The sequence below is a fragment of the Centrocercus urophasianus genome, unplaced genomic scaffold (genome assembly GCF_019232065.1).
Source record: "Centrocercus urophasianus isolate 14NV4802_14NV808 unplaced genomic scaffold, USGS_Curo_1.0 seq_23, whole genome shotgun sequence".
In the NCBI taxonomy this organism is placed as follows: Eukaryota; Metazoa; Chordata; class Aves; order Galliformes; family Phasianidae; genus Centrocercus; species Centrocercus urophasianus.
Window position 1 is genome coordinate 11,435,405 of NW_024884789.1, and position 60,948 is coordinate 11,496,352.

The window sequence follows — 60,948 nt, forward strand, 5'->3', positions numbered from 1 at the left end:
AATAATATGAATATGATGTACTTTGGATGACACAGATTGGCTTTCCTTGGATCTCCACACGAGAGCAATATTTGGTTTAGGTGCAGGAATGAAGAACTTCCTAATTTTTAAGAACGTAAAAATGCTTTGCTGGCACAGACCTTATGCCAAACAGGGGGACAGGATAAGGAATCAGTGAGATAAATATTTTATTTATTAATTGTTTAAACGGGAATTGCTTATGATTGCGTAAGTTTCAATGGTTTTCCAAAGGAGGCAGAACAATTCTTAGCAAACTGCTTTGTTAGAAGTGAAGTGTTGCAAATGTACTGTATTATTATCTGTGTCTTCCTTCATATGTTGTGATTATGTGTTCAGTAAATAGCATCCAGTCTAAAAAGACCTTGTTGTGAAATCAAGCAACATTAACTCATTAAGTCAATAATTCATGGATTCTTTTATCTAAAGTGGCAACATCACACCATCAGTTCACAAAACAGCCACTTCTCCAAAGTGTATGTGATGATAATAATGGATTTTCTAACAATACACTCTCAGAGCAAGGTCACTGCGCACAGATGTGGTGGACGCCATGATCTGACCTAGGTCAGCAAAACAAGCTTTATTATTGAACCTAATTATGAACTATCAAGATAATGGCCTAGACTAAACTGTTTCCTAGGGGATTATTTAGAAACTAGTCAGCCATTTTAGGTTCAGATCTACTGTACAGCACTACCTTCAAAAGTACAGCAACTGCTGCTGGTGTGCACTATACCCGCTAGGTACAGTGTGTACATGTGATATAATATACACCTACTTTTAAATACTTATGTACTTATCAAAGGTAAGTTGTTTTAGTAACTTTGTTTTAGCCTGGTGAAAAGAGAGCACAAGTAAAGAGAAAAGTGAGGTGCACAAGTCTGCATTATCATCCAGTAAAAGTGTAACAATACAAACTGCTTGCATTTGGCATCGTTTAGGTTTAGAAATTAAAAAAAAAAAAAAGCAAAAAAAACAACAATCTCTTGATACAACCTGATTTTAAAATACTAAAAAGTGAATAGAAATGAAGCCAGAACTGCTTGGAATGCCATTGACTGCTTTCAGATCAATCACAGTAAAATTCATGATATTCATGATATATTTCAAATGTAGTTAGTAGGAGAGCTCACATAAGAAAATAATTTCATTTTTCCCATGTTTCTCTGATTAGCTAAAATTAATGCATGGGACTAAAGCTGTCTGGTGTCATTTTTTGCTCAGCTGAGAGCATTTTAACTTATTTTTCCTCCATAGAAAGAAAAAGCAGTTGAGTTTACTTCTCCAGACAGTATAGTCATTAAAATGTTTCCTTCCCTTGTGTGTTTCACTCCTATTCTCCCAGGTATATAGAACTGTCTCATTATTATTTTATACTTCAGCTCATGTAATTATACCCAAGTTTCAGAAAGGAATAGTTCCTTGAGATCAGAGTTCTTCTGCTAGAAGTAGAGCCAACCTCTGAGTACTTCAGGTAGGGAAAGATTGATTCCCTGTACTATTTAAAATGATCTGGTTTTATTTAAAAATGTTGATTCCTGTGATAACTAGAAACCCATTTTTGAGATGTTTGTTTTTCTAAGATCAGAGTTCTGCTGCTGTGATAAACTTCTCACCTTTAATCCAGCATCCAGTCCCATGAACCAGTCAACCTGTATGAATTAACATGATGTGATTGACCCCGTACCTTGCCTGTGGGTTTATAATGAGATCTAACTCATGGGAAAACATGCAGGGGGGGAAGGGAGGGGGCAGCTCAGCCTGAAACCTTTCCTTTAACTGGTTGGCCTGTGAACCCATAAGAACTGGATCTCCCACAGAAGTTATGATTTGAAAGCATTACTTTCAAATCACACTTGGAAAAGTTCACATAGCTCTGGTGCTAATACACTGGGGCAATTTGCAGAAAATTTTGTATTCCTTCATGCCATACTGACAAAGACTGAAGTTCACAGGCTCTAGGCAAAAGAAGCCATAAGAGAAAAGTAGCTTTTCACAGAAATCAAGATAAAAGAATGACTTAGTCATGCATTGTTGGAAAGAGTCGTTAGGAATAAATATAAGAGAGAAGGTACAAAAGAGACCAACTTTTTCAGGGGCATCACTGAAAAGGCTACCTTAAAGAAACAGAGATATCTCCATTTCATACCCTTAATCAGCCAGGCTCCGTTTATTCTGAATTAGTCAGATTTCTACAGCAAGAATACTGATTTTTATAGCAATCACTTAATAAATTCTGGAACAAATTGATCATCCTGCTAACAATAACTGGTTAGAAGATCATTCCCAATAATTTGAGTAGTAAAAGCATGTTTTAGACACTGGAAAAATCTGTTTAATATTTTTTTTTATTGTGATAGAACTATTTCTATTAATATAATCAGGAAGAGAGACCAGAAATCTTTCAGTTAGAATTAAAGGTATTTCATGTGACAATGCTGCTGCTGCCACAATGTTAGACAGAAAAACTCTATATTAGGTATACTGTGGACCTACAAAGGCAGAGAATAAATCCATGTTCTATTCAGCTCCTAAAAGATCCAAAGCCAGTATTTTAGAAGGAATTCAGTACGAAAAGCAGAAGTCAGTTAAAAGTAAATTGGGAATTGGCACCAAAATCAAACACAGAGCTCCGAAATACCAATGAAGATGCTTGAAACATCAGCAAAACACTCAACAGCCAAGAACGTGAAAATGCAGAGAATCTTAGCAAGAAATATCAAAATTGCACAATAAGCAAAACATTCATGGAAGCAGATCTTTCTAAAGAAATTTTCAGAGAGCACTATGAGAAGTACCTACATAAAGGGACCAATTGCTCCTCACCTGAAAATAAACTCAACTTTTATTTTACAACATAAAAGATTTGATTCAAATTTTAACTATTCCCCAGCTAAAGGCAGATTGCTGTGTTTGGTGTGTCAATAAGCACAAGAGATGTCCTGCAATGCTGTAGTCCTGTTTCTTCATTTGCAATAGCCGCTCCCATACCTTTCAATTAGAGCTTGTTCAACACGGGTAAAATTGGGGTTAATGCCCAGCTAGGCCTCCTACCTAGAAATTTTTGTACGTGCTGTACATCTACAGTTCTCATGGACCACAGAGGAAGCAGTGGGCACTGGATTACATTAATGTAGATATCTAATCACGGATTTAGACAATAGTGGTAGAAAAATCTAATCTGAAAAAGAAATTTCTCTGCAATTCAACTTCCAGGAAGAATTCTGCTAGTAGCCCTGCTCCTTGCCCTCCCACTTCCACACTTTGGCCCTCACCATGTGATGACAGCACAAGCTGTTGTGCAGCTACTTAACAATGACGCCTGGAATCTGGGCTCTGACTCAACCACCACAGAAATTTGCAAGCATCTTCTCGCTCATTTTTGTAGACTTCAGAGTGTGGTTGTATTCCATGGTATAGCACGAGAACGCTAAGAGTGGTTGGCACTGAAGGATATTATAGCACTGCTATTTAACATTTCTGAAATCTTTCTACAGAAAGTTTGTAATAAAATTGAAGCTGAGAATTTCAACATCAGTGGGAAACGTTGAACAATCTTGTGTAATTGGCAAGCATTCTAGTCAACTTAATGTCCTCCTTGCGCACGTATGCACCGACCTGCTTTATGTACACACACTTTCCGTAACACTCAGTGGAATTAGCCTCTCTTTTCCACAGCCTCATGATACATATGTGCTGAATCAGGCCAACACATTGCTTTGTACATAAGTGCAAGCAATAAAATCAATTGTCTGGAGCATTATCTGATGTAGTCAACCAGTGGAAAGCACTTTACATTTTGTTTATGCCTATTCCTGGTCACTGTTTTAAAATAAAGCATATTGAAATTGTGTTACCTTTTCACCACAATTCTATTGTGCTTCTAGGTTCCAGACCAGAAAGGGAATGCAGGACAGACATTACAGTTTTAACTGTCACATAATTGAATTTCAGGGAAAGAGGGAAAGGCAACAGACCAATACTTCAATAACAGCAAAGAAACTTCTTGACAACTGGATTACACTTATGTTCTTCCCACCTTCCTATAGCTCTTAGTTCTTCCCCAGATTCTGACTGCTGAAATCAACTCTTTTGATCTGATTGTGGCTGCAGATAAGTATCAAAGTAGTGGAGTTACTAACTACAATAAGAGGATACACAGCTTTTGTGCTAATAAGCACTTCCTTTTAAATGCTAAGAGCAATTAGTCCTTTTGTGTCAACTATTGATTATGCAGACTGATAGACAAAAAAAGCAGAACCTCATTCTTCATTGTCCTGTATTTCTAAAGAGCAAAATTGGCTTCGAGCAATTCTAAAGCAGAGCGATACTCCATCTTCAGAAATCAAGAGCAGCTTAGCCATATTACACAGCTACAATGATGGGTTCAACCATGAGCAAAAAGCAGTTTTTGATGTGCTTCTTTCTCAGCACCATTTCAGGAAAATATCCGCTTCAGATATTAGCTTCCTAGAGCAAAGATGAAGAGGATTTTTCCACAAAGCCTTACAGATGAATACACTTTTTTCTAATTGGAATGATTTATTTGGAAAAGTGGCTTTCACAGTTAAAAATGAATTGAGCATTTAATTTAAAATCTGCATTGCTACTTCACACAAGTGAATGTGAAGATATTTCATAAACTACTCCTTAATCCCTATGAATTTTCTACAAATACCTTAAACCTTATTACATCAGCATCCTTGAAAGCCAAGTTTTTTCAGTGTCTCAAGACATTATTGCAGCAAAGGAGAATACAGTAGGTCTTCATGCATAGTATTTGAGAGGCAGAGAATTTTCAAAGAGAATAAAGGAAGGTAGCACTTATTTACACTGTGGCTTGAAGATTTTCTTGATACAGCATATTAAATCCACAGAAGGATTCTATTTTCTGACATAGACACATGAACACACTAGTCTGTATTACCTCCATGCCTTGGAAAGAGTACGTTATTCACCAAGAAAACACACTGTTATAAATTCCTTGCCTTACTCCCCCATTACAGAGTAGTAACATAAAGTAGAGCAAGTCTCTGATGGGTGCATTAAGGTCTTGCAAATGCATTTAAAAAAAAATGCACAAATTGATCATAATTCAGTTTTCAGGTGATAATTGTTTGATACTTCTGCTGCTGTACCTATTTAAGACTGCAGTTCTAAATACAATTTTGTGTGTCTAAAATCCCCATCTGAGTGCATCAGCCAGCATCTGGGCCCATATCACAAATATTCATGCAAAAGGGATTAGAAGTAGAAGAAATAGATAGCTACTTAGCTAAGGCATAAGTGTATTCAAGGTTTGGGTATTTGACACGTATGAAAGCATTGCAGTGCCTTCTGATAAGTGCCCATTAGCACGTTCATTTATGAATTTTGAATGTGTAGTATTGGGTTATTCATATCTGGGATTTAGGAACTAAATAATATATTTATACAGATTTGCCTTATTTGATTAATGCTTTGTTTTGCTAGGATTTCTTCAGCTTGAAAATATCTTCCCTGCTTGTTTTGCTTTCCATGAGCACTGCTGATCCCCATTACTGAAATCTCTACTCAACCATTAGATTTTTTTTTTTTTTTTTTCTAAGTGCCTGCATTGCTTTTGAAAGCTGTTGAACTTTCAGATTTATGACACTGAAAATCTACGCCATTGATCCACCGCACAAATACATTACAGAGAACACTTGCAGTATATGGCAGCTCTTTACTGAAGAGCTCTTTCAACATGCTTCACTCCCGACCCAGGGCCCATCTCTAGAAGGGAGAAAAGTTGTCTTGTCTACTCATTGAACTTCTCAATCGGGACCAGAAAATGTACAATCACTGTATATGCTGCCATTGCTAAAATGGTAGCAAACTTCTCTCTGCACCAACATCCAGATTTCAATTCCATGATCTATAGAAGAGAACCTTTGGATGTCTTCTGGATTTTACTGTTCTACACTCTTCGTAAAACAACTAGTACCATTATTTAAATGACCAAAATACCCATAAGTCTATTGCTCCAGAATTCTGAATTTCTGTGTGAGAATCCATACAACACCCAGGTTACAGGGCTTTTTAAACATAACGTATTAGTGTACAATAATCTTGAATTGTTGGTCTGGACACTAATTTTTACAGGAGGTGCAGATACAAACAAGTGTAGTTAAACATGCTACAGATTTATAACTGCTGTGTTCACTCTTAAAATGATAGAAAATGGTTTAAGAAGTGAGAGTATGTTTTCTTCCTACATTTTAAGTCATCTCAAAAAGCATCCTGAGGCAGATATTTGAGCCTTAAAATAAAACTATAGCAAAGGTCACTGAACACTGGATAAAAAGGATGCAATCTCAGATCTTTCAGCTTAGAAAAAGTGAGATAGTTCAAAGAAAATTTCAGATCATTCCACTGTCTTTTCTTCTGCCTATTAATCTGCATTAGATGCTGTCCATCTCACAAGCACAACACAAAGAAATACAAACATCCTTGCTCAAAAATGACTTTATACCTCTCATGAAGCTCTATTTCCTTCAGCTCATTGTTCCATGCTACAGGTCTTCTAAGTGACACATCCAATCAGAGAGTCTAGGGTTCAGTGTAAGACCATGTTAGCTCCTCACAAGCTACAGAGCACACTGTTCTGGTCCATCTATGCCTTCAGCACAAGCTTGTCATAGCGCATAGAACACCAACTAATGTGTCTAACTTTGAGGTCAGCCCTGGTTCAGACACTTATATCTCCATTAACATTACAAGCATTCAGTTTCCCCAGAAGAAGAGAACATTAATAACAATAACCTGTTGGATTTAAAAGAAAATGTTGCAAAAAATTGATTATATGGAGAACAAAGCCTCACGTATAGTCCTTGCAGCATAGCATAACGTCAGTTATGAGATACTGGAGAAAAAAAAAACAACTAGACTCACATACAGCAGAGGTTAACTTAAGTGAAAAATTTAACCACAGAAACACCACCAGCACAGGTTTGATACAACCTGAGCTGCATTTCCCAGTGCTCAGACTGTTATGAACAAGCCTAATTAGATCCTAGAGTTCAGTGCAGCCAGGGCACAAAGTTACACATGCTTTCAAAGCAGTGAACCTAAAATGAAATGAGGCTTTCTATGAGGTCCTTCTGTGGAAGATGGGGTAAAGTAGCTTGAGCAGGCTTCTAAAGAATGCTTGCAGGGAGTGGCTTTTACAAGGAGAAGAGGAAAGCTTCAAATTTCAGGGAATTTATTTTAACTTTTTTAAATCAAAAAGCTCCAGATTACATATCAAATATTTATTGTTGTTATTAAGTAGAGTCTTAAAAATATTTTCAAAGAATTCTTGTATTACTTTCACATCTTAACTGGTAGAATGTGGACAGGAAGAGGCACAATATAACACAGATTAAATTTGCTACTTGAAAGAGATATGTGCATAAAGATATGAGAAGAAATAGGCACCTGTTACTTAATATGAGATAGAAAAACACTATTTCCTGTAAGTTCAGCAATTACAATGAAAAACCACGGTTGTGGGAAATGGATAAATATATAGGTAGGATTAGATCATTCTTAGGTTAGGAATTTTTCATGTGAATTTTTTTTTTTTTTTTTTAATACCTGGAACGAGCTTCTTTTTTTCATTTAAAGCAGGCATTCTCTTAGTTTATGCAATTGGCTGAAGAGAAATTGTAGCTCCTACATAACGTAATTTAGGATAAATTAAAAACTTTGAAATATGCTTCGCTGTTGTGCAAATCATCTTAATCAAGGCTTACCACTAATATATTGTCAATAATAATGGCTGAAATGTTTTCCTGGAATCAAAGAAAAAAACCTTTCATTCTGATAGTGTATCATGTCACAAAAAGACTTAATTGCACTATCATTTCTGACCAATTGCAGCTGTTGTTTCTTCTGGAGAAAATCATCTACATTAATCAGCTTTCTAGAGGCTCTGCATCCTGATCTCAATAAGGATTAGGATCCTGCTGCTGTGAGAAGGCTGTGAGATGAGTTACAGAGCCCACTGGGAAGGCATTAGGACCTCAGCCCTTCCCTGACAGAGCATCTGGAGCCACTTGCATTCTAAGGGGACACATAAAACACATATGCTTTCAAAAAAGCTGGGGTTTTTGAATCAGTACAGTTCATAGTGCCTTCTCAAGGGCAGAAGAGGCACTGAGTAGCTATCTAACAAAGCTCATCCTTCAGAGCAACTTTTTCCTCAAGAATTAAGTTAAAACATTGTTTCTGCAGCCAAAACTTGATATGGCAATGCAGAAAGATTAATACAGCTAAGTATCATAGAGATTAAGAATTTCTAATTAAAATTTTCTAGTAAGATAAATGAATTAACCTCATATTAAAGATTAATGCTTTTGATAGGCTTGATGGCTCAATATCCATTGTAAATCATAACAGAAGGATGTTTAAAGAACTGATTCAAATTTATGAATTGCAATAATAAATATCACAATCAGCAACAACAACAAACTCTTTTTAGTACTCAAGCATAAATCATCTTAAGTTATAGAATTTTATTTTGTGCTTATTTTTATGTGCTGCATCACTGGGGTAAGAAACACAAAGTTGCCTCAAGGCTGCGTTTTGCAGGTCCCCCTCATACATCAGATGAACACTCACTGACCGGTGTGGCACTATGGAAATGCTGCATTTACAAGAATGAGCTTCAGCCTCTCCCTTTGGTAGTTCCATGACTGGGCATTTGCCTGTTCTGACTCCAGAAGGGTGTATGCCAACTGGAAAGACAACTTCAGATACCCTTAGGTACCTACTGCTCTGCCAGAAGTCCTCTGTTAGAAAGTGCTTTACTTTTGTGTTCATATATTGGAGTTTTCTACAAGAACGATCTTGAACACTAAGGAAATGTTGACTGAAAAGTATCACACCCACTTTAGAGATTCCTGATTATTCTTCAGGAAATTAACAACATACAAATAGAAGACCTGAGCAAGATAATATTCAAACTAAAGCAGGTTAAAATAATACATAGTCCAATCTGTTTTCCTGCCTTTGGGCAGATGTAACAGCTTTAACAGCATTAAGAGATGCAGAGGTGCCATCTACCTCAGCAGACTTCCAGCTCACAGAGTCATTAAGGAACTTTCCTAGAATTCAGAACTTTGCAAGGAAACAAATGGAAGTTTTGGCATCCTGAGGAAGGTGCTGTAGAACACTTTGCCTTTTTTTAAAAAAAATTATTATTATTATTATTTTTGCTAGAGCCACTGGCTAACAGGATTCAGAAACTGAAATTTATCAGGGAAAATTTTGGCACCCCCTCATTCCTCCTGTAGTGAGCCTATGAGTTCATGGAAATGTTACATGAGCAACACCAGAAACACTGTAAAGGCAGTTCATGTTTCACTGCCCAAACACAGCCTAGAGATAATGCTTGTTGTTATTTTTTAAACAAAACAACCTGATTTTTTGTGTACTCAGGCTCATTTTAGTGCTCATTTTTAATTAGGGTTTTCTTCTGGTGTGCTACATGTTCGTAATCTTTTGGATTAGTAGGTATTAGAGAAAAAATGAATAGCATATGTTAATGAACAGCACCAGAGACATTGCAATATTCATTTCCCCCTGCAGGATTTGGATAAATGGCAGCAGCTTGTTTGTATCAAGACAAATTATGACTCCATGATTCTCAAGGAAAATGCATTTGATTGCACGTACAAGAACTAGCCCAATATTTCTAGAAAGCCTTACAGCTACTTATGTTTAAACATTTCTCCAGTTAAATCAACACAAACCACCTCACGCACTCATTTGAAGAACTAGTTCCCTGGTTTTAAAATTAAAGAGTAATATTGGAGATAGCAAGTATTCTTTGAGTCAGGCTTCTGGTCTCTTGCTAAGAGACCTGGGGATCCAAGATAAAGGAAACCAAAAAATGTCGAAGTTGAACTCAGTAACAGGCACTGATATTCATTTATACTGTTCGAGTGCTTGTGCTCACAGCCATTTCCACATCAGCTATTATAGGCTTGAATGTGAAGGCTGTCTGTACTTAATTGCAGGAGGAACAATAACCTCTAGCCTGATCCAATACAGGTGACATTTGCCCTGTTCGCTAGGGAGCTTTCTATTCATAGCATTTGAAGGAACAACTGCCTACTGTACTAATTTAATGGCTTCTTCAGAACGAATCTGCAGCTGCAGTTATGCACAAGAAAGAAAAAAGTGTTAACACTGAGCACAGGGAATAACATAACCATCCATGTCACTGAAGTCAATGTGAACAGTACAGTTCCACAAGAACTGTGCAAAAGGCTAAAGGTCTCACGCATGTGATCACAAGCAGTACTTTATCATTTCAATTCTCATCTGGAAAGAAGCTCCTCCAAATAAGCAAAAGTGAATGTTTATCTACGTTTTCTCATAGATACACATGGGATTATGCAAAGGCCACTTTAATAACGAAACAACCCAATTGTTGTTATCTTTTAATTTTGATATATGCCTTCATATACAGGTATCCCCAGGCAGTTCATGAAGGTACTGGAACATCTGGTTATGTAATTTATATTTAAATGCATTAAGAACAGCTGATAGACTCCAGAGTACGGCCTTCGCTTTTGGAATTCAGGAATACTTCCTCTAGTTTTTAAAACTTGTACCAGATCTCTCACAGCTCTTGTGCATTCAGATTCCTCGCTCACCAAGCTGACTGGAAGAGAACATTTGTTTAGCAGGATCTTTGTACACTGATAATGCTGTTGCAAGCATTACCCTAAGATTCCAGCTGGCAGAAATTTTTAATAAAGAATAGTTTCACCATCCTATTGTTTAATTCTAGATTAAAATTTTCCTGTTTTAGCTGTGATCATGCCACTACTGCAGGGCACATCTGAAAGCACATTCAAAGTCAATGGAACAACTCCAACTGAATTCACTTGGCTTTGAAATCAATTTCCTCAGATTGATTTCAAATGGAGCTGAAAAAGGACTTATGAAGTTGGAACTCTGAGGAAAAAAATATTGTATTTCCCCTTATTATGACAACAAACTAAACAGAAACGCATCATTTTAGCTTACATAGGATAGTACCAGCCTAGATTTACATACCTGACATTGAATAGAACACAAAAATGCTAAGTCCCAATAAACATACGGAAAGAAAAAAAACAAAAAAGGAGAATAATGTTATTATTCACCTTTTTGTCAGTACAATATTTGGATTCACTGCAAGAGTTGCAGGTTGCAGTTACAAAGCAAGGTTTCCTGTGACCAACTTTGGTAGGGCTTCAATAGTGAGGGGGGCTGAGCACAGCTTTTCTCCTTGGAAAATCTGTCTCCTGGGAGGTTATGCGGATACACAGCAAACACCAGGCAGGGAGATTCTTGGAGCTGACGGCAGACAAAGCACCACATCTGCCCATGCACTTGTCCTATAGCATGTTCTCAGCAGTAGCAGCAGTAGCACTTCTGAGGGGCTCTGTCAATTGGGCAGGCCCTTCCTGGATTCAGACGCTGCTGAGTTTTATCCAGACACTGCTTTCTCTGTGTCTGTAGAAGCCTGCAGCTTGATGAGGAGCGCAGGAAATTATCCATGCTGACTTGCCAAGCTATTGAGGTAACATTCTCTGAAATGAAAACAAGTGAAAAAAGGGACCACAATCACTGCATTTCCTGATTGAGAGATGTTTGTCATAGCTAAGGAAGATGATACAAATGAATGAAGGAGCCATACCTTGAATAACAGGAGACAATTAAAATGCCTCATCTGTGTTACAGTAATACAATAATTGGAGAGAAAGAATACTCTTTGGTTGGTGCAGAAGAATCATGCAGAAGACATCTCTCACCCATGAGGCTGGAGATGATGACAGGTAGGATAAGAACTTAGGTAGCATACAGAGCTCTGACAGTAGGCACCACACCAGAGAAAACTTCTAATTATTCTGGCTTTCCAGCAACAGAGAGCCTTTTGGAGAGGTAAAACATTTTTATTGGCTACTACAAGTATCAGGCAAGACAAAGAAGGTGGCAGAAAAGTATAATATTAATTTTCAAAGCAAAACAACTAAGACATTTAATCAAATTTCATTATAAGACACAATTGAGGACATTAAACCAAAAAGTATTGTCAGTATTTTCAAGTGGTTGTAGGAATCACATCTGCCAAACAGTAGAATGAAATGTCTAGCACACCTAGCAAAGAACCAGCAAAGATCCCAAGCAAGTATTTTAGCACAGTAAGAACCGAAAATCAGAAAGGTTAGTAGTGTAGGATTTTACAGAAATACCACTGACTGGTGAAAACTTCAGTGAAGCTAATATACTGAACTGAAAGTTTTTTCTTTTTAGAAAATATGTTGTTTGGTCTGAATGTATAAAACAAAATATTGTTTTGTGACAAAAAATCATCATCATTTCATCTTCATTTCTTTCTAGGAAGAGACAATTCTTCCAAAATCAAAATTAAAGTAGAGAAGCTGGCTGAGTCTAAAGCAGTAAAGTATGTAAAGCAAACACAGTAATCCTTACAATAGAAGTGAACTTTCACAGGCTATAGATATGAAAGCCTTCAGTCAGACAAAACCCTAAAGACAAGTGGCTTTAATCCTATGGGGAGGTAGCAGAGCTCTGGGGAGGGAACCAGCTTTGCAGACAGCAGAGCTCTGGGGAAGCATCACTCTCCTCAGACAAGAAACTGGACCTGAGGGAATCAGCAAGGCTCTACAAAGGCAGACGCTTCTGTAGACAGCTAACAAAATCATTGTGTGTACACGTGAGCACACATACACAGTCTGCAATAAAGATTTATAATAAAAATGGTAGCCAAAATCCTCATAATATAACCTCAGATAAATAGAATAAAACTTTTTTCCCCACTGGAATTCTCTTTTCTTTGGAAATGTGTTTTCCCCTTAGAAAGGAATAATTCAAATTGACTTCCCTCAGTTCCAAAAATATTACACCAAAGGTTCCTCAGAATAAAGAATATTAGACTGGATTTTTTTGTCTTCCAAATGTAATGTTCCCTCATCTCCTATGTATATCTGTGCTATATTGGCATTCAATTACACATACAAGTACGATTCTGTTTTTCTTACCCATCTGAAGAGTTTTCAACTGCTATGCCTGCATAGCCAGTGCTGTGGAACACCCCAGAGGCAGAAAATATTAGGGCTCACCAACCTCCCTGGCATTTGTTCCATTAGTCTTTTGAGAATGCTACAGTTTGGTTGTTAAAAAAAAGTAGCATTTCTGTTCAGGTGGCAGACTGACGCTACTTGTAGAGCAGGTTTCATCCAGATTGAACACAGGTTAAGAAAATCTGATGATTACCTACTAACAGGTATACACAATCAAAATGTCTCCAAGCCAATTTATAGAAGGAAAACCCATTGACAGCTACCAAACAGAAAAGGTATCAAATACGCAAAGCTCCCAAAGCTGCAAAACTGTGCAGGATAAATGAAGTTGGTGAAATATTAAGTTCTTGCTCTGTTCTAGCACTTTGTCTTTGTCTAGAAATCTGCACCTGGTTCTTATCAGAGCCAAGATAATGGCCAACCTGGGGCAGATATCCTCACACTTGCTGCATCTCAGTTATCCCAAAGTAAATAATGTACAAGACAACAATACATTTTTCACTTCCAAATTGCGAATTTGCCTTTATTGCAGCACATACATAAAACACTGGTAAAATGTAAAACGCTTCTGCTGGTAAAGCTACTGATCTATTTGGTATTATTCACATGACTACCATTCTAAGGTGAATACTTCTGAAATTGGGCCATCTGCCAGCTGGGAAATTAAGACCTAAATTCTATCACTTTTACTTTTACTGAGTATTACTTTACAAGTTGACCTGTAATGAGATTCTAATTGGGGTAGATAGAAGCTTTTCAGCCAGTATAATTCAATGATGAAAAATGACAGGTATGCTTGAAATCACATTTCTTTCACATAATTCTTCTGCTCCTTCCACTGCATCCCCACAGCAGACTGACACCATTGCTACACTGGCTTTCCTAAAGCATGGTTGGCAGAGATCAACTACTGAACTTACTGTCAAGGTGGTTTAAAACAGGGGTGGGAGAGTCATTTTCAGTTCTACCACCACAGTAAGTAATGCTGGAGGAAACATGATTGTTGGGAAGATACTAAGCTCCTTCTCTTTTAACCATTTTCAAGCTGCAGAAGTAGGCTTTGAATTGAAACGGGAGTGAAAACACCCAGAAGGTAATTTCCAATTCTCTTCCAAAGTCTAAAATAAGCATGCATGCAAATGAAAATTTTATTTCTAAAGATCTGGAAGCCACAAATGCTATCATTTTGTCTCCTCCAACAAAAAGAAGTTGATGTACAATCAAGAAAAGCGCCATCATTTCTCTTAAGGTCCCTGAGACAAGTAGTGGCTTTTGCAGCTGTGTTGGCTTAGTGGTCTGGGTGACCCTGTTCCCAAACAGCATTCACACTAATAAAAGCTGACTGGTGCAAGGACCCATACACTTTTCTCCTTAGAGGCTATATTATAAGAGGCAAAATACAACCAGAAGTACAACAAATGAACATAGCAGGTAAGAGGAAATAGGCAAGATGTTACAGAAACAAGCTCTGGAAGTATGAATACAGGATATAGGTCAGTGAAGATGAAGCCTTCCCACCATATTAATTAGAAAAACAACAGCCACAACTGCCTGGATATTAACTGTGGGTCACCGCTAGATTTTCAGGTTTCCAGAAACAGACCAGAGGATGCAGCAGCGTAGCTTTTTGTGGAAGAAAGAAAGAATAAATGCAGCTTATGGGAGAAGATCTAAACATAAAAACAACAAAAAACCAATTATTTAATTTTAAAAGCTTAGAAAGATCATCTTGGATCTCTTGGTTATTTCTGGACAGTTCCTATATTCCATTCTTTGTCCTGATGGAGCGCACTTGACAACTTCTACTTCTGCTCATCCTCAGCTCTGCCAAAAGTTAGTTTTGCACTATAAGTAAATGACCACAGAGGAGTGGGCTATCACATAATTGATTTTTCAGTGCTTGTGCGGTTTCAGGCAGGTTTAGAGAGTGCTGAAGCACGACAGAGTTTAAGGCTGTCCCTAATTCTGCAGCTCAAGTCAAGATGGGAGGCAGCTTTATGGGCATTTACAAAATGTACAGCACTGCAAGCAGCCAAATGCACGCAGACTCATCGGTGAGGCATCAAATGACACACTCAGTATCACCATTCTCCATCAGTGTTGGTCACAGCACACGACACAGGCAATTTTTGTTGTGTAGGCATTTTCTACTAACTTTCAGAACGCTTTATCAACAGCAGGACTTCCCCCAAAACCTCATTCCTTCCTACACAAAAGTCTGATTTTTTTTTTTTTTAACGTTAATAAGAAACATAATTCTGCCACCAAGAACTATGTGTTCTGTGACCAATTTTCATCATTTCTAAGCAAATATGACAGAACCAATTCTAAAATTTTCTCTAAGAAAGAAAAAAAAACCTACAGATTTCCTAACAAAGTAACAATTTTCAAGTTTTTAACCAAATCAACTCAGTGGCTTAGATTTTTGTTTTTATTTTAATTACACTACCAACTCAAATCCAGAAGCATTGCAATATTTCCTAGCAACAGCATTAGAAGATGTCTTGACAGCACTGCACAAAGGACCCAAAGGTACATCAGCTCTTACCTTGCACTTTGCTATTTTGCACAGCAAAGGAATGCTAACGATTCACCTGAGAAACCATTTCTGTGTCTACAGGTCAAAAGAATTTCTCGGTCTCAGGTTCTTTTGCAGCTATTCAGAATTCCAGAAAAAAAAAAAAAAAAAAAAAATATGCAAGAGCCCAAGGCTCTTGTGATTGACAGAAATTTAGTTAATGTACAAATTAACAATACATGTGGTTTTTAAATTCAATTTAAGCCTGAAAATATAACCTTGGGGGTTTGAAATAATGGGGCATTAACTTCACTACCTTTTACAAACTACCGTGAAACATAAGTAAATGACAAAGATGAATAAAATCAGAATGATGAATGTTTTATAGTTGGTTGTTGTTGGTTTTTTTTTTTTTTTAAATAATGTTATTGCTATTGAAAACCTAAGTGAAATGAATTCGATCATTTTAGCTTGGTCCCTGGTGGACAATAGTCCACATTTCAAAAGCATCACACACAATTTGGCAAAATTGGTAGCTTCGGCTCAGATGTGGCTTAGGGCTGAGTAAGCATGCAATTCCCCTAGTGAGAGTGCCCCTTTCCTTCAGGGTTAAGGTCAATGGCTAGCCACCGTGGGGTAGAAAGGCTGATATTGTCTGCTCGTATTCATCTCAGCTACAGACACAGAATTTCAGCTGCTGGTGTTGCAAAGCCTTCCAGTGCCAGTAAATATATTCTTCCTTTAAATATACATGTACCTTCTCTCTCCCAGCCCTCCCAGATAAGCACATACTTTTCCTTTCTAGGACAGACAGTCCTTCAGTCAGTTTTATAATTCTTGTCTTACCCTTTCTTCTTCCCCTCCTCCTCCCTTCCCCATTCCACAGTCATATTTCACCTTATACTAGATTTAAAAGATTGCCCATTCTTGACCCAGAATACAGCTGGGCAATATACTAGTTTAATGACAGGAAAACAGGGGCATCAATGGAAATTATAGAAAATCAAATTGAACAGATGTCAGGAAGCACATCAGGCATTGTAAATGTGAGGGATGCCCATCAGACAAGGTTATGGAGGTGAAAAAACAGAAGACGTAAAAACGCAGAGCAAGTACAAAACCAGCCCTCCCCCAGCTACTGGCGATGTGCCTTATGAATGCAGTGAGAAGGCAGCTCTGTGCCACACTTCTGCTGGGTTATGCAGTTATAAAAGACATCAGAAGTGCGATGGCAGCATGCAAATACTTCAGAAATCGTTTTAAAAATACCTTAGTCTCACTGAAAGTTAATGGAGATTTATGACCAGCCCTGAAATTAAGGTTTTACATGAATTTTCCACTGATAGTAACCTACCAAACTTCAGACTTTTAAAGGTGTTTAAGAACTTAACACAGTAGATTTTGCCCACTGATATTTTTAAGAATATAGATGTCCATTTACCAGAGATTTTGAAAAGCCTGCATAATCTCATCAATATCTGAGACATTTAAATAACTTTACAGAGCTTGCTTAGATTAAGATTTTTTTTTTCTGTCTTTATTATCACACTTAAGGTAGAAAATAGTGTAATAATTTGCAAACAGTAATAGGGCACCCAAAATTCTGCTTTTCTTCAGATCAGGTAACTCCGTTCACTGGAATGGTATCACAGCTAGTCAAGCTTTGCTTTCTTTTATCCAGCAAAGCCAACTTTGACTGGAGCAGTAGTGATTTTTACTCTTGAGAAACCAAATAGGCTCTGCTCCACCCTTGAGATAAAGTTCTCTCTAAAGGTAGTTATCTGTTGAATTAAATACTATTTTTCTAATGTCAAATCACATATTTGGGACTTCATTAATATTTTGGAGGTTTTCTTTAAAAAAAAAAACAACAAAACATATGCAATGTACATGAGAATACATATTGCTCAGTCTATGTGACGGTCAAGAACAGTATTAACAGATTAATAAGTTATAAGTGAATACAATAACACAAGATATTATCTTGATCACAGATTTTGAACTATTCTTCTGTGCTTAGGCGTATTCATAAAATCATAACGTTTTCCCATTTTGTGTTGATTGTAAGGGAACAGCTTGCTCAAGCTCTTAACAGCTGGCATTCCCATAAAGCAATGGGAAAGCCACCACACCATCCTTCACATGGGTGACAGGGCCCCACCTGAAAGGCAGGAGGACACTCAGCGCTACCAAATGGTCCTAATAAGCAGAGAGGAGTGAGTAGGGCCAGGGCATCTCTGCCTACACAGAACAGTGCTATCTAAACAGAGCAGAAAAATCAGTAACAGAATTTTAGACCATAAACTTGCACCTGGAATCCATGGCAAACAGCTGTTATTTGTAAAGTCCAAGTGTTTAGAAGGATTCTATGCCACTGAGTAGAGCAAGAGCGATCATTTGAAAGCAATGCCTCATATTCACAAATGCTTAAAAACACTCAAATTGTTCTTCTGGCCAGTAGCTTTCCAGACATTACCATCAGTACCTTATCATTATTGTTGCAAAGAGAGGCAGAAGACACTCTAGAGTTTCTTCACACATTCCATGCTCATTACCACTGTATGGCCAGCTGCCCTTGACCATGACTTGGCCAGGCAGCTTCCACCAAGATAACAATTCAACAACCAGGCTCAAGCATGTACTTAACTAGCTTCAGGTGCTCTAGCATAACAAGGGAAAGAAAATGAATGGGAGAAGAAAATGTAATAAACAAACAAAAAACTTGGTCAACTGCTGCGAACCTGACAATTTCAAACTTCATTTAAAGCCAAAATGTTTTGAAGCAACTAATAAAGTTTTTCTTAATTGAAGTAGTAAATTCTGCAACAAATAGCTTGCAACTCAAACCTCAGAAGTGGTAGTGCAGCAAACATCAGGGTTTAAGTGCACTAAGTTACAAAATCTTCCTCTTTCTATCTTCCTAGCCAAAAGTAGCTTCTTGCGGAAACAAAAGTTTCACCAAGCAAGGATGTCTCACCTCTCAGAGATAAGCATGAGGAAAAGAGTTCTCGGGAACCTACCTTTTTCCTCCTTATTGGGTTCAAAAATCTATAAAAATACCTGCTTACTAGGACAAAGTTGATTGTTGATACGAAACCACCTTGCCCATCAGTTCTGTTCATTACTTCCAGTTCTTAATTGCTTGGACGAAGCCAGGCCAGCTCATCTTTAATTGGAATAAAGAGTTAATCTTTTATACAAAGGACCCAGCTGAGTCTTTGTATGTGTTTGAATGTGTAAAGGGCTTTTGGCAGTTTAGAGTGTGTGTGGTGTTAGTGGGATTTAGCTCATTAGCAAACCACAAAGGCTCTGCTGACACTGTACTCCGGGTAAAATACATGAGGCCAACCTACACCCTGTGGACATGTACAGCATAACTACATAATAAACAAGCATTTATTAATAATTTTATCTGTCACACATGCAGAACGAGAGGGTGAGAAGTCAAAAGCTGTCATATGTTGCAGCTAAAGAGGCATAATTAAAATGATAAGTGTCATGTGATTATAACCCTTGAAGAATTAATCTAGCATGAAACAACAATGGTATAAATACAACAGCATATGTTCCAAAAATTAATTTCACGTAATAGGCATCTGATGTAAGCACTTAGACCCAATTATGTATGGTCATACAATAGCAGCTGATGCATAGAAAATCCCTTCTATATTGTATACTAGCATAATCCCATTATAAATGATTGAATAGAAAGACTCCGTTAAAGTCTTTGCGCTCGTGTATTTGCGGACAAAGTAGGACTTCTGGAAATATGTAGCTCTAACTTCGCCACAATTTTTTTATTGGTTTAAATTCTCAAACCAGAAATTGCTTCCTCTGCAATCACAGACCATTGGCTTCTCTGCACAAGGAATTGTGATGACAGTAGGTAGAACCTACAGATTTAACTCCCATTTTAAATAAATGTGTTTAACCTAGTTGTACTTCACCTAAGTAGTGGGAACTGATTCACAGCATTATCATCCTTACCTGATTCTCCCTTCGAAATTAAATGAAATAGATCATAATTGAAGAGCTTTATCCAGTAGTAACAAAACTTAATTTGTTGTTAATATTGAATGCTTCAGTTTTACTTTTATTGACCTTCATTTTAGTACTGATTGATATTTCTCTCGTAGTAAAAGCATATAGAGCTTACACACAAATGAAGCATGTTGGTTTCTAAACTTATGCTGATCGTCTGCACACCAGCTCTGCTATTTTTCTATTGACCTCACCTCTAGCTGCGTGCAATGCAATGTCACATCCCAAGTTTCAGCTTGAGAGCACAATGTGCATCCAAAATTTGAAACCTGGAAGCACTGATAAGAATTCAGATGCACACAGATTACCTCTTGACAATGACAGAAAAACTTATTCTAGACAGAAACTGTATTTATCGATTTAGATTTGGCCCTGAAATCACTTTGGATGCTTGTAAGGTCAATCAGAACGACCTACAGTATGTTTCAATAGCCTTTTGTTCCCTTTCAAATCATTTAATTTTTAGATACGAAGCTATGGACATATCTACCACTACAACTGACCGATGGCACTTCGTATGCATATGCTTAGAAAAACAAGAAGAAAATTTCATTCTCTGTGTCTCCAGAGGCAGTGCACTAAACAAGAAAAACAGTGGGAATAATATAGCACTGCAACAAGAAAGCAGTGTCATCTACACCACAGAATTAATGTTGAACTTCAAAATAAGTGTTCTGAGACAAAACAACTTCAGACATACAGACACAGAATTACCCATTCAGCTGAACACTTGAAGATATGTATGACAAAAAACATCTAATGAACAAAGTATTCAGCAGAGAGGGAAAAAAATGAAATACGCGGTGCCTCCAAACAAATAATCTTCAATGCATTAGCAGTTTACTTACTTTGGAACTTATTTTATTGTTTCAGCATGCTAAGGAAAGAGAAGGAATACACACAGTTCATGGAATAAATACTAACTTCGTTCCTATGGACTAAAGACATACGCAGTCTGTGAACAGAAGCAGCAAGAAGTAGCCTAGATTTTAACAGTAAAAAAACTGCATTTGTTTAATAGACAAATAATATTATGACAGTGGTTAGGCAGTGAGTTACAAGCTAGAGGAAAGAAAATAAATATGTCTGCAGAACACAAGGCTTTATTGGCATCTAATGAATTTGTATGTAATAACTGCAGCCAGAACCAAGGTGTGCTTTCACCTCTTACCCTAGCAGAGCCAGCACTTGAAGTTTCAAGACAAAGAAGCAATAGCCATTGCATTCAGCAAATGCGAGGGAGTGATTTGCTGAATTAGGAAATGACTGAATGAGAGGTACAAGGTGAAATAACACTTCACCAAAATACTGGTGGTGGTTTTTTGGGGTGTTTTTTTTGTTTGTTTTTAAACAAAATGAAAACCACCACCATGTTGTAATCCCTTACTGCTCATTCCTGCAGGCCACTATTAGCAATACAGCCCCTTAGGAAAATACTTAATGCCACCAGCCCCCATTCCAAAGGCTTCCAACGCGCTGCTTCTGACAAACTCTTCCAGTTACCCCTAGTTGAGAAGGCATGCGTATTGACTGTACTCCAGGGCACTTGTTCACAAAAGCAGTGTTTTCAGACTTTTTTTTTTTTCCTGCAAAGCACCCCAGATCACCCAATGATCTGGTAAAATGCGAATCGAGCCTGGTAAAACGTGAGTCAGATTGCTCTAATTTATGCCAACCAGACTGGCCCCTTAGGGACCCATTCTACCAGGAGAGGATTGTTGGACTTCCGCCCTTTCTTCTGCCCTTAACTTGCTTTATAGTGGACTTATCCGCAGGTGAGAGAAGAAAATTCGCTTCTGCTAAGGATCCATCCCAAGCCCTTCTATTTGCAGCTAATTTTAGTTGAAGAGACTAAAAATATTTCATTACCAAAATGTTTTTCCTACTCTACCCTTCCACACTCAGCATTTAATTTAGTGGAGGGTGCATACAGGTGATTTGGCTATTAGATTGTTTAAAGCTTCTGCTACAAAGTTAAAGAGAAACTGCATGCAAGTTTTCCAGAATGACATCTTATCTTTATCAAACAAGGCCACACATTTAGGCCTGGAAGTACTAACAGCTGTATCTAAGTGAATGTTATTAAGAAAGGAAATAATGAATTGGGAAGTATTTGAAGTTCTGACCTTTCACCCCTAAGACTATGATTCAAGCTAACCCTGAAGACCTGACTATGATCTATCAATGATTTCTGGTTTAGATTTCCAATAGTTAATTTGTTTCACGCTGGGAGAGGTTGCATGATATGGTTTAAGAACTAGGCTATTAGTAATGGGACATCAGTTATTTCTGTAAAATCATGCACACAGCCTTGCCTTAAGCACTGAATAAAAAGTGAAGCATCCACACATAAAAATAAAACACACTAGTGCTTACTGAATTGACAAGCAGATTTGAATTTTAAGAATCAGTTACGCCGATTCTGCCCCCCACCCCCCTTCCCCATGGAGAAGTCTTGAGTGAACAAGCAACGCATTACTGAACGTAATGCCACAAAAATTAAAACACCACCTGATGAGTTTACAAGTCATGGAGACTTTAAAGCCCGCTATTATATCCTTTAAATGTGTTGCTCTATTAGCCATGCATCTTATTAGTTAAAAGGGTGACATCACTCAGCATTACTGAAATATAGCAGGCACCTGAGGAAATAAACTTGACGTAAATATCTGATTTTAAATGAAATATTTTTTTGTTTTCATGAGCAACAAAGAACATTCCCTCTGTGTGGGGGAAAAAAATGCTTGAGGAGCCAGAGTTCGTGGGATAGTTCAGGGGTGTGACAGTATTGCTATGATGCTTGGGGGTCCCTGTCTCTCTTAATGATTGTATAAAGTCTACACACAATTTTTTTCTTGCAATTCATTTAATCTCCATTTAAGCTGAATAGATAATGTTCCTCCATTTTCCTCTAATCCAGGTGCTAAGTAAATATGTAAATGTCTTTGGCCACGTCATGCAAAATTCTCAAATATAAATACAGTTGCCAAGATGAACAATGATGTTTCATGAATGCTTTTGTACTTTTAACTGTTGTTTGAGAACAACTTTTAAATGAAAAAGAGGTTATTACACTCGGACAACCTTAATTCTTTAGGGAAAGATGCACACTTTAATAACACAAGCTGGCCATCTGCTGCTCCTAAGGTCTGCATGCAGATGGAATAGCCTTGCAATTCTGTCACCCTCTGAGCAAGTTCAGAGACAGAAGATATCTTCTGTATGGCTGTGAAAACACCCTGCCAAGACATAATCCCTTCTCACCATCAGCATGGTCACAAGAAGCAGAGGGACTCTGGGGGGGTCCCTGCTGTGAACCACTGCAGTGCACACTTCACTAGCATGGCTGTATCTAGGCTCCAACATAAAAAAAAAAAAAAAAAAAAAAAAAAAAAATTAAAGAAGAAACCAGAATAAATTGGGTATTCCTTCTAATTCCACAATTAAAGCTGCTTATTATGCATCTAGGTTTAACATGCAAGTGTCCATATGGCTAACCACAACAGCTGTGAACGGAAGGTTGCAGAACAGACACATACCTGTTTTCCTATAGATTCACGGGGAGCTACAAGGAAAGAAGATGGCAACTCGAAGCCCAAACATGCTGCATAGATCAGCATACAGGAATCAACAAAACAAAAACTGTGACATGTGCTGGAGAGTGCCCCAAAAAAGGGCCACAGAGATGATATAGAGACTAGATTTTCTGCTATGAAGAAAGGCTGAGAAGTGCAACAATTCAGCCTAGAAAAGAGAAAGCTGGGAGGAGTCTCATCTATGTCTACAAAAATCTGAAGAGAAGGCACAGCGAATAGAACCAAGCTCTTTTCAGTGGTGCTCTGTGGCAGGACAAGAGGCAATGAGCAGAAACCAACACGTGGGAAGTCATCCAAACATCGCAAAACACTTTTTGATAAAAACATCAACAGAAAAACAAAACAAAAAACCTCACAAAAATCTGCCTAGAATCCCCAGTACAATGAAGGTGTCCAATTATTGACATGGGGCGCCTAGAGAGGTTGTGAAATCTTCTTTGGAGATCTTCCAAAGCCCTCTGGACACAGCCCTGAGCAACCTTCTCTGGGTGGCCCTATTTGACACACAGAGGTTGGACCAGATGACCTCAAGATGTCCCTTCCAGACTCCATCACTCTGTGACAACCACTCAGCCTGTTCTCTAAACCTCAATTTAGTATGAGAGTCCTCAGGAAGAACAAAATTCTAGCAATTCTAAGAACACTACATGAAATCCTTAAGCAAGATTGAAGTTTGTATTCATTGGGAATTCTGTTCTTACAAACAGAAATAATGAATGTAAGAACAGAGTCTCTTTTAGATGCAAGATTCAGAAATTGCTTATCCAGTGAAGCATTGCAAGTTTACCCATATAGCCTTCCAGAGTTTTTTGTTACTAACATTCCTAACTTGAGTACACCCAGCACACAGATCATACGCTGTATGTAGGCTGTAAATAGAAAAAGGCTTAATTGTAGCTTTCCTGAAAGCTCTCAGCTGGAGTCAGCATGCATTTCTGAGCACACAAGAGCTGAGGACCACAGCCTCACTCCGTTTCCCCTTCCCATAGATTTCTCACAGACATTTTGGAAACATTTTTTCAACAGGTTCATACAAATTCTGAACTTTCTGTACCAAGTTCTTGCCTCTGCTTGTGGAGCTGCCAAGTTTCCAATCAGCAGTGACCTCTTGTTGAGAGTGGTAAGGGAGTAAGAAATGTTTTTTTCTTTCCTTCCCCCCCACACTTCTGCATTAGTATGTATTACCTCTTTTAATACATCACTCAAATACAAAGAAATTCAGGAATGTCAAACTTCTATAGAAAACCAAAAAGAAAAAGAAGAATATGTTATTCTTCTCTATGTTTGACTAGCTAACACCAAATAAAGATGACCATAACAATACCAGCTTTGGACCTGAACTGACTGAGTTAACGTAAGGATCCATGATATTTAAACTTCTGTTTGTAGGAGCTTTTCTCTAACCTTTAGAGTTGTTTTGTAAAGCAGTTTCGGAATGTACTACTGTATTTTTCTTTGCTTTGTTTGAAACAAAAAAAGTGCGATTCTCCCTTTTCAAATGTGTATGTCAAGAAATGTCACAGTGTAGCAGATTAAATGCAAGACTTTAAACAATTGCTGCATACAACACTACATAAATGGAGGCATTTCCCTTGTGAATTATCAAATAGAAAATTGTGAACCAAGCTGGTTATAGAATAGCAAACACAGGGGTTCAGAAAGCCATGGGAGTTAGTGAAAAAGTTGCAATTAAATGCTTTCCTAGCCACACGACAAAGCACTGAAACAGCACATTCCTGGAGATCTGGGAAAGAACTGAGAACTTCTTTGCTTTGTGCCATTGCTGTTCTGTAAAGTGCTGATGATTATCATTGCCTCCTGTAGACTGGAGCAGTATGAACTTCATCTGACATTCTGAGCTAGTTTCCTCGGTCAATATTACCACTGAATGGGACCCATTGATCAACCAAGTGAAGCGGCAAAGGAATGGATTCCAGCTTGAGAAAAATTCACCTGGGAAGCCACACTTCTGTCTCAACCTGGCCTGGCAAAGCTGAATTCTCTGCAGTTTGGTTATGTTATACCCCAGCTTGCACAGCCAAATAAACTTCAGGCAACTACAATTTAGGTTTAGCAGTACGCTAAAGTTAAAATAGCTTCCAGACAACAGTTTCACTTGAATTCGCTACATGGAGCTTGGACTGAGCAAAGCGAGCCAATTATATGTTCTGGTATTGGCTTGTAGTTAAATAAAATTCTACTTTATTATGGCCTTGCCAGAAGATTGACTTCCTAATCAGAGGTTGCTAGTGGTTGCTTTAACTTCTCCCATCTTTTGATTTACCACAGTTTAATAGAGGAGAAAAATAGATATTAAAACAATGGAGAGAAAAGGAAAAGGAAGGGTGGTGTGGCATTGGAAGAAGGTGCTCAGAGAAGCTGGGCTGAATGGAGCTTTAGGCAACTTGTCCTAGTGGGGGCTGTCCCTGCCCATGGCAGCTGCTAGAACTACATGGTCTTTAAAGTTCTTTCCAACCTGATTCTATGATTGGGTATGAAGCCAAGGATGGAGCTGTACCCTTGCTGGTTCAGCAGTGCTTGCAGTGGTAGAAGTACCTTCATGAACAAGGGCTTCTCTTTCTAATAACTTTTCTGCCTTACAAATACAGTAAAACTTTTCCATCGTTACGATACTCACAACTTGCTTCTTCAAGCATTAGGAAAACGTCTATAATAAATCACCACACAGAGCTTCTTTAAAGAGACAAAGCATGGTGAACTAAAACTGAGTTTAGGATAATGGTAAAAAGCCAAGAAATGGAAGTAGTAGTTATAAAGCTCAAACTATTGCATCCCTTTCTGTAGCTGAAAGTACACTTTAATCATTCATTAGTAACACAAGCAATTTTTATTGCTTTCCTGCTGCAACTAACTTTGGAGATGTCTACAGAAGACTGAGAGCTACTCTCAGGTAAAGCTTGTTATTCATATCCCACTGAAATGATCGTATGCCATTTATTATCAGCTGATCAAATGAACACTTCTCCTGTAAACCTCCTCAAATTTTATCCCTAAAAAAGAAAGTTTTCATTTGACTTCCGTATACAGTGGAAAGATTTCAAGTATTATAAACATGGTAGGCCCCCCCCAGCTATAACAGAAAATGAAAAAGCTATTTGTGTACTACATTTACCAGACTTTTTTTTTTTTTTTTTTTTCCTTTCTGTTTAGGTTACTGCATTGCCTTCATCATCACTGCATTTAAACTCTTTGCATCAGTCTGTTTAGTGACATGAACAACTTGCCACATGTAGTTGGCTCCTCTGAGTATCTCCAAGGAGAAGACAGTTTATGTGAGATACAGCTTGCCTATGACATTTGCAAGTACTGTCAAGGGTAACAATTTTCTATTAGCATGAACTCTACAATACTCTTTAAAAACAAAACAAAACAACAACAAAAAGACACAAAAAACAAAAAACAAGATCACTTATTATCATCTTGGTTTCAGAAAATTCAAACTAATTTACAATCACGTCCATTATTTCAAAGAAATTCCTGAAGTCACAACTGGCTCCTCAGAATCAGATGAGACAACCTTGTTTTATCTTTACACATTTCTCATGCTGTAGTAATTGCAGGAACAGCCTCTACATAGAAAGCAGTCAGTTATCCACATCTACAGGCTACTTAAACATTGCTAAAGTTATGCAATCGCCAGTACACGCTCGGCACCATACAAAAGCCCAAACCCTACATAGGGGGCCCAGATCCCGTTATCTGACTCTGCTTCAAGTCAAAACTCTGTGGCACTGCTTTCATCCAGGGAAATATTTAAAGAAAACACATTTCAATTTGGGGCACTTTATTCAAATCTGAAGGCAACTGGTGACAGAAACACCCTAGAAGATTGATATGGTTTGAAGCATGTTATGTATGGCTTTGCTGTTCAACTTGCAAGTAATTTGTAAAGCCGGTCCGTCCTGACTATGAAACATTGTATCAGTGTGATTGGAATCAATAGTTCCTGCACTGTCATTTGTCACATATTTACAAGCCTGAAAAATAGTTCATTTTGTCCTGATCCTATAACTCAAAAGATTGAATCAGAACCCTGGAGGGATCTTCGAGTGCGACACATTCATTACTGGTCACTGGTCTTTGGTGACGCTATGGTCGTCACACCAAGAAGAGAACGCAACTTCAAATTGAAGTAGGGTGCCCTTGCATGTGATATCTGCTAAAGAACATTTTAGGCCTGTTGTTAAGTTGTATCTGATTTACTGTAGCTAATTTAAAAGTTACTTGTATTTTAGTTTGCTTTTCGGTTTTTGTTTCTCTTTAGAGAACCTTTCAGAATGTTGTGTTTTTAAGATCGTTTTTAAAATGAGGTTCCCATTGTTCCCATAGGAACAATGTTAGATCCCCTTCACAGACTACCTCCACGCTCTATGAACTGTCAGGATTTCTATATATCAACTCTGAACAGCAGGCAGAGGGATTCTTCACTAAACCTTGCTCAAAGCTGAACGCAGACACACTGTACAACTGCCTTGCTCTTCTATTACTGTTCAGCCTGGAAACTGCCCTCTGCCCTTCTCTCTGCCCCAGAGGAGCCGAGATCAGAAAGCAGAGCCCTTTAGATGGGGACGTATCTTCCCACCCTCTCCCATGTCTATCCAGCCAAACAGCATCCAGTACAGAAGAAGCAGGACACCGGTTTCCCCAGTCCTCTCATATATTTCATACTGGGGAGGAAAAAAAGAAAAAAGATGGAAAAGAGAAAATCCTTCAGCATATTCAATAATGTGAATACCAAGGTTATCAAAATATGACAGGCAACTCTAAAGAAGCCTGTGCTTGATTACTTTATGCACATATGGTCTGCACATGCACATATGGTCGAGGGTGAAAACCCTCAAGTGTTATGTAGTTTTCTGGCAAACCAGCTTTTCTGGCAAAATGGTAATTATTTAAGAATATTCAATGAGATTCAGTAATTGAAACATAAAGTAGCAAGTCAAAGCATCAGTTACATCTGGGCAAAAGGCAAAGTATTATAGCCAAGATCCAACCTAGAACAAGTCCAACATTTGGTACTGACAAAGAATTCGGTCACTGATTCATCCAAAACTCACTAGGAACAGTCATCTTCTCCAATTAGCAAATACAAACAGTCACTTTGCAGATTATTTAGCTTAAAAAGAACCACAGTTACTCTGTTTCTCAGCTGATGTATCACCTAAGCATGAACAACAAAGGCAATATCAGAAGAAGCTGGATTAACAGAACCAAAAATACAATCACAGAAAGGAAGAAAAAAAAACAAAAAAGGAAGAGTTACTTCGCTTCTGACCAGCGACTGACATTCTACAAAAGAGCAAGCAATGTTTCCACTGGTAGCTTGAAGGAAAAGAGCCTCTTAGTGGTGTGAGCCAGGAGTACCTGATAGTCACTGCTGGGACTGCTGACATAAACCAACATCAGGGACAAAACTGACTCTACTTTTCTGGCTGCAACTACTAGAATACATTGTGAACTATGGTACAATCTGAACGTCCCCTTGAAAATTACAAATTCAGTTGTACCTTCACCCTGGTTTTCAAATTTTATTTGTTGTAATCAGCAGGGTACATAAAGCTGTATAACATTTTTACAGTATACTATATAACTAAAGTAGTTTTTTGAGTGCCAAAAGGAAAAAAAAAAAAACAGAAGATTTCACACTAAAGTTCAAGAAACAGCAGAACAACAACCATGACTGCTCAACAAATTTCACTCTCTTTGCTTTTTCGCAGAGTGAATCTTCAGGATGGGAATGGGTAACACTGAACAAAAGTAAAGCAAGTCAAAACTCCCCACAAACCTAGGACTAGAGGAAGGATGACATGGAACCAATGCAACCTTCATGCTTTCATTGAACAGTGTACCCAGCTTTGGAAAAGAGTGGGAAAAACAAAAACAAAAAAAAACCATCAGGAAAACTGGGTTTGCAATTTTACACCCTCGAATTTCCTCCTACCTCAGCCTTTCACTCTGCCTTGTGTAACGTTATAGCACAATATAAAACTCAGCAACAGCAATAATAGCAGAGTAGCAAACTCCTAGTGAGGATAAGTCCAAGAGCAGCAGTTGTGGATGCAGCAAAAAATAAAAAGTCTACTTACCCTTGGAAGGCCCCAGGTATGCAGGAATCTCCAGCAAGATACCCTTGCCTCCACTGCCAACATTTAAATCTGGTCTTAAATCTGGGAAGGAGTGGATCCTGGCTGCATCCCTTCTGGTCTCTCAGGTGCATTGCATTTCATGCACATGAGCTTGAGCTTCATGCACGGAGCATGTTGGCCCTGCCTTCCCATCAGGTGCTTAATCACTGGTTCAAGCCATGTCTTGGTGTTTCTGCTACAGTTTATTTATTTATTAGCTCACCAAAACATTTCTCCCAGTTGGTTCTAAATATTTTCAGCACAACAGCATATATCTACTCCTACCACGATGCCAACATCTTTCCTTCAGAACATTTTTTTCTTGTAAGCTCTCCTCAGCAATATTTTCAGACCAATACCAGCATTATACTGGCACCAAATCCTTCCTAATTAATTCATGAAAGTTATCAGCTTACTACTTGTAGCTGCCTTTTGAACTTACCTTTGGAATCTTCATCTCCACACTTGATGGTGAAATTCCTCTTGCAACATACCTCATGCCTCTTTTTATTTCAAGTGTTCTTTTGTTTTGTTTTTGTTTCCTTTTTAGCCCCCAAGCACCTGTACTTGCCCAGTCCCTTCTCCAGGACTCCACAGTTCCCTTTTCTCTTACAGCCTCTTCTATTTATTTATTTTTTATATATATTTATATTACATATATATATTTTATATACTTCTATATAAATGTCAAACAAGCTCCTCTTATCCTTCAACCCAAGGCTATCTATAAGGTTGAGCTTTCTCCTTTTGCTTTCTCCAGACATAACATAGCAAGCTCCAGAATAAAATATTGTTACCAAATATTAGTTACAAGCATTTACAGATACTAACATACTTCTAGAGCAAGAGGTAGAAGAGATAATGTGAAATACGGACAAATCTCTGTTGATTCTGCAAAGCACCTGCCATACTTTGTTTTGCACCAACAATGCTGATTTCTTCAAAAAACACATTATATCTCCACTGTAAGTCCTTTTTACTGCAAATGAGGCAAGAATGGAGTGCCAGGACGTGGCCTATTTGATACTTAGAGACCAGATGACTCAAACTTCCCTTCCAAGTCTGACTATATGCAGTTACATGCTAGTAGGTGACATGGCTTACAAGTCACAGAGGGCTTCTGAATACTACGTAACCAGAACAGCACAACAATCAGATTCAGAGCTAATAGATCACAGGAATAGAACTGAATAAACGACAGGGTATTTGCAGTGCTTGAGTTTGTCAAAGTCAATTTTATCCTTCTAATGATGTTGCAGGACTCAAAATCCACCTAAGCAGCCCTTTCTCTGCGTGTTTCCATTCCTCTCCAAACCACACTTATGCATCTCCTTCTTGTATCTCTTGTTATTTGTCATAGACCTTAATAGGGTTTAAAGTCCATAAGCTCTTTTTAATCATTACTTGTGTTAATCTGCACACTTCCTAATTCTTCGTCTGTTACCCATAAACATCTGATGCAGTTTAAGTAAGTCTCCACCCTCTTCATTTGTAAAACCAGATGCAAAACAGTTAATATATCTGCTGTTTAATATCTTAACCCTTAACCCATACCACAACATCAACCCTTAAGACAATCCATTTTTTTTTTAAATATTTCTCTTTCAACTTTACAGCAACCAAGAACCATAGCAACAGGTGAAACAGTTCACTTTAATCACACACAATTGCTTCCGACTACTCTTGCCTTTACTACTTATAAAGCAGCCAAGAAAGCAAAATGAAGTAACCAAAAATGAGAGTGATGCTGAAGCTAGAAATTTAGGGACAAGGTCACTTTCTCTACATTTCTAGTACATTCTCTATATTCTTCCCTCTGCACTTTCACCATTAGTTACTGTTTTTCCTTATGGAGTTACACGTTCCCTCAGTCCCCGGGGATACAATGATAACATCCAAAACACAGGAGAGCACCCACAGCCCGCGCCAGTTCTCTTACCTGCACCTCAACTGCTCTCAGCAGACAGCTCAGCAGGTACCACCTGCCACTTCAGCTCAAGTGTCCTTATGCAGCCTGTCACAGAAAGGCGCAAGGTGCCTTTTATCCATCTTCTTTTGTCAGCATGGCTCCTTGAAGTATTTCTTTTTCTGTCTCAGAGTCATTATGTCCACTATAGAAAGCTCATACGTTACATGGATAGAGCTCTGTCTGCGGCACAGAGGAAACAAGAGGCCGCTGCTCACTTCAGTCACGATGGCCTCCTGGGAAGATGAACAGCCCAGGCTGTGGCAGGAGCGAGCGGGAAAAGCTGAGCTTACACGGCCTTCTGGAGCAAGTCCATTCGATTTTTCATGTGAGGACACAACAACCGCTCTTTGCTTATGGAAAGAGGTAAGAGCAGGATCCATGTATGTGGAGCACTGCCTCTCCATCTTGTGAGGTGAGGCAGCTGCATGCAGTGTGTGCCAATCCTTTTCCCATGGCCCAAATCAGCGCCACCTGAGGAAGAGGTTCCTATTACTGAGAATATTTAAGGTTTTCTCTAACAGCTCAGTCAGGATTTGTCACAGCACTTGTGCAGTCTCTCTTAAAACCAGCAGATGAAACAAGCCCAGCTGCTGCCAGCACTGAGCTTTTCAGTGCCTTTTCTCCCCTCCTCCAAAGATGAGGTGATTTGAGGCCTGCCCAACACGCACACCAGAACTACGTGCTCTACCTCAGTGCAGGGCCTCAGGCTGGGTGCTTTCAGTCCCCTCAGGGAGGCTGTGGTGCAGTGGCGGGAAATTGAGCCAGGGCTGAGTCATAGCTGGATACTAGCAAGGCTGAGGCAGGGCAAGCTGACACAAAGCCCTGAGATGGGGGAGAGGAGAGGCTGAGAGGAGCTGGTTGGGGCCATCCAGAACATGGCATTGCCACACTCACACTTCACGACCCACACCATCCCACAGGGCCTCAGAGTGCTGGCACAGGTGTGGGCCTCCAGGTGAGCGCAGTGAATGTATTTAGCTAACCTTAATCATTTTACTTTACTGTGGCTTTAAGAAGTGATTCTTTGTAAAGCATTTGATGTTTAGGGATACATTGTTGAGGGGATTCCACCTGTGCCTACAGGTGACGTTAATCAGCACCCAGCAACTACAGGCCATCTCACCAAGGCACTTTCCTGTTTGATATGATACAGAATTTTCTGCTCCACTTTCTTTGTGAGGATGAAGCTTTTTAACATCCCATTCATCATCATTATAGGACAGTATGAGCAGCTGTTGCTACATCACTGTTAAAACTGCCGAAGATATGGCTTCTTGTACTCTCTTTGCATGTTCAGAAATAATTTCATTTTCCACAGACTGATCTTGGGGTTACCCAGTACTAAAATAAGCAAGTGAAAAAAAAAAACATTAAATTTGTCTGAAATTGCCAAGATACACAGGGGTTCTTGACATGAGAAGCAGTAAAAACCTACACACACACAAATACAGTGCCATCAATTCTTGACACAAGAAAGGAAATATTAATGCTGTTGGTTACAAATAACTTTCCAGACTTACTATAGACATAGAAACCACCGACATCTTCTCCATTGAAATTTGATTTCCCTAACATGTTATCTGGTTGTTTGGACAGGATATGCTTGCACTAGAGGAGCAGCCTAGCGATGATCTCCAATGGCACTGATGCATCTATATGAAACTTCATTTTATGAAGAAGCCCAGCATTCACATAATTCATCAAATCACAGGTAGTTGACAGATCTTAACAGTGGCAATCATACAGCCAGACAGCCAAGGAGCTGACATCCCCCAAGCAAGATAACGCTAACCTGTGAGTAAGATGCATTACTTATCTCAGTACTTTCTGTCAGTGTGACCAATTTTCTTTTTTAGTTACTCTAATGATGATTTCCCATTCTTCACATTTTTGGAAGATTGTACAATTATTAAATAATAACAGAAACAGTGGCACAGCTGCCCTCTCTCCACAATCTGTCCGTAAGGAGAGGAAGAATTTGACTGGATTGGAATAATGAGAGAAGGTTGCGACTGCAGCCCTTCCTGACTTTAGATTCTGGTCACAAGCAACCCCTCAAGGGTGCCAGCAAGGTGTATTTCGTCTGCACTTATTGAGCCTCCATAATTTTCTTGTGACCACAGTGATAAAGCTGTGATCACTGTCATCATGGGATAATTACACATAGCTTGATACTTGATACCTGCTGTGGGATGTCTGGTATTTACAGAGGTAAAGAAAGGGTTTTCTTGGGATGACCAGATAGAAAAAGTACCTGCCCAATTTTAACCTTTCTTCACAACATCAATAAAAAACAAAGCCAATTGGACTCAAATCTAAATTTTATATTGTGCCCCAACTGCACAACATAGTTTTATGGGTAGAAGTTACTTCTGGTAACAAAAGCCAATGTGATCAAGTGATCTGTGGCCAAGTAGGAAGGTAAGGAGCTGTGGTCAAGAGGCAGTGCTAAATGTTACGGTATAGAATGGCTAAATTTGGGGTTTGGGAAAAGGGCTTAATGGATTTAAATCTGTGTCCGGTCAAGGTCAGAATTTGCTGTACAGCTTTCAGTTAAATGGGACACAGAGAACTTTGGGGAGCACTTTCTTCATTTATCTGCTTTCCAGAGGAGGTCAAGCATCAAGGCAAAGCCTCACATTATATGCATTAGTACTTACCACACCCCTGATCACTGCTCCCACAGATTTAGAGTTACTGAATACAAGATAGCTCAGTGGAGGTGGGAGTTCTCTCTTGTGTTTTGATAGCCAGAGAGGACACAACTGAGAATACAAAAGTCAGGGCTTGGAAAGCAATTTGTCTTCATGAAGTAGTAAATCAGTGAAAAAAACTATGGTGAACAAAGCAAGTAAATGTGTACTCCGTAGCAATAATGCACCTTATGACACCTGAGAAAGCAAAATAGATATGCCAGTCACACACAGAATGTGTAAGACAGATGACAGAGTTGAGTCAACAGGACACTGATTGCAGATGGAGAAAGGGAAAATTTAGCCAAATACAGAGGGCAGAACAAATAATTTCACAGGTTTGTTGTGAAATTGACATGTATAAAATTCCACTGCAGCCTGCATTTACATGTTAGTAAAAGGTGGTTTGCAGATCTTAAAGAGCTAGTTCTCAGAAAGGATTTTGACATGAATAGGAAGTAAGTAGAAAACAAGAAGAAATGAAGAAAAAGTAGTTAATGCTGAACTCTGTTGCAGGAGGTAAATAATGGCTTACTCTTGTAGCCATCATTCCTGTATTATTTAAGTGCTTCTATTTTGTGACTGGAAGTAGGGAAGAGTAACTCCCTGTGGTAGTTGGGTTTATTAACTCCAAGACCTGAGGAACAATTTGTGACAAAGCCAGCATGTCCATTAAAGCTTGCTTAGCTCCCAGGCAATGGCTTTTTTTTCAAGATTAGGTTTCTAAATCCAGTGAAGGAAACAAACCCGACACTTATCTTCCTGTTTCCCTCTGCTTTTCATCCTTCTTTGGGAGTTTGCATTTCCCATGTACTCATATTGCTTGCAGAGTAGCTTGCGTTTTGTACAATGGGGAGAGATCCAAACACTTTTTACAGTGCTGGCAGTCTGTTAGTCAGGTTGCCTCTTTGAATCAGAACTTTTAGAAATGCTGTATCTTTATTGCTGTTAAGACACTTTTCTCCAGGACTGGGTCAGTGATAAAGGTGAGATGTATCCTAGAGTTGTAAAATTAGTAAGCCTTACATGCGGGATTTCATGGGTTAATTTTCATGTAAATCTCACCCAACTGCAACACTGTGGTGTTCATTAATAACACATTGTTAGGTTTCTCGTGAGTAAATCATAACATCAGATAGAGGTGAGGTATTTCTTTCCCCAAAACTCCTTTTAACATTCACCATACACATTCAAAGGGGCCTAGCACTCCTGCTCATACAAGGTTCCCCACTTTAATATTTGTCACCTGACTATTCACAGTGGGGATTTTGATACAAATAGTGATGCTAAACAACACACGTTTTAAATAGAGACATGTGCTCCCAACAGATTTGCAGCTAGGAAGCTGCAGAGAGCATGTTAACTGAATTTTTATAAGCACATATCTCAGCTGAACAAATAATACAAGGTCAGTTATCTACTCTTTCTGAATGCCCTCAGTCTTCTACATTAACCACTTACAGTTCAAATCACATCCGCAGTTTCTGTGTCTGAAGACAGTGTGCACAGCAGCTCACTCTCTCCTCATGTATCAGACTGTAGCACACTGATACATTTTGTACTAAAGTGGGCTAAGCAGTTTAGTGAAAGCATTTCTTCCCACCAAAGCATAACATATGATTCATGAATTTGAAATAGTTTTAGCAAACTGTTTTCTTTTTTTTAAAAAAAGGATCATGAAAAAAAAAGGAAATGGATTTAAAAAAAAAGTCGGATACTTAGAGAAATCTTTGATGTGCAGACAAGTGATAAAAGCCTGCAAATCACCAGAATAAAAAAAATCTGCATCCACATTTTAACTAAAAAAAAAAAAACACCAAAACCAAAAACAAATGAAAAACCAACAAAAAGTACAAACCAGTTTATGGTTTTCATCGCAGCTCTTGTTTCTTGGTGTCCAATCTGTGATGATGTAACGCTTCAGTGTACAAGCTCAGTGCTGGGCCTCTCCTAATAGGAACTGCCAAATATGCCAAATAGTGGCAATTACGTGATAGCTATGTGATGTGGACCATTGCCCATTAGGGACACATCTTTGACAACCAAACTGATTTACCTCAGGACCTGAGGATGGATTATACAGCGATTCCAAGTACAAAGGCATCTGCTGTTAAAACAGTTTAATCACTACTGTAAACATAAATACAGATGGAAAATTACATCCTCTTAGGGTTGATTTAAAGGATACAAAATACGTTGAGAATTATGACTTTTGGCTCAAACCTGAAAAGTTAGAAACCCTGATTTTTATTGCTAATGTAATATTTATATACCTTTTTATATTAATATCCAACAGGAAAATAATAAAACAATTTTTAAATAGGCAAGATAGTTTCTTGCCATCTTTATTGAGGCTATCATTAAGTTACAGATCTTTATTTTCTTCTCACTGGCAAAAAACCTGAACATCCCAGAACTCAGCCACAGATTGCTGTACCAGTGTTCCTCACTGAATGTATTCTAGGTTTTCTAGTTGTCGCATATGTTTAATTTAATTACAATTAATGAGTTACAATTTACCCTAAGGGAAAACTAGCTTTTGTTGACAAAGAAGTGTTTAGTGAGTGGCATTCAAATTCATGACCTAGACCTCAAATTAACAAGCTGTCCATTAAGAATGCATGAGTAGTTTTAAAGACTGCATTTATCTGTCACGGTCCTTTAAGTACTCTGTGATGTTTTAAAAAAGACAATCAGAACCGCAATATGAAAAAAAATTGTCCAAGTGTTACTTTTGATGGTGTTTCTTTCACTGCAAAATATTGCTGAGTTATATTTGATTATCTCCCCTAAAAAGACTTTCAACTAACTCACAATGAATTAGGACTCTCCTTTTTAAACCCTGTTCCAGTTACAACGTGGCACTCCTAAATTCTGAGGATCGGTTTCATTCATGCAAGAAATAAAACACTAGGACTCAAAAGAGGCACACGCTTCCTTATTAGCTAAGCAGCAGAGAGGGGTGGGCTGAAACACAACATCCAGGTGAGCCAAATTTTGTGGCTCAGTTAAGCAGACTAGGATTCCATGTCTTGGGGAACTTTGATTCTAATTTGTGGATCACAGATGTGTTTTCAAATTTTTCCACATGTTATCAGTGTCTGTAAAAAAAAAAAAAAAAAAAAAAAGCATCTGTATTAGTAATGCCAAGTCCACATCAGGTGGAAAAAGGCTTTTATGGTATGTCAGTCTTTAGAAATCTGTACAATCAAATAGCACTGTCTAAGGATCTTTACACGATGAAGTAAAATATATAGTCTAGTTCTGGGTGTTCAGCTCACATTTAATTAACCAGTGCCTGTGTCATTCAGGTTGCATTTTCTTATTTCAGAGCTGGTCAAAATGATCCGTAGGAGACCTTAGCTTGGGGGAAAAAAACTTAGTTAGCGTTGAACAGTAATAAACATCACATTGACACCATTAAAATATAAACACATGGAATTTAACTATAACTGTAAAGTCAGTGCAGAGTGGCTTGCCGTATACCATTACTGTATTTTATTCTTCTAACCTGGTCAGCTTATAGGGACAAATTTCTCAGAAACACATGTACTAGAGTTAAAAACAAAAATAAAAATACTAGTTTGTTGTTTCGCTAGGAGGTCATCTGCTAGTGCTTGTGCTATTTACTAATGTTTCAGCTACAAGAAGTAGAATTTTGCTTTTTCTGCAACTTTTTTCTGCCAGATACAGCAATGCAACAGTATGCAACAGTAGAAATCATCTACAAAGAGCTACATTCGAACTACTAACATGCTATGGCAAATTAATATAACAAAGAGTTGCTGAATTTGAGCAATTTTGTTTGCATTTCCCTGAAAGAATATCCCAGACCCTGCTGGTGGTGCTCTCTGTTATTTGATTGTTAGAAAAATAGAAAGATAAATGTTATCATGCGAATCCAAGCTTGAGATTGGAAGTACTGCATCACCTGGCACAGAGACACAGAGTATTATTACATTTTAATAGGGTCTACAGTGCATATGGTACTCCCAAAAGAACAGACAGTGTCCCACCTGTGTCTAACCAAAGGAAAACAGCTGAAAATTAAGGCCATAACACCTGTTGAGTCCTCTTAGTGAAATGGAAATTCTCTACAATCCTCCTTTCTTTTTTCTCATTGTGTTTGATTCTCATGCAAAACTATTTCCCATACATCAGTACTTCATAGCTTCCCCTTTTGCTTTTCTTCTTAAGCACACTTTCAGACAAATCTAATTGCTCTGTAGCAACAGCCAAAAAACTTCCAAGGGCTTCTCACAGACACTGGATGATAGCAAAAAATACAAGGCAGGACCTTCAGTCAGAGTCAACAATAGGAACAACTACACAATGACTTTTGGTGAGAGAACTCGCAGATTATGGATCACAGACACCTACAGCTGCAAGGCCAAGCTGCTTGCAGGGAGCAGTCATGGAGCATTATTATCACATTTCCAACAACTTCACTCTTCCTGTGGCAACTTGCCTCTTGGAGCTCTTTTTTCTTTTCCCACTGCTCCAGTGTTTGAAGGAAATAGCAGTGTGGTGGTGAGAAGTGCAGCAGTAGCCCTGGTTGACATAGTCATGGAGGAAGAGGTCACTTGAATACTTAAACAGGGAACAGACTAAAGTGTTGAACAAAAATAAGTAACAACAATTCAAGCTCTGGGACCCCTTTCTTTGTCTTTTCGGATCACTAGATGAATAATCTCTTCCTTCAGGTAGGAACAGTTTTCATGAACAGAACCACCACTCCCTTGAAGGTGTGAAACATACCTCGAGGAGGTAATGATCAGCAGCAGGAGAAGGCAGAACTTTCCTCTTTGGAAAGGGGTAAAACATAGCATTGACAGGTGGCAGTTGTACTAATTAGCAGATATGAGGTATGATTAGGAACTTCTTTGACATCTGAAGAGGTCAGAGGTCATATTCACCAATCTGCACCATCAAACGTTTCTGGAGTTGTGGGAGTATTTGGACAGAACAGCATTAATGTGGCAACAATGTAAAAAATGAAAATGTTTTCTAACAGTGCTCAGTTCCATTTTCTAACTGAAACCTGAACTGTTTCATTTTGATATTGAAACGCCTGCAACATAGACCATCTGTTTTTCCTTTAATAAAAGCCTTACTCTCTGTGAGTCAGAGTATGAAGACAAAAACCTGCTCCATAGTCTGCAACAAAAATGGCACAAGGACAGATCCTACCTGGTTGAGCTGAGAATTGGCTTTGCTGTTTGTTTCTACTTTTTCAAAGGATTCACCTTTATTGCATGATGGACATTTGTGTGTGCATGCTGGCTGGGACAGGTGTGAGCACTGCAGTAGGCACTGCAAGGAGGTGGCATGCTGTCATCTCTTCTCTCAGTGGTGTACTGGGTGGGCAGTGACCTTGCTACATTTTACCATCTGGACACAGAATATCAGAATTTGCACACACAGGCAAGCAAATTGTTCAGTCTGCACCCAAGGTATTTCTGCAATTCAGTCATAGTAGATGTATGGACATGTGACAGCGTGCTTGATGATGCTAGGTATAAAGTTGATCCCTTATGTTCAGAAAAGAAAATCTGCTTTGGGATCTTTTCGTTAGTGCTGAAGTTCCTTTCAAGCTGATTACTTTCAAATTCTACAATTTAAAACATTTGTACAACTAGAACTTTCCAAATAAGACACGTAATTTGAAATGCTTCAATTTTTCAAGTGGTGAACCCAAGGTATTGACCATATTTATCCATAAATATCCATATCTTTTTCTTTATGTTGAAATTACTGACACACAGCATTAACTGTGAGCTTTAAGTGATATAATTTAAGGCAATGATGGATGAACATAACCCAGAAATTGAGGCGTTTGTGGATAACATGGCAAAGCATAAACCCTTAGGAGTGGGATACAGATCTTCTAACTGTATAAAAACTGCCAAGTACTTGGTTCTGGCTATGTAAATAGCGAGTAGTAATAACACAGATAAATGGAATTGCAGCCATCCTGGACTTACTGGAAAAGAGCCAGACAAGAAACTAGAGCAAAGCACGATGCACAGCCTCCAGGAATTTGTGTTCAGCAAATTACTGCACTTGGGACATATCACATCTTTCCCATCTTTGTTAAATAATTCAGATTTATCAGTGCCTTGCAAAATACATGTTTTGATTCAAATATTACAGAGTGCTTGGTAAAAGAAGTTGGGGGAACAAAGTTCCATCAGTTCTTTCATATTTCTTACGTAATCTTAGAGTACTACAAATTGAAAAAGCAGTACAGAAGTTGTTCAGCATGAATTTAATGACCAGTGAGGATGCATTTTGTTTTACACTTATAAATATACAAAGCTGCACTCTGTCTGAGAATCATACCAAGAAAGCTTGGGTTAACTGTTCTCTCTAGATATCCACTCAGAATCTCTAAGTGTCTGAATGGGAGCCCTTTGCTATTTAGATAGTGAGAGATAAGATTTCTTCTTTAAATATTAGCTGTCAAACTGTGTTATGTCTTATTATGTTTCATCAGATTGGCACTCAGCATGATGAGGTTTAACAGCACATGCTGATAACACACAAATAATGTAACAAAACTTAGGAATAAAATTAAAGGGCAGTAGACTATTTTCAGCTCAGATACCTGCTTATCAATGGTTTGAGAGAGAACACAATTCAGCCACAACAGGAAATGCAATTCATGTTCACAAAACTGGCAAATGCTTCTTTTCACAAGATAGCTAAATTAGAACAGCAGCTGTGCTGACTGCAGAGGGGTTTGTGACTATTTTCAATTACTGTAATATTTGCACAGTACTTTCAAGGTATGTATGCTTTGTAGCTCCCAGCAGAAAAAAAAATCCGAGAAGTATCCTTTAGGTTACATGCTCTGGATGAGTATATAGAGCACATGTGTCCTGTGTCCAGTACAAACAAAATCCGCTTGAGAAGCAGCAAAGGGCAGTTTCTAAACAGTTCAACAAGCCTACAGAATCTTTCTCTTATTTAACATGCTGAGTTCATTCTCTGCATCACAGATTATATACCTTTAAACCCTTTCATCAAGAAGAAAGGTTAGCACTCCACTAAGATACCTTTTGAAAGTGAAAAAACAGACTCTTAATAGGCTACCAAAGTTGGTGCTCAAATTCTCTCACCTGATCTTGAGTTCCAGATTTGTAAGAACTCAGTTGTCACTTATTAGTACACTTCCATGCAAAGCTTTTTTTCCTCCTAATTCTTGCTATTAATATATTAACTTCAGATAATTTTTTTTATCTCCCTCACTTTTTGCTCTAAACCTCAATTATAGATTGTATTCCAGCAGATGATTTTTTTGTGCATGGTTGGGAATTAAAACACTGACCTTCAGTAGACTTTTTTTTCCTTGGTGCTTTTCCGACTACCTCCTGTGTACCTGACAAATGAGGCAGCGAGGTCCCTCCATATTCTGTTTGGGTCTATTGGCTGAGGAACTCTTGGTCATCCTACCTGCCTGACGTCTAGGATCATGATGAATTGTCTCCAACTCTAGTCTCAGATTGTTTTTTAACATTTAATTTAGTTTCTTCCTGTGCTTGGATGAACATGGCCATGTTATGGATTTCTGCTCTAATGTACACCAGCAGGTTGGAAGAACAAGCCTCAGCAAGCTGTGGAAATAAGAGAGGCTGGATCAATAGTCAAGGTCATGACCCTGGCTCTGATTTTGTACACTGTCCTGAGATTTTCTACCCTTAAAAGCCTCTGACTGTTTCTAATGTGGATCCGAGTGCATATTGCGAGAGAAATTCTTAACAATCACCCCTCCAGAAAGGGTAGGTGCAGCCTGATCCTCTTACCTTTTGCATCTTGCACACAGAGCTGCTGAGGAATGTGTCTCTCTGCATTTGGTCTAAGAAAACAATTTGCTGAAAACGCTGTCCCAGGAAACCTTTGTGAAAAAGAGGAGGAGGTGGCAAATTTTGTCATCTGGTGCTGTGAAAGCATTCATTCATTAAGAGACTAAATCATAAACTGCTAGAAACAAATTCAGATAGACAGCATCTGTAATATCCCCTTTTAATGAAGATGTGTGATTATTATACAAGTTAAAAAGCAAAAAGATTAGTTTTAAAAGCATAACTTGATTATAATAAGTTGAAAACGCTGCTATAAAGTGTTGAGATAAAGGTCATTTTTTGAATATGCCTTTGTTCTGCAGATAGAGCTTTGCATCTGCAAACATATGACTAATGCAACAAGGCACATTTCTGAATGGGTGGTAATTTTCCACTGCAGGATACAGTCATGCTGAGATATAGCACTAAAAAAAAAAAAAAAAAAGAAAGAAAAAAATGATTGCAAAGGTATTTAATGTTTCAAAACTACCTCCTCTTCCTCAATCCTTGATACAGATAAATTGTCGTATTTGTTAAAACCCAGCCCCAATGATGTGCAGTCAATACAACAAACAATCCCATCTCCAGTGGAGACGAGCAAAAGAATTTCTCAGATAAAGAAGTTGTTTCTGCAAAAGAGTGAAGAAATCACTTGGCTCCTCTTTGTGACTTTTACTTAACAGAACACAAAGCTGCATATTACTACTGAGCAAGAGAGCTGAAGGTCAGTCAGGAAATTCAGCTTGTTGCATCACACTGTTTTGATCTGAATCTGATCACATGCTCTGCAGCAGGATGGCGGCAGAGAACTGCAATGAATGTTACAAGAAAAAAAAGCAATGTGTAGACAGGTTTCCCATAATTGCTAAAAATTGTTTATGAGTACAATTAGCCTCTTAATTAAGGGAACAGGAATTTGTAATATTTCACATGGTGAAGAGTGCGCACAATGTGAGAAAGAGGAAGTTATGTGAGCTTTATGAATTGACACAGTAAGGTTGTCCAGAAGTATTTAGGTGCCTCATGGGATCTTCAGTCAATGCAAATTAGATAAGTAGTGGTTTTGAACATCTTACTCTATGTCTATTGCATGTTGAAGTGCCAAATCACTTATAATACTTTCTGAGGCCTGTTACCCATTGAAAAAGAAGAGTAAAAGATGTTGCTGAAATGGTTTTGGTTCCAACCTCTAGCTGTGAATTTAGGTGACGACTGAACAGACTGCTCTCTTGTATGAAAATATGTACCTGATGTTAGGACACCACTGTAAGCTCCTTAAATGAAAATATGAAATTTTACTTGCCATCTGATAATTATCTGAGGATAATATGCAGTGATATTTCACGAAGTCTGATAGTACAGAATTATGAAATATGGCTGAGGAGAGAAAGCAAGCAGAATCAGGTAAAAATTATGAAAGAAATAAAGGCTTATTCTTACAAATGGTACCACATTCTACACTGTTTAAAATGGATGAGCAGGAAACAGAATACAGTTTGTAGCATCATAGCAGGATACAGAGACATAGGTATAACTTTGTTACTGCTGTGGGGTTAAAGTTGCTCTTCCATTACATCCCATTTACACTGGTCCATCGGCAGTAAGGGCTTAGTAACCTAATGGATATGATTAGTTGAGGTACAAAGGAAATTGTTGACATGGCTGTGCTCCACTCTATGTTGGTCCACACTTAGTATATAAACCTGTGATCATACAAAACCATGATTCAATACACAAAAAAATTATGTTTTCTTATTTATATAGTAAAAGGGTGATATATATATATATATTTAATAATGTCTTTGTTTATGACTAATCTCTTACTTATAACTTTCTGGGTGAAATCCACCATTGTAGGGATCTAAGAATTTTTACTTAAAATCCAAAGATAAATGTGTCTGTTTGGAGTGCTGTCTAGCTTTGGTTTTGGTAAAAAGCAATTAGGATTTGCCATTATCTGTCACTCTTGAGAAGTTGAAAATCTCTGCAGATTCTATTGAGGCAGCATCCATTGTGTCTGCTCACAGAATTCTCAAACTAATGAGATGTAGACGTGGATTTGATTCTTAATAAAACATTTCTCACTCTGATGAAAAAAATGTTGGAGAGAGAAATTAGGGTCTCCTAAACGTATTGAAGTGAACAGAATTATGTGAAAACATCAGGTGTGACTGTTGGTAGATCCCGGCCTACTCAGTACTGAAAACCATTTCAGAATATTATCTGATGTCCCAAAATGTTTTGTACTTTCATAGCAAGAAAAGATGAAACTCCCTTAAAAGTTTTTGGGGATACAGTAGGATAGGGAATGTGAACTACATATAATCACATAACCCTAAGATTTCCAACCCTCCCTTGCTCCTCTGTGTTGTTTTTTTTTTTCAGGCCGTTTTCAGAATCCCAGCAGACACCCTGTGCTCCCTTTTCCCATCTCATTTCCCATCATCCACTCTCAGCTGTAATGGGTGATTGCTCCCGGTGTACCACAATTCACATTTCCAATTCACATTTCCAGATGGTTAACCAAGAGAGGCAAAACACAGCCCATATACAACACATTTGTCAGTCTCTGAGTTCAGCTGGAATCAAATCTGGCTGCCACTGGCTATCCAGGAGCCTTTCAGTGGGTTTGAGTCTTTACTCTCTTGAGCGAGAATGGCAACAGTCACCAGTGTTGTCACTGCTGATATCAGTGTCACCTCAAACTTTTCCTTTCTTACACTATTTCCTGAAGTTATGGTTAAGAGGAAAGCTCAAGAGTGCATCTATTCTAGGAACTAAATGAAAGGCCTCGTTCTAGCATCTGTTTCTGCCTCTTAAGTCCTCATTTTCGTGCTTCCTCTCCGTTTGATGAGACATTACGTCATATTAAACTGATCTACTTTCCTTTATTGCTCACTCCAACAGAAAGTGATTCTTGCTTCTTGATTGCACATGCTGTTTCCCAACACTACTACACATAATGTAGAATTCTGTTCTCCCATAAGATGTATTTCCCTTGGCTCTGTAGTTTTGTACTAGCTCAGCATGTGAAAATGCATGGGGGAATGTGTGTGCTGTGCCTCAGTAAAAAAAAAAAGCAAAAATCAGCAGCAGAAACCCAAACTCTCACAACTGGCCACTTCTGTTCTCTAACATACCATGCATGGAAGTCAAAGTACAAAAATCCTCACACCGTGCTCTTCCACCAGTAGCCATGTAAAAGGTTCGATCTTTCTTTTTGTTTTTTACTACTTGATGTAATCCAATCTCTAATTTTCAAGAAAATGTTGAGAAATATGATTTTAGTAATAGGCTATTAATCAGAAAATACCATCCAAGTAAAAAAGAAAGAACAATTACTTTTGTTGATACTGTGAAAATTGCTGTCTCAAAAAATCTGCTGTGAATTTTTTTTCTTTATCCTTGTTTTATGTTTTACTGCCTCCTGCTTATGGTACCAATGAAATGAACACAGCATATCAGTCACATCTCACCTCCACCTCTTTCCTCTCTGATTACAGATTAAATAATCAAAGATGCCATGGGATTAACTCTTCTATCAGATGCACAACTTCTGGATGTTGCAAACAATACATATGTAACATGCAAGAATGGTCAGACTTTCAAACCACAATTCTTTTTAGATGTTAGCATCTTAATTAACCTTTGTACTCCTGTGGTCCCTATATGATGGATTTCTGCACATATTGCCTGTAAGCAGAGAAAATATCTCCTTTAAGGAATATCAGCAACTTTGATTTTCGCCAGTTTCCAAAGGGATGTTGTATCATATATGTATGAAAAAAATGCAGCCATATTTAAGAAATCAGGCCATCAAACAGAGTAAATTCTCACATATGAGAGCAAGAGAAAAGTTCATGTGTGTCTGATAATGTGTTTCAGTCACAATAATGGTGATTCTTTAGGTCTTGTTCTGGGCACTGGACTTGGATCAGTCTCACATGGAGAGGATTGTTGGCCCTTGGTTTCTTTCCTTTGCTGTGAACCTTGGAAACACATCATTGATTGGGTACATCTCCCCTGCCACTCCACAAACCAAACTGAGATGAAGATAATTATAAGCACCTCTCATCTTGTAGAAGTGAGTTATGTAGAGAAAAAGCCTTCTAGTGAGACATTACCTCTTGTCTTACATTGACACATGGGACCATGGCCGTGAAAGATCAATGTAGCAGAGTACTGAAAGGTCAGTTTTCAGGATTTCTTGAGTATTTCAGGATTCAGCATAAATTTTTGTCCAGACTGCTGAACAAATCCAACCTGTGTAAAAACATTCTGAAATAGAGTTGAACTGTTTGGTCAGCCAACTGACTTCCCTGACTTCAATGTGAAAAGCCAAAGATGAAATAAACATTTCCAAAAATTTCTATTATATGTTCAAAGAAATTGTTGGACAGCAGAATCAACCTTAAGTAGTTTTCAATCTCTCCAGCCAGTAACTTGTTTTTTGCCAGAATTGGTGATCTAATCAATATAGAAATGTGATTATTTGAAGACAGAAGAGATCCTCCTTCAGGAAAACAAAAACAAAATAAAAACAAAACAAAAAAAGCCTAAAAACAACCAAACACCAAAACCCACAAAACAAAAAAAGTTTTTAATACGTATATATATATATATATACACATATATATTTAATTGAAATATATATATGCATATATATTTAATTGATGTACTATCTTTTTACATTGGCCTACTAAACTATTAATCTTAACATTTTCCAACATTTGTTTACAAACATGCAGAACATGCAGAAAGGCAAACAAATGTAAAAACAGGTGGTTAAGAAGTATGGCACTGATTAGTCATTTTTGAAAAGGAGAAGCTTGACTGGAAGTAAGCAATAAAGTCCAAAAGTTTTCCCAGGAAAAAAATGTTAGTGTCCAAAAAGCTTCAGATTTTCAGATGTTCCTAAAGTGACCTCAGCCTTTCCTAAAGCTGTTTTTTACCTTCTTTCTCTCTTTCCTTCTTTCACTTACTCCCCAGAAACCCACATACGCACAGTACAGACAGAAGAGGTGTTTGTGAAAACTGCAGTTTCTGCAATCAAAAGTACAACATTTACTATGGCTTTTATCAAAGATTTCAATTCCCCCATCTTAAGGAAAATGACCCTTTTATTTTGTTGTGGACATAAAATTATGGCCCAGGGAAAATTGGAAGCATTTTTGTTGAGGGAAATCAATTTTCTCACTGCCATATATGATCAACATGTCACAGCCATCACCTAGATAATAATAGTAAAGTAGAAGTAAAATGGCTAGTAATACTGGCTTCAGGAAAAAAAATAAAAAGCAAGATAACACCTTTTCTCCCAAACATGTTTGCAATAAAAACAGAAGAGAGAACGCAGAGGTTTCTCCTGTGATCATAGTCTTTCAGAACAAGAGTGTTTTATTCTGTATATTGATAGTCTGAAGTGTTGATGAAGCCCAGGAGAAATTTGGTCTTCCTGGAAAATAGCTGGTGCTTTGTGTAAACTGTGCTGGGTCCTTTTCAATCAGCTTGTTAATGGGTAGCTAATAGTAAGGAGATGTGACCAGCCTGAGATTACCCAGGAGTATGTTTACATAGAAGCAGCACTGAGAGCACAGAAGCATCTTCTTAATTTGGATACTACAAACAAAGGAAGCATCAAATCTGACCTTGCTGGGGGAAAGTTAATGGCTTCTACTCATCCTCCTCCTGCCACTTAGCATCTTTTGTGCCCCACCTTGGGAAGCTTCCCGGCAGGAGTGTGCATTAGCAGAACTCTACCCTTACAAAACCCTGGCCTAGATAAGGGGAAAACATTACAAGTGATTAAATGATCTTCTGATGTGAACAGATGTAGTACGTCACCACAATGAAGCACATCTCCAATGATGCCATAGCTCTATGTACAGTGTAAATCAGATCTGCTAAACAAGAGGAAAGTTGTTCATTTTTGAGGTTAAAATATAAATAGTGCCAAGTAAAATAAAAGAACAACAACTGAAAATGCTAAGCACTTCAACACTGACAATGAGAATTGATATCAGCTCCAATCTCATTTCACTAAAGAAATGTAAACGTGCTCGAACCATTCCAACCCTGTTAGTAACTGCTAGCAACTATCTTATACGAGTAAAATGGTCATTTTCCCCAGCTCTCCTGTTTCTGTTGTACTTTGAACTTTACAAAAATTTAAACGATTGAACAGTGTCACTCATCTTGTTGTAAGAATGGCTGTGGTCTTATGGAACAAGCTGGAAAATCAGTAAAACAATGTTTGCTTTTAGATACAGATTCTGTCTCTAATATTTACTTGAAAAATAGAACAGAATTACAACATGACTTAAAAAATTTATCCCTTCAAAGTACAGAAAAAATGATCAAGATATTTTCTACTTAGATTCTCATCCAGCAAAAATGTTTACTTTAAGCACTGGTAGTCACATTCATTACTTATGTGCACAGGGCAAAGAATATGTTTACATTTTTGCAGGACTTACTGTAAGTTTCATAAGAGTTCACTATGCCCTCAGTTTTACATAGAGTTTAAGGATAAAATTAGTATGATTACTAACACACCTAAAACCAAGCATCTGCTTTATTTGATAAGGATTTTGGAAGAGAAATTATAAAGTTAGGAGTCTGTATACATACATATATATGTATATATACAAATATATACAAATATACATATATATATGCAAATATGCAAAGCCAGTAAGAACCTAAAGCAACTCAAACTACATTTATTTGTCAAAACAAATTTCTCTGTAATAATTGAAGGTTAAACACCAAATTTTCCAATACTGCCTGATGCCTGATCAGTCTGAGTACATGCAATGCCATGACATGCTTCAAATTTAAATACAGTCTGTAAATATGTTTCTGAGGGGTAAAATGTATAACAGAAATGTACAAAGAATATGGTGAAGGCCTTTCAAATCCTTTTTTTAGCCTTTAATCCATTATTTAGCACTTCATTCTTTTAAAAGAAACCTTCAGAGCTATATCCTCTCTGAAGCACAACCTTGAAACAAAGTGTTTTTAGACATGCACAGAAAGCATTAGTGTGGCTTTCATTGCAAAATGACACCTGTGCTCTCGTATGTCCTGATCCCTGAAGTCATACTTCAGAGTATAGACTTATTCATTCAAAAACACTTCATCTGATTTATATCAAAGTCCCTGCTGTTTGCTACACAGACTAAGTAAATGTGCAGCTCAGACAGCAAACATTGTTCTCTTGAAATCTTTCATTCTGGTGTACTATCATGCATTTATCATTATGGTGTTTCATACCCACATGCCCATAAATATTTGGTTTTGGTTGTAAGCAGACCTGAGTCTCATGGAAAAGCTGACCTGCAAGTAAGTAAGAGGTAAAGCTTATCTGTGGCCTTGGAGAAAAGGAGATAAAAATGAAGGGAAAGTTTGAGCAGTGTGAGCAAAACTTTTTTTAAGTTAAATTAAGTAAATGACCTGTGGTCAGTTATTAACTTCACATGGTTAATGCTGCTATTGGGTCTAGAAAGGTTATCTGCTGCTGCATTTCTTAACATTTTCATAATGTTATCAAGAATTAAAAAGGTAACATCTATCAAACGTTCACTGTGTCTGTGAGTCAGAACAAAGAGAAATGACACAGTTGTGACAGTGTCCAAGCTGTCAATTAGAAGCAAGTCCAAATACCCTGGAGGTATTTGTTTTGGATGATGCATTCTTTGTCATGTAAAAATATAACTTTTCAAAGTACATGTGTTACTGATTAAACTCTAAAGTTGGAAAATCTTATTTCCTTCTAATTATTCCTAAAGCCCTATATAAAAATGGAGAAGGATAATCAGTGGGATGATCCAGATAAAAAAGGGCCTTAACATGAAGAGAAATCAAAGGACCCAATCCTCCAAATCCTTCTATGATTAGTCTTTAATCTGCAGTGAGATTGCTCATGTGAAACAGAATTTACAGGATCAGATCTTAAATTTCCCAGCAGCATTTTCCTAAGAAAAGAGATGAATTAGAAAATCCAGACCTAATGTTTAGTTGTGTCTGGGAATGCCAGAGAAACAGAGGTGGCAGCCATCAAATCTAAAAGACTTGCTAGGATTTTAGTAGGTTTGAATAGGATCAGCTAGCACTAACCCTCAGAGTAGTGAGTGGAAAACTCAGTTATGGCAGTTTAAGTTAGATCCTTGGTAGACCAAGCAAGTGAACCCACACAAGTGGCTATGCTAAAGGCAGCCAAGGAGCTAAGATTCCCAAACATTTCCTCTACACTAAACAGCATAGCTTCATAGTAATTTTAAAAATGGAGCAACTCTTGCTCAAAATATGGTAACAACCATCTCTGCCTTCTTTTTCTGACATCTTCACCAATGATGCACGTAAGCAAGACAAAAGCCTTCTTCTGTGGGCTATCATTACTGTTAGGTCACTTGGAGTGGCTTTGGGTAAGACACTGCAATCTGAGTTATGTTTGAAAAATTATTCTTATGTGGAGACTATTTTCAGAAGCAGCAGAACAAGAGTTAGAAAATAGAGAGACTTGGAAAAAAATGTGTTTAAACAGCCTCAACTACAGCCAGATCTGTGTTAGGTTCCACTCCAACCATTTTCTTCTGCATTCAGTTCCAGTCAGTACCTGGCACTTCTGTTTTAACAGCTCTCATCCAGACCTACTTCTGGTCAATAATAAATAACTTGGCAAGAGTAAATAAGTGAATACAAGTGCTAGTTACTGCCTCTAGCAAATTTAAAGACATTGAATCAATATTATGTTTCAATGGGACTCCACAACTTCCAATTCACTCAATATCTCCTAAAATTATCATTTCACTAGTCAGGAATTATTTAAATTATGTGTTGGCTATGGGTTTGCTGTCAGTATGTCTTCTATTAAAACTGTTAAATCCTGCATCAGGAAATGGGACTGGAAGGATAAGAGCTACCTGCTCACATTCCTCTGTGTTGTAGTTCCATACAAAGGAGACACCTTTGCACTCGTCTCGTTTGCTTACCTTTGTTACAGGAAGTGAGCAGACAGGCTCACTCTGCTTCTGCGTCAGTGGGATGGGAGGGAAGGAGAAAAGCAGCAGAATACAACGGCATCTCTTATTTTGATCTACAGAGTTGCCTGGGACTCACAGATGACCCATTTCTCAGGAAGAAGGATAAAGTATTTCTGTTCTATACTTTTTCCCGGACTTGCTAATCTCTTAATGTAAAATAGATCAAAATGATGGATGGCTCACTGCCACCATTCTGCTGTGGAGATCATGTTACTTTGCTTCCTGGTGTCCTGACTGCCCTGTAGAATACAACAGGTCTTACAATAATCCTACTAATCAGATCTGTACACATTACTGTTTCTATTTCCCTTCCTGGTAAGTACTACCAAAATTTCTTCAAAATTTCTTCAAAAAATATTTTGTAGCAGAACACTGAAGTAGTTAAACAGAATTGTTAATTCTTTTTTTTTTTTTTTTTTTTAAATGATGATGCTCTGAAAATATTTAGTATTCAATATGTAAGTTCCCTTCAGAGAGCTGTGACTGGAATTACCAAAGCTTGTCCGGGATGAATGACTAATTCCATGCCAAATTCTGGTTTAGGCTACAACCAATATATAGAAGATGCTTTTTTGATTTCACTGACATCACTCTAGATTTACACTGGCCTAAGATTAGAATCAAACTTTCTTTAAAGATATTGTCTATCAGGATGGCTTTCCAAATTAATTGGCACATTTACATCCTGATTTCATTCGCCACCCTCAGGTCAGTCTATATGTCAGAGGCTTACAAGGTCTGTTGATTCAAACCTGAATGAGTGCTTTAGGGAAACCAGTTATGAAGGTTTCTCTCATGTCTAATGGTCCAAACTCTTTTGTTTTTGATGCAAAAGGTACAAAAATACACTAACCTTTTATTCACTTAGACTTCCTCTTCTTCCTTTGAATGGTGAGAGATGCTTTCAGAATGAAATAGGCTGTCTCCCTTCACCTGTGAAGCAGTTCATGAAACACTTAAATGCACTTACTACTTTTTCAGCTACCAAGGTAAAAAGAGTATTGGCAGTCACAGTCAGAAAGTTCTTTCAGCTGAAGAGTTGCTAAGCTAGAGGGCATTGCTTAGTGATCTAAACACCTAGGACCAAATTAAGCCTTGCTACAGGAGAAAGAATCTTGGTTGACTTCAGTAGAACTGTGCTCACTTACATCCAAGATGAATTTGTCCCTGTAACCATATGGAAACACAGGTCCAAATCCTGGTAGGCAGCAAGAGGTTAGGAGCAGTTTGTCAGCTTAGCAACAACCATTATGAAATACAGAGAGGAATCACAATTTGCCACATGTTTACTTAAGGTCCAAGTAGTAGCAGCTAGTAAGATATTTCTGATAAATTTTCCCCAAAGCAGTTAGTAATACAGTGATAATAAAGAAGTTTTATCACATTCTTATTTATCTTTCAAAACCATTTGCCCAAGTGGCTGACAGCTTTTCATCAGAGATGCTGCTAGACACATTCCAGTTGGCTACCCCTTGTGCAGTATGTCACTTTAAATCCAGTAATAAATGTGAGTTCTTCCCACTTTTCTGCTCTATTTTGTGTTAAAAGAAGTCCTTCTTTTAGGCCATAAGAAAGCACTTAATGCTGCATTTTCTTTTTTTTCCATTCCTCTTTGACTATATATTTTCATGATTTCCTTAAGAGTAAGTAATCAATACTTTCTCTTAAAGAGCAATAAAGAAATATTAGTATTAACAACATAAGTGCCTTTTTCAGACCTGCTGTATCTCACTTTCACAAAGAAGCTGGAAGTGGAAATCAAGTACAGCTCCTATTCTCTCTTTTCCTGTTTAGACTTTCAGTGGGAAAGGCTGATTGTTAGCAGTGTGCAAAGACAGTGTTCCAATATTAGAAACCTCCCAACCAGAAAGTTGTATTTTGGACCTCTGCAATAGCAAAATCCCTAAGTGCTGTTAGATGGCAATTACACCTTAAGCAAAAAGATATTGCAGATCATTGATTCCTGCAAATCTCCTCTCCTTTGAAGTAGCAGCACTTGCTTATGAATGAAGATATACACACTTTCACCTTGAAATCACATGAACCTATTTTCTCTGTCTAGTCCTGAAAGCACATGAACTACATGGTTCAAATTGGGTATATCTCATCTTACAAAAAAAATAAGTTTGATTCTTAGCAGTAAGGTAGGATAGCTGTGTGAGTAGTCTCAGTAATGTGGTCAAGGCTGTGAAAGCAAGAATAAGAAGTTTGCAGGATACAGTTCATGTTTGTCTTGGACCTAAACACTTGCAGCTCCACTCAGGTGAGTCAGATTGAAGTCATGTCACTGGCTCCCACATGAATATTTGCGTGAGTAAGGACAGAAAGGGAGAAAGGCTGCAGAACTGTGCTATTGGAAACTACTCAGTTGATCGGTAGAGAAAAAAAAATAGTAGAATTAAGCTTTTCTTTGATTTTATGGAACATCGACTTCTGCAAATGTGACCTTAAATTCAAATTGATTTGATCTTAAATGTGGGAGATTTCATCTACCTTCCAGGCAAATATGCTCCATATGTTAAATACCAGTAAATACAGTTAAGTTCTCCACTGTCTATGAATGGAATACAGAACAGCTTTTCTGTAAAGACTAGATTCTCCCTTAGCAGCAGAGGATTTAAAAGGTCAGAAGTAGTAATGATCAGCTGAAAACAGGAGTTTGTCTGAATGCTGTTAGAAGGTTTGCATTTCCAGTAGGTCCTAAAGCCATTGCTTGACTGTCATTCCAGAATAAATCAAATGTATTTTCTTGGTGGTGACAAGTCTTTCTTTACCTTTTGACAATGAACAATTAAACTAGAATATTATTTTTATGCAGCACAACTAAAGAAGTCAGATAATTCCTCACAGTTATCCTGGGAAGACTGCATTTATTCATAAACTCAGTTTAGCATTTAAACACACCACCATTGAGTAGGGTTAGGTAGTAACTCTTTCTTTCAATTAGTTATCCTATAATTGCTCACTGCAATATTTTCTATTTAAGTGTATTGCACTGCTTGCCAGCTAAAGAAGGTTTTTTCAACAATTTTGACTACTTATTTATTATGCAGCTCTCAGATGTTGTTCTGGATGGCCACTATTTTTAGTTCTTGGATTATACATTCTGGGGAAGAAGAGTGATGGTATTCTCTCTCCCAAAGATAGATTGCCCTTGACTGCCAAAAGCTGGCAAAGGGAAAAAACAAAAACAACAGCAAAGTGCTCATGGCAGAAGGCTTGATGGAAGCTTTAGGGGACTAATTCTGATATGTTTACTTTATTTTCTTTGTAATGGGATGTCAGCTGAACAGAACAAACAGCTCTTCCTGCATCTAGAAGCATAAGCATTTATTGGTCTAGATAAAGCACAGAGAAGAAATATTATTCAGGGTGTACTATAAGTCATCACCATGTCTCTCCAGGTAAACTGCCAAAGTGTTCCTGTTGTACAGTTTTCATTGCACTGCTCTGTGCAACATACATTGGTTGAGGGGATTACTTATGGCTACCAAAACACTGGAGAGTTTAATACTGAATGTATCCTCTTAATCTTACCCTGTAAGATACTCTTAGGTAAAAATATTTCTAGTGTTAACAGGAAAAGCAGTTCTGTTGAGAAGGATATGTATATGCTTTCAGTAGAAGTTTGTACACTCATATGCAGGTGTTCTGAAACCTCTGTAGGCTAGGAGGGGCTCAGGGGGACTTGAAGAGTCAAGGACTGTAATGTCTCATGGCTGATAGATATACACGAGGAATCTGTACTGTCTCTGCTTCCTAACAGCTCCTTCTCCCAAGACAAAAGGAGCTTGCTTTCCTTTCCTCTTCTCAATCCTCATAATAAAAAAGCCTTATTTTTCACGTATTCACTTCATTGGTTTAGGAGAACAGTATGCATGGCAATCACTTTCCCACCTTTTCAGGATATGGACATAAGCAGAGATGGATGGAATTATTTTTCTGGGAAAGTAAAACCTTTTGTTACTACTTACATGTGTTTCAGAACATTGTCAGAATAAAGTTTATAGCAGAACAGTGTTACATATCCACATTTCTTTTACACATTTCACATAGATTTAAACCATAAGCCTTTCTTAGCAAAGAATTCTTTAGAAAGTAAACCTCCTAATCGTCTTGTATGTTCTGGATCAAATCCACAACTCTCACATTAGGTTTCACTATGACAGCTTCTGTATTGCTTTTCAAAACTGTATTGCTTTTCTCCAGAGGGAGACCAGAATGGCCAATATATCTTATTCCCCAAAAGGAATATTCTGGTGAGCATTGGTGTGACTCAGATGAAATTTCCAGGGAGAAAACCTGCAGGCACTTGTCTGCCTTATGACTTTCAGTATCTAGCTCTGTGAGCCTGCATTCAGGCTATTGGAAGGGACAATAGAGATGTCTGGTGTCAAATCATGGAAGTGCTTTGGAATACAGGGAATTGCTGGAGCCCTGTCAAAGACCGTGTGGTTACAGCCAACAGTGGTCAACAAATCCTCCAAACAGCTGTGTAACTCTTGCATTCTGCTGTTTTATGGGATGCAGGAAAACCAAAGTTGCCATTCTGTCATCAGCATCTCATTTATAAACTGGTACCTTTCTCACACTGGGACAGTTACCCACGGCAGCATTTATGCTCTTGTAGAGTTTGTGCCGCTACTGATCAAATAATGCAATATCAGATTCCACTCAGGCATAATCATTCATGTACATCAGCTAATGCCAATTTAATTGTACAAGCTTATCATCATAAATACTGAGATATTTGTATATAATAATATGTGCTAAGGAACACATCGAATTTCAGTTTGCCATTAATTTCAGTTTGCTATTTATATACAGTATATGGATTTCAACTTTTCCCTTGACGCTGGCATTGTTGAAACAACTGCTTGATCTATTAAATTTTTTGAGTAGCTCTGTAAATTATAAATAGTGCCCAGTTGTTTATTTCAAGTGCTTTCAGTACTCCAAACGTGGCTTAATTGTATTTGAAAACTGCCAAATATCAATGGAGATCAATTCTGTCCCATTGATCTGTTTATGCAGTTAAACATGTAGAATATCAGATGCAGGCTCTAACATATTTAAATACTCCTCTATTGATCAACTGCTGCCATGATCCAGCACAGATGATAGTATAGATGATTAGAGGAAACTGCCTGCTCTGGTTTGCTCACTGATACCTCTTGTCTTTTTAAAGGCTGTATGGAAAGCCTGAGCCACAGCTTGAAATCAGCAGTTGAGTCAGATTAACACACAAAAAGCGCTCAATCCATGGAAAGATTTAGATAACCACAGAAACATGTACTAAAATATGTGGGAAATATGTTAAAATTCTGGACCTTACTGCCCAAATCTAAAATAAGTGATTTAGGGAGCTTAAAAAAATCTCTATCCCTTCACAAAAGCAACTGGTTAAAGATTGCCCAGGGCTGTTTGCCCAGCTAGAGGATAAAGGTATAAACTTTATTCCATAGAAGACGATAGGACTAATCTAAGAAAAATGCAGAAATGAGAGATCTTAAAATGTTACTTAGGTGTTTCAGATTAGTACATGATTCAAGTTGGAGAGCTCTACAGACAAGTTAAAAGTATACACTGCTTCAACCCAAAAGGTCTGTGAATGGATTTTCTAGAGCTAAATGGATGTCCCTTTTATTTGTAAGCTATTTTGGATATCCATTAGAAAGCTGACCAAGAAACACTGGCTTCTTGCATTTAGTTCAGGACTGATCAAACAGAGAGAAAGCGTGTGTGAGGAATGATAAAGTATCTCATTACAGTACTGCACAGATCAGGGCCAGTTATCAAAGAATCACTCTTCTGTTAGAGATGAGGTTTTCAAGTGAGCAATTCTGTGTCAGTAGTTCCCAGTGTTTTGTTCTGCCCAGCTCATGGAGAGCACTGGGGAAAGCACCTCTTGTATCACCTGGTGAGTGAGTGCAGCTAAGTGGCTGAACGGGATGTTGGTTCAGATACTTGGAAAGAAGACGTGGGAGAACAGATCTAGATGCTTAGCTGAGCTTTTATAGGTAAGAAGATACAGAAAATTGATGTATACTTCCAGAAAGTGTCCAGTATTCCATTTGGCAACACAGCAGAGAGAGAGCAGTGCAAGGACGTGCCAGGAATGTGACGTTCCCGCCCTGAACATAAGACCTCCAAAACAGTCAATATTGCTGTAGATGAATAAGCATAGCTTTTGTGCATTTCAGTAACTCTGAGAGCTGAATGCCTTATTTCTTGGGTTTCTTTGAAAATCTCAACTAGAGATGAGAAAAACTAAGGTGAAAGCAAAGAACAAATACATATAAACTGCTCTGTGTGTTTTGTGTGAAAGCTTGGAATGTCATCACCTATCATCATTATTATTGTTCTTTGTCAGCTAGCAAAGGAAAGTAAGAAATTGTCCTTGTCCAGTTTTCTTCAGAATCAAACCTTGCTTCAGACCTTAAATAAACAGCCTTCTCTGAGAACAGGGGCATGTGGTATTATCATTAGATTATCAGATATGTACCTTTTTCTGAACTGCACACAAGACTGTTGGAACAAAGTCTGAATATTTTTAAACCTGCATCCCTGTGCTAAATAAGACTAAATCTGTAGTTTAAGATAACCTACACGTATATTATGAGATCACATTAACTGTTTCTGAAATTAGTTGGTATCATAGTAGATTAAAAGACCTTTCCAGTGTTAGTGCCAACCAATCTAATTATATTTACTCACAATAAGTTTTGAAGAGAATACTGCATCTGCTTTAGACTCAGGACTCACTTTATAGTTGACTCTCTCTTTGGCAGGACCTGAATGTTTCAGCAGTTGCTTCAGAGTATCGTGAATCAAATTGCAGAATTCATACTGCAGCAGTGTAAAGCACTAAGGAAAAAGGAATACATTTCTGCATCAAAGCCAGCAATTGAAGGACAGTATTACTAGTTTTTGGTAAATAACAGAAGCTGAAAGATGGCTTCTTCAGACAAACAGCTTGAATATATAGCCAAAAATTCTTGGCTGCGATTATTTATTCAGCTGTTCTATAAACTTAGCAAATGAATTTTGACAGATATAGCAATGGTATTTTTCACATTAAAAATACAAATTAATGAAAAGATAGAATGTGTTGAGGGTGGGAAACTTCTTTCTTAATTCTTGTGGTAAGTGGGAATGAAGCACTGCAGGTAAAGCTTCACCACTAACAGTGACTTGAGCTAGCACTCATCAATATCTCTAAATTACTAGGAAGAATCTAGCTAATCATTATTTTCTTACACCTTCTGGCAACCTTGTAAAGATTGGTATGAGTTAATATAAATCCCATATAGATCCACAACTGTCCTTTGACTACCGGAACTTTGTGGGAAACTAATGTAATAACCAACCAACAGGTTACAATACAAAACATTTGTTGAAGGTTCCTTGGTATCTGAGTGTGACTGACAACATGATGAATGGTGATTGCTGGGCTAGCTTTGAACAAGCATTCTTATTCCAGCAAAGTCAAACAGACCTTGCAGAGGAAGTTATGGAATTTGCTTTTTGTTAAGGCAACTCAGAGATCAAAATCTATATGCCAAATCTTTAAAACTCTAATCCAGTCTCACGAGTAGGTGACTCTTCTCAATTCTGTCCTTTCAGAGATCAAAATAAAGAATCTCTTTGGAGATCTCATGTAATTGCTGCATGATAGCTAGCTAAAGACACCTGATACACCTGTGCTCACAACAGCATTGACTGGCAAGAAAGCTCAGGGCAGCGTACAGAGGACAGCATGCCACCCTGTCCTATCTGCCAGGCAAACTGCAAAATATTCTGTCCAGCACTGACAAAAGGGAAATTTACTGGGTGTACTTGGCAGATTTTTTGCAGAGCCCTTCAAAGCAGGCAGATAGTAGTAAATGTAGACTTTCTACGAGTGAATTTGAATGCCTGTGTTGAATTTCACCACCTATGTTTAAAGATTTATTAGTCAAACTGTCCCTGTGCTCATCGCAGGCTGTATACATCATAGCATTCATTCACAGATACAAACCAGTCTCAAATATAAAGTGGGAAAACTAAGGATGGAATTGGGTAAAATATGCAGGAAGCTATTCTATCCCCCTATGGCCTGAAATTTGCTCAAGGTATTATACAAGTGATTAGCAACTGTCTGTCAACTAAAGGATAAAGCTTGACAATTTAAGGAGGATACGGCTTTTACTGAAGTTGTGGTGGTCAGACGTTAAGTGATTATAAAAAGAATTATGAATTTCTGCCTCTGATTTTGAAGACAGGGAAAACAAATGGCCAGGTTCTACTAGATTTCTTTTGTTACCATATTAGCTGAGACCTGCCTTGTTTCAAGAGTGCAGATAAATATATCAGTTGTATGTTCTGGTTTGACTGTCAGGATCAAAATCAGACTAATTTTTCTTTAAAATGTCTTTAAGAGATCTAAATGTGTATACAAAAATTTGGAAGCTTTATGAGGCTATATTATTGATTATGAAAAGGCATGGACTAATACAAATAAAAATTGGTGCATAAAAGATACGTACAGTGGAAAGAGTTAAGTATTCAGTCTGCAGTCCTGTAACTAACATTTCATGATGTAACTGAAATCTTCACATTCCATTTTAAAATAGGACTCAATACAGGATGTATAATTGATATATCAAAGTACATATCTATGTGTGTACGTGTTTGTGTATGTATACATACACAGGACTCAATCTGAAATCATCTGTAATCAGTGAGTGCATTTCAGTGGACATACAGCAAATACTATCAATACATATATACAACATTCAATTTAATGACTTTAAAATGCTATTAAATGATTTAATTTAGGTATTTTGCATCCTAACATATATTCCAGAAAACCAATATGAGTCATGAGCACATATCTTTTTGTTTCTTTGGCAGTAGAATATTTTGTATTTGTGCAAAAGACGTATTTAAAGAAACTTGCTACAGTAAATTACAATCACTTGAGATTTCCCCTTTTATTTCTACATACTTACCAAATATAAACTGTAAGTTAACATGCAAAACTTTCTCATCTGTTATTTATGTAACAATATTAAGAATAAAATCTATCAGTATCTCTACATAATGACTCTAAATCCACTATGAGATATTCTGACTGGCATCTTAAGAAATCATAGTGTGAGTACACCATTAGAGTTTATCTTGCACACAAATACAAAACGTTCCATGTTAGGATATAAAATATCTGCTATCAGACATGCTAAATTATATAATTTGACAGTTTAAAATGCATTAAAAGTTAACGTTACAAATTTACATTAATATATAAAATCTATTATGTATATAATTTATATAATGTATATAAATATGTGTACATATTTTGTCTATGTTTATGTACAGAATGAGAACTCAAGTTATTTACCTGCATTTGTTCTAGTAAAGAAATACAATAGTCAGTATCTTCTTCAGAAAAACCTCTGTTGGTTTCTTTCCTTGCCTGTAACTGGAAGAGCAGAAACCATCACACTCTCAGTGGTAAAGCAGGTCTATCTATTTAGCTATTTTTTTCCTCAGCCCTGTAGAGGCAATGTGCAATGTTCTCCCAGGCTTAAAAGAGGAAGAACTTACTGAGTCCCATGCTGCCGAAGAACAGACAAGACCATAGAAGTGATAACATGTAAGATAAAATAGTAACCCAGCAGCGGGTTGAACCCTTTTGGACCTACATTTTTTTTAATGTCACTCATTACAGACATAAACTAAGTTGGAGGGATCAGATCTGTACCAACAGCAGGAACTAAGCTCTCCAAAATTCAGTATCCCCTGCCTTGGCTTCCTCCCAACCTGCTATGAGATGAAAATGTAATAGGAAACTGTCACAAGAACATGCATTTTCAGCTCCACAATTTAATTAATATGTGTAGAGCACTTTCAAGATGACTCACACAGCATTCCGTATGTTTCTCTTGAAGGCAATAAGATCCACTTATAAAAGAGGATCTGAGTTTTATCA

The 60,948-nt window shown here is 37.8% G+C and overlaps 1 long non-coding RNA gene across 1 annotated transcript; it reads right to left on the reverse strand.

The window, feature by feature from the left end:
* Positions 1 to 36,397: 36,397 nt before the first annotated feature.
* Positions 36,398 to 51,903, reverse strand: LOC122163322. The gene is made up of 4 exons (XR_006169881.1): positions 51,829 to 51,903; positions 46,056 to 46,194; positions 41,893 to 41,984; positions 36,398 to 37,188 (listed from the first exon to the last, which is right to left on the reverse strand). It is a non-coding gene; the product is annotated as an uncharacterized LOC122163322 (long non-coding RNA).
* Between the last annotated feature and the right edge of the window lie 9,045 nt (positions 51,904 to 60,948).